We start from the raw sequence: 71,807 nt of genomic DNA on the forward strand, positions 1-71,807 counted from the left end.
AAAATAGGAAGCGAAGGTAGTAAACTGGGAATAGAAATTTATTTGATTAGTAGGGGCGGAGCCAAGATTGAACATTGGGGGGGGGTGAATGATGTGTTTTGGATCACTTCTCCGTCGAACGAGCACTAATGTCTTTTCACTATACATACCATTATGGGACCCACCTCTGAGTTATTTTATCATATTAGGACGTGTGGTCCTCATTAAAAAAATTAGGTGAATTAATAGGAGGACTAAAATATAGAAAACACAATTCTAAGTAAATTATAAAAAATATATTGAAATAAAGCACGGGGGCTAAAATTTGTGGGAGAAAAACTAAAAATCATGAAAGAAAAAGGTGGGGAAGAAATTGTGGGAGAAATTTTAAGAAAATGATAGATTCGAAGTCTATTAATTAAATATGGGGAAAACAGTCAATTTCCATAAATTAATTAAAAAAATTCAAAAACATTAAGGCTAAAGTGTAGCTGAACGGACGTGTGAATAGGTTAGCTGAACAGCTCTAAATATTCATCGTCAGATTTGTTAAACTACATCTTAATTGTCCAATAAAATTCTTATTTTCTCTCTCATTATTTATGGGTTAGTTAAGATTTTTTCTCTCATTATTTATGGGTTAGTTAAGTTTAACCTAATATCACCGGTTGTCGATTCTTGTTGGTTTTTGGTTTTTTATGAAAGAATTTTCAGTGAAATCAATAAAGAAGAAAGATACGTTACTCTAACCGCAAACCAACCGGTAAATCGAGCATTTTTTTTTTCTTTTCTTTTTGAAAATTTAAGTGGTAATAAAAGGTTAACTTAACTAACCTATAAATTATATCAAGAAAAATATGAATTTTTTGGACGATTTTGATTTAGTTAATAGATCTAACGGAAGATATTTAGAACCGTTTAGTTAATATATTCACATGTCCATTCAGCTACTGCCTTCCCTAATATTAATGGTTGAAATTCAAAACATCCAATAAAACTTAAAATTTAAATTGCTATTAATAGGAATGAAAAGTTTAGGGATTAAAAAATAAAATAAAAATATTATAATTAAATATGATAAAATTGATAGCTGAAATTCTAAACAAAATTTAAATTTCTATTAATAGGAATTGAAATTTTAGGAGAAATTTTAGGGATTAAAAAAAAATCAATGATTATGATTAGAACTTATAAAATCAATGGCTGAAGTCTAACAAGATTTAAATTGCAATTAGAAGATCGAAATTTTAGAAGAAAGAAAGAACAAGGAAATAAAAAATATAAAAAATTCAATTATGCTTTTTGAAAAGAATGCTAGAGAAATCTGAGTAGTGAAAGAGACAGATGAATAATTTGAGAAAGAGAGAGTGAATACCTATCAATTGTGGAAAAGATTTAGGAAAACTTCAACGTCTAGTCGCCTACTAGGTACTCTAATGTTTTGTGAAACGTGTGAGATAAAAAAGAGAAAAAAATAGGGAATAAAAAAGAAAAGATTCAAGAGAGAAAAAATGAAAATGAAAATATGAGAGAATAAATAGGGAGAAATTCATGGATCGTGACTTAGTTTTTAATTAAGATTAAAATTTTTCTTCTTTAAAACTAGGGTTAATGGTAACCATCAATAATGATTAAGAATGATATCTATACCCATCATTTTTATACGTTGTTGGGAATCTGGGGATTCATCGAGTAAAGGCAAGGATGTGATTTTGTAAATTTCAAAATTTTCAAACCTTTAAATGTAAAAATATTTTTTTGTATTTACATATCTACCCCGCACTTTAGGTTACAGTCGTCAGATTAATTTTTGTTTACGTGGCCTAATCATAACCATTGGCAGCTGCTGCTGCCTCAAATAAAAATCCCCTTTAACTTATCCCATATTAAGTTAGCTTAATCTAGTACTCATACACCAAATTAGGCTCATTAGATGAATAATATCTAACTTATGAGGTTTGGGTATATTTTGATTGAATTAAACCTATTCTTAATCGACCTTGATAATCCAAATCCCAATAATTTAAGCTCTAACACTGTTCGCAGCCCTAGTAGTTCCCATGAACCTTAACCCTAACACCTTGCAAGGTGAGCCACCTCATCAAAAGGCATGAGATTAGTCAAATTCTATTTATTGGAATTTAATAAACCACTTCTGATTGTAAAAATCTCATCCCACCTAAAAAGGAAATTTGAAATATCCAAGAACTCAAGAAGAACTAAGTATCTCCTCCCAAAGAAAACAACAAGACCAAGTGTCAGCCAAATCCCAGACATTACGTGTTGGTTCATCTGATGCAGTTTTGCTTCAATGACCTGATCCAATGCTGCAAGATCAGGTTAGAAATAAGATCCTGTCCAACGTCGCTCTTCTTGGGCCAACTTTCAACCCAATCATTGAGAAAAAGAGATAAGAAAAGGACAGGTTTGGCAAGGTCCGCTCTTGTTTCTCTTTCTAGAACTCCTCAAATCTCTCTCTACCTGAGGACATTTTCGATTTTTTTCCCCCTAAAAAGTAGTCAGGTGGATAAGCAGATGAACAGTTTGGTCATAAAACATTTGCTTAAATGGAAAAGAATTTACATATTGTTATGGTCATTTCAAGTTCCAACAACAATCTTTCAACTGGGATAAATGAACCCCTTAGAACCAGACCTCGAGTTCAAGCTTGGGCTGTAATGGTTCAATGGACGCTTCTCGGATAAGGAACTTCTTAGGGAGCCCTCCCTCAGAGAAGTTGCGTAATGAAGACCATGCAAGTGACACACAGTTGTCTGCATGCGACTTCTCGGTGAAGATGGCAAGAGTGAGGAATTCAACGCAATCATTATTCAGTCCTCAAATCAGCATTTAATGCACTAAGGATTCTTGATATCTCACTCCGGGATTAGGAGGCCTCGACTCACCCAAAGCTCACCTCGAGCCCTGAACTGGCACTTCATTTGTCCCCCCAACTGTAGACTGTTGTCACGTCAGTATCAGCCTGACACTGATCTTTGATTCATCAACAAGATCTTCTATCGACAGGATTATTACGGGATTTAGTTTATTGTTCAAGTCTCTTTAAGAAGTCATTTCCACCCTCCATCTCATTATATGCACATCTAATGGATGTGAAGTGTCCACTATTAAATGCTTGAACAACGATAATACTTGAACACTCTAGCCAATATTCTCCTGCATTTAACTCCTGAAGATTATTCTCTTCTTGATCTCCTTGAGTATTTAATCTTCAAGAGGAGTCTTTGGTTTTCTTACCTGAACTGATTTAATCATTGGAGGTGATTTTTCGTCCCCAGAGGCGGTCCACTTTCACCATTATTTTGGTCTCAGAAACCAAGCCTGAATCAGGAATGAACCAAGGAGCTAATAGCACACTTTTATCTCAACACATATTAATGTACCTTACATCTTACAAATAATTATATAATGAGGAAAATAGTAGATGGAGTTCTTTCCATATCTGAGAAAGCTTGTTCAACTCTCACGGAAAAGAAAATTTCATATGGATAGTTTTTGATTCAAGGGATAATTTTCGAAAAATTTCTAACTCTTGATCTCATACTTGAAACATCGACTAGCCCTTGACGTTTATATGACATTGATTTTGAAAAATAAGGAGAATAATCGTCCAATTACCCCTGGATTTCTTCCTCAGATTTTTCAATTTTCTTATGGCTCCCTGTCAGCAGAGCATAGACGACTTTACAACCACAAACTATGTGGGGCTCACAAGTAAAAAGTAATAAAATATTTAAAATAAAATCTCATCACCTAATTGTGTGGGCCACCTGCAGTTTGTGGTTGTAAAGCGATCTTTGTGCTCTTCCGACGGAAATATGATCTGGAATCAGTCGTTTTGATTACCTTTTAATAAATCCATAGTTGAGTAGTTTAGCAAATCGTGTAATATCCTCATCCGTGTGTCCAGTTTTGTCATTGTCACGATGATGTCCGGCCAGACTCCAGTGGTCAACCCTGCTAGGGGCATTTTTGATTTGCCATTTTTGGATGTTTTATCTTTTATGACTTTATCTCCAATATGGGTTTAAAAAAAAAAAAAAACTCCTATAATGGAAAATCTCCCAATACAAATGTAAAAAATTCATGAACCATGACTCTCCATGATTTTGTACTAGTAATGTTCAAATCCTTTTAAAACCCAAATCCAGCAACGCATCATACTTGATTAATTTTACGGAGTTTCGTCTCAGAGGCGCAGGGATTGTCTGATCTGAAGACCACTCATATTAACGAATTCATGGCGATCCGTACATCTGATCTTCTAGGACAAGTACACCGAGCACACGAATTCAATATCGATGCCCTGTTTCGCTATGCTTGTGATAATGTGGTTGGCTTCCCTGGCCCTCCAGCTCAACTTTTTGTCAAGCAGGTGGTGCTCTCTCGCTGTTTCTTGATTTTTCTTTCAGCCCAGTAATCTTATATTTTTGAATCTGGAAAACTACTGATTTTGCTAGAATTCTTTGCAGTTTGGGCATGGGCAGTCGAATCCAACTTATTTATTGGAAGTTCGTTCTGGGTCTACCGTGAGAAAATACGTTCTCAGAAAGAAACCTCCGGGCAAATTGCTACAGTCTGCCCATTCAGTTGAGAGAGAGTTTCAGGTTGAGTTTCCGAGCCTCTTGAAAAATGAATCTTGTGGAACATATTTCCATGCTCATCATTGTAATATACGCTCGAGTTCATGTGTTCCTTTGCAAATCATTTATTCGTTCCACCTTTTCCCCCAGAAGTGAAAAAATGAATGTCAACACTGACAAGAGGGAATAAAAAATGGGTGCCAGAGAAGATACATAGCACGAGATACTGAAGCAGTAAAAAGATCCTTCCGTCAATTTAATGAAACACCCCTAAATGACAAATGAAACAGACCTTTTCCTAGGAAACCTATAGAATAGGTTCCCATTAGCCATGTCGAAGCAGTTGGTTGAAATTCTTTTGTGGAAATGTCTGTTTGTTATTAATGAAATTGACTTGATATCTCAATTTGCATGTTCTCAAATATACCTGTTGATTTGAGGTGTCATTTCTTCTTAGTTTCTGATTGCAGGAGTTTCATTTTTCAGCTCAAGCTCTTAGCTTTATAGATGTGAGATGCTTTTCTATAACGGCCACCTGTTTAGCGTCATGATTTTTTCAGTATTCTGACAGGTTCTTGAGGCCCTTGGTTTTCATACAAATGTCCCAGTTCCTAGGGTCTTCTGCCTTTGTACTGATCCAAGCATCATTGGAACTGCTTTTTACATTATGGAATATTTGGAAGGGAGAATATTTTTAAATTCGAAGTTACCGGTAAGATATCAAGTTTGGCCACATACTTTAAATTCATTTACAAGTCATTTATATGGTGTGCCGTGCATTGATTCTGTTCTTGCTCTCTCTTAGTTTAGCTTGTCCTACTAGATAAGTTAAAAGTTATTACTCTTGACTTGCTGAGCTTATTTTATTTCCTTTGTTTAATATAATATTGAAATCATCAACATATGATCAGGGACTAAGTCCTCATCAGAGGAAGGCTATTTATTCTGCAACTGCAAAAACCTTGGCTTCTTTACATAGTGTCAATGTGGACACAATTGGTTTGGGAAAGTATGGGCGACTTGACAACTACTGCAAGAGACAGGTGAGTGAAAATCAGAAGATTAAGCTAATGTATGTAGATACTTTGATCAATTTACCATCTTGCATAGTGCTTTCTCAGTCCATCCAATCATACTCAGATTTTGTTCCATTTCTTTCAGTTTTCCTTTGGTTATAAATTTACACAGATGTTGGTATGGGTTGAAAACATGGACTGAGGTTTCCTAATTAGAATATGATTATGTTTCTTAATAAGTCTAGAGTTTTATTTCTATTTGTTTTATATTTCCTTTTCCTACTTAGTATAGAGCTTAACTAGGTTGTAATTATAAATACCCTATTGGGGTCTTGTGAATAATATACTTTGAGAGGAACCATTCCTCACATTACAACAGTATGCTATACACATTTTGGAATCCTTACATTATGAAAACTATTCTCATTTAGGTGGAGAGGTGGGCTAAACAGTATATCGCTTCAACTGGTGAAGGAAAACCTCAGAGAAATCCAAAGATGCTAGAGTTAGTTAGCTGGCTACAGCAAAATATTCCTCTCGAAGATTCTTCCGGAGCAACTGGAGGCCTGGTTCATGGGGACTTTCGGATTGACAATCTTGTATTCCATCCTGTTGAGGTATAGTACTTTGAATACCTTATTTAACTTGGTTCAATTTTATCTATGTTTTACACATCTAGTTCTAGTATCTCAAAGTTCTGTTATTTACATTACTCAAGTTTCTAGGTTCTCATGAACTATGTCTCATAATGAGGGCTGTGAACGAGAGAAAATGTATAAACTATTGTTCCCTTTTCCAGTTATCATTGTGATGTAAAATTGTAGCAAAAATCCTTAGTTTGTGATGTTACTAATGAGGTCAATTCATGTTGCAGGATCGGGTGATTGGCATTCTAGATTGGGAATTGTCAACTGTTGGAAACCAGATGTGTGATGTAGCATACAGCAGCTTGGTACTGATTATTTGTCATCCTTTAGATTATAATGTCTTACATGCTTCTGTTCCATCATTCCATCTACCATTCTCCAAGAATTAAGAAAGTGATGGTGTAACTCAAAAAGTCATAAACCTGAGCTGATGGGTGACTTTCTTTCCTGGCAGCCTTACGTTGTAGATATTGGGCATGCGGATGGACAATTCCACGATGGATTTGAACTTATTGGGGCTCCAGAGGGTATTCCTTCGCAGGCTGAATACCTTGCAGAATACTGCCATATATCTGTAAGCACTACCTTGGGGATATTGATCTTACCGCTGTACATACACATCCATACTTTTCTTTGATTTGTTTTTCTTTTGAATAAACTCAAGGCAATTGCCTAGCAGGTATGTACCATGAAGGCATGGGGAGTTGGATCTAAAATGGAATGGTTACAACCTAGTGTCTATAGTCAAATTGTCTGAACTTCAAGCAGAAGAAAGAAAATTAATATCGTATTGAGAAGGACAAAGGAACTCTGTAGTCTATAATGATGATTTAATTATATTGGCTTTGGAATTTTTTGTCAGTGACTTTTCATATGGATCAATCTAATTTTCACCTATGCTTTCACATGCATGTCTTGTTATTAAATTTAAACAGACTTATGTTTTATGGGACTATTGAATTAGGGCAAGCCTTGGCCTGCGGCAAACTGGAAATTTTATGTTGCCTTCTCCCTGTTTCGTGGGGCATCAATATATGCAGGAGTTTATCACAGATGGACCATGGTATGTGTACCCATTATAGGAAGTTACGCCTTTTGTTGTTTGTAATTCAAGAAGATGACCTATAGATTGGAGTGACATGTATTACATGTAAATGCAGGGAAATGCTTCAGGGGGTGAGCGTGCTCAATATACGGGGAAATTAGCTAATGGATTGATAGATTCTGCTTGGGCATTTATCAACCGAAAATCAGTGCTTCCTGACCAGCCTCCATCAGGTAAGTTGACTATTTAATGAATGCAGAACTCGGATTTATTTAACAATTGAACTTGGTGTGGTTTAACCCAGTCAGAAATCTTGCTGGGCCTAACTTGGACTGACTTATTAGGCTTTACACTGGTTGGCACAAGTTCCATTGCTAAATAATTGAATTTACTATTGGCAGCTAGAGAAGGAAATAAAGGATTTGTTTGATAACCCACTCAGAAGCTGTTTATAGTACTTCCTTTCTTTAAGTTTTTTTTTTCTTTTTTCCCCCCGTTTGATAAGCATGTTTTGTTTCTGCTGATTTTGCAAATAGAAGCAACTTTAACAAAACAACTACCTGAAAATGTTTTCTGGAGCAAGTTTTATCAGATGTCTTTAAATGAATTTCTTTGAACAGAAACATGAAAAACCATTAGAAAAGGAGAGCCTGTGGATCCTACGATGTTCAGGAGTCTAGTTGGAAGTCTCTGATACCTGACTTTCAATAGGCCAGACAGTCTATGGGGTTGGTTTGATAAGTAGATACATGGAGATGCCGAAAGAGGAACATTTCATACCAGCAAAGATTATTCTAAAATCTTCGATTGTTCCTGACCTCTCTTTCACAAAGCCGATATCCCAATCCTTCTATTATGGGAAAAGGGTTTGCAGTCTGAAGCTCAACAACTGGGTGGTGTCCTACTGATTATGGATGGGAGGTAGGCAAGCACAAATAGGCGCTTCCCCGCAGGAATGAATGCGAGTAGGAGACTGGGCCCCACACACGAGTTGGGGGTGCTGCCCGAAGAACCGCACAAAATGTTATGGGAGCGACTCTATGAGTGGGAATCAAGTTTGAGCCCTAACAGGCTCCCTCTAAATCTTTTACACTTTTCTTGGAAAAAAGGGGGCCCCACAAACAAGGAAGGAGTTCTATGCTTTCGAGATGTTGTTTTCCTGGTGTTCCCTTACATTTTCTATAAAACATTCTCATAGAAGTATTTTAACAATGTTTTTAGTGATATCAATGGATGCTATTGGAACTGTTCCTCTGTTGTTCATGTTAGCATTTCATATGGAAGTTATTACGTTGGTGTTTTTTGAAGTAGAAACATTGGGTGAGTTATCAAATGGGTCCAAATTTTCCACCATCATGTCGCTGAAGTCAACTTTCCACATTTTTTTTTCAAATATATTCTATGAAAAAAGATTAAAATTAAAAGAATAAACAAAGAGATGTGCGTCTAACAATTTCTACATTCAGGAACTGGGAGTGATGTTTCCAGCCCCAGCCAGCCTGAAAAAGCCTAGAAGGGCCCCAAGTCCATCCATAATAGGGCCCAAACATGGGGGGGGGTGCGAATTTGACCAAGGGGCAAAATGGTCATTTTCACCCCTTGGATTTAGTCTATGTTAGTTGGGTTGAGTTCAGAATAATTTCTGAATTTTAATTCTGTTTTATATTTTAATTTGGAGTCTTAGATGTTGAGTTATGTTGGTATTTGGGTATTAGTTGGAGTTGTTAGTAGAAGAGGATATGGTTCCTAAATTTTAGGAGTCTTATCTTGAAAGGAGTTTGTTTGAGTTTGGTGTCAGTCATAGAAAGTCTTGTTTGCCAAGTAATAGGAGTTGATTACAGGAGGCTATAAATAGCCTAGTTTTAATGTAAATTCTTAGATTTAATGATTAATGGATTGATGAGTGAAAACTTGGATTGAGAAGTCATGGGATCCCTGGGAGGGTGACTTGCAGCTAGGTTTGAGTAATTGTCTCTGCAAAGTTCAAGTTGTTTCTTCTTCTTCCAGCACTCAAACAACAATTACAACGATCTTTCTCAACATACAAGTAAGTACGACCCCTTTCCCAAACCTTAGAAACCATCCCCCTTTCTCCTTCTTCTTCACACGTTTTCAGATCCCATAGTAGCTTACAAACTCCACAAACTATTGCTCAATATTTAGCTTTTATACTATATAAAGCTACCACATTCTATTTCTTACTCCTCTAAGTAACTAGATTACCTCCAATAAAGGTACGGTAACCTGAAATTGACTTCCTATTAGGAGACCCAACCCAGTCTGCATCAGTGTGTGCTTCTCCCTTTAAATTATCAGTGGGTGAAAAAAAATATTCATTTTCCAGGAGTTCCCTTCAAATACTACAATATTCTGGTAACAACCTTCATAAGAGTTGAATGTGGATCATACATGAATTAGCTCACTATCCCCACGGCTTAAGCAATGTCTGGCCTGGTGTGGGACAAGTCGATAAGCTTCCCTACCAACCTTTGATATTTCCCTTTGTCCATTGGCTCTGCCTCTTTCTCCTTAAGTTTAGCTCTAGCCTTAATAGGAGTATCAACTGCTTTACACCCCAACATTCCCACTTTAGATAATAAATCTAGAACATACTTCCTCTGGGATAGGTATATATCTTTCTTTGATCGAGCCACCTTAATTCTTAGGAAGTACTACAACTTCCCTAAATGTTTAATCTCAAACTCTTTGCCAAAAAAGTCCTTCAACCTTTTATTTTCTCATCATCATTCTCTGTGATGACAATATCATCCACATAAACAATGAGAAGTGTGATCTTGGTATCTGACTTCTTGACAAACAGTGTATGATCAATATTGCTTTTGTTGTACCCAATAGAGGTCACTGCCTTTTGGAGGCGTTCAAACCAACATCTAGGAGACCGCTTCAACCCATAAATTGATGTCTTCAATTGACAAGCTTTCCTTACAATATTGTCATCAGAGAAACTATGTGGGATCTCCATATATACTTCTTCCTCCAACTCTCCATGCAAGAAGACATTCTTTACATCTAGTTGGTGCAAGTTCCAGTCTTTGTTCACAGTTATAGACAACAAAACTTTAACAGTGGTCAGTTTTGCAACAAGGGCAAAAGTCTCCTGATAATCAATCTTATAGGTCTAGATAAACCTCTTTGCAATTAGTCTAGTCTTCATTCTTCAACTTATTGACTGATGCATCCATATTCTGTTTAACTGTAATACCCATATAGAGCCCATGAGTTTTTTTTTTCTTCTAGAGGAACTGTAACCAGCTCCCAATTATATTTTTCTTCATTGCTTGCATTTTCTCTACCATAGCTGCCTTTCATCTCTTATCGGCATAGGCTTTCTACTAACTTTTAGGAACAAAAATACATGATAGAGAGGATATAAAAGCATGGCAAGAGTCAAACAAACAGTCATAAGAAACATATTTAGCTATGAGATGTTGAATACAAGATCTAATTCATTTTCTTAGAGCAATAGAAAGATTAGAAGAAGATACCTCATGGGGAACTGTAGAATCTGATTTTGGAGCAAGGGGCCGAAGTGGTAACATGTTAATTTTCTCCACCTGCTTTGGTCGATTGTAATTCTTCATTTGATAAGTCTGCACCTCCTTATTCTGGTCAATCTTATTTTGAAAGACATCAATAGTGTTCCTCACAGGAGTGGTCTTCCTTTGACCAGGTTCTTCACAAGGTTTAGAAAACGGAGAGGGAGAATTAGAGTTCTTAGGTTTACTGGCCGAAGTCTCCCCTTGGTCAAGACTCTCTTCTTGAGCTCCTAAGTTGTGTTGTGATGGTGTGTGGGAGTCTATCTGTGTTTTAGGAAGGTCCAGAGTTGGAAATAACAACTCTCCTTTAGGAATCTCCCCCTGGAGAGGTGTATAGTAAGGGCAAGATTCATTAAAAATTACATCTATGGACACAATGGTTTTTCTAGAAGGAGAATGATAATATTTATACCCCTTTTGAGTAATAGAATACCCCAAAAATATGCAACGTAGGCTGTAGGGAGCTAGCTTACTTTGGTGGGTTGTGATGTTGGCATAACACACACATCCAAAAACCTTTGGGGAAATAACAAAGGAAGAGTCTCTTTGGAGAATCTCATTAGGACATTTAAAACCAAGTATCCTACTAGGCATCCTATTCATAAGGTAAGAGACAGTATTGGTCAAGGACATTTATAGCATCACTCCAGTATTAGTCAGGGACATTCATAGCAATCATAATAGAAAAGACTATTTCTAATAGATGCCGGTTCTTCCTTTCGGCAACCCCATTCTGAGTAGTTGTATCAACACAACTAGTCTGGTGGATAATGTCAAAATTAGAGAGATATCTCTGAAATTCACCATCAATATACTCTATGCCCTTGTCATTGCGAAGGATCTTTATAGTAGCATTGAATTGAGTTTTAATCAATCATGAAAATATAAAAAAACCTCATTTTTTTTTTGTTTTAAAAGATAAATTTAAGTAGAATGAGTATGACTATCAATAAAAGCAACAAAGTATTTATGGCTAGTAATAGACACGTAACAATAGGGGCCCCACATCATAATGAATTAATACAAAATGAATGGATTTTCTATTATGAAGAGAAGGTAAATAAGTAGATTAAGCCTACTTCGCAAAAATGCAGGCTTCACAAAAAAATTCTTCCTTATTATAAGAAGAAACTAAATCAGGAAATACTTTCTTAAGAGTTTCTACAAAGGGTGACCTATCCTACGATGCTACTAACGAATGTCTGACATTACCAAATGGACCTGATGTGAAGATGCGGCTAGAGCGGAAGTAGATCCTCTAATCGGCTCTAGCAAATAAAGTCCATTGTCTAGTTTACCACGTTCAATTTCCATCCCCTTTACCAGATTCTGGAAGACACAATAAGAGGGGGAAAAAATCACTTTTCAATTCAAGTCATGTGTAAGACTACTGATAGAGAGCAAGTTAGTAGAGAAGGAAGGAACATGTAAAACTTTAGACAAAGAAAGTGATGGAGAATGTTGAATGGTCCCTTTTCTAGTAATGGAAGAATAAGAGCCAGCAACAATTTGAACTTTATCTTTCCTTAAAATTGGAGAATAATGTAAGAAAAAGACGATGAACCTATCATATGATCTGTGGCTTCTTTATCAATGAACCAAGGAGCAAAAACTGAAGAAATATGGGAGCATGTAAAAGTTTTACCTAAAGTAGTAAGGTAGGAGTTGGTATGGGTAGTGGATGAACCAGTAATGGTGGCTGCACCAGCAGTAGAAGATTGCAGAATACATCGCAGAGTAGCTAATTCCTCTTTTGAAAAACCAATGCTTGTGGAGGGTGTTATGGGAACAATTTCAAAAAGATGAGCCTTTGGTTTTCCCCTTCTTTGTGCCCTTTTCTGCTCAAAATCAATAGGCTTCCCATGAAGCTTCCAACAGTTGGCCTTGGTATGATATGATTTGTGATAATGCTCACACTTAACAATCTCCTTGGTCAAATTAGATTTGATGTTAACAGACTGTAGGGCTGATTTCTCCACAATAGGAGCATGAAGTGTGGCAAATCGATAGCTTTCCTCACATTGAACAATGGCATAAGATTGTTCTAGTGTAGGAAAGGGGAAACAACTTAATACTTGTACCCTGATCTGATTGTATTTCACATTCCAACCAGTTAAGAAGTCATATATTTGAATTTTGTCAACTTGCTTCCTATAGGCAGCCATATCATTAGGATTCGTGGGGTGATAGTCCTTATAGTGATCTAACACCTGCAAAAAAGAGCGTAATTTAGCATAGTATTGAGCTACAGTCAGTTCCTTCTAGGTAATCTCATGAAGCTTTTTCCATAACTCATAAAGCTGTGCACCATTCCCTAATTGTCCTTATGTTTCTGTAGTAGCCTTCAGATCTGGGCTGCAGTATTAAGCAATAGGTATCCATGAGTGATATTTGGATTCATGAAATATAAAAGGAACGATATGATAAGAGAGTCATTTGAGATCCATTTATCCTGGGAAACACTTGTGGTTGTAGGCTTGATAGTGGTGTCCATAATGTGCCCAACAAGTCCTCTTCCAGCAATAGCCAAGTATGTAGATCGAGACTAGATCAAATAATTTGTTCCATCCAAATCTTTCTGAAAGAAGAGGAAGAGTGGGATAATGTTCGGTGCTAATGAGAGCAGTAGTACCATTTGTGGTTGCCTTGTTTTAAAAAAAAATTTTCCATTGTTCTTCTGTTTTCAACCTTTTGAAACAATTGAAACGTCACATAATTGAATAGCATGACCACCCAAATAAATCTAGGGATTCATAGGATTAGGAACATTATCAAATATATATATATATATATATATATTTTTTTATATTTGGGGGGGTTTTTTATATATATATATATATATATATATATATATATATATATATATAAATTTTGGGGGGAAGGGGGTTATATATATATATATATATATAATTATGTGGGTGGAAGTGGGCTAGTGTGTTATTATAGGTTAGAAGAGGGCTTAGAAGGTATAAAACCAGAAATTGATGGGCTAGTGTGTTATTATAGGGTAAAAGAGGGCTTAGAAGGTAAAACACTAAAAATCGATGCCTAAAAAGGAATCGATATCAGTCTTGGGTGTTTCACGATGGGGTTCTGGCGGGTTTCTTCCAGGGGCAGGGGGTTGCTGGTCTCTGCGATTGGGTTCTGATGAAGAAGAAGGTGCAATGGAGTCTGGTGATGCGATGGGTTGTAAAGATGGGTTGGTGAGGGGTTTTGGTTGCAGATGCAATAGCAGAGGTGGTGGATCTTCGTCAGCAAGAGTGAGAGAGAAAGAGAATCGACTAATGGTAGTGGAGGATCTTCCTCAGGTAGATTTGAATCATTTGATCTCACCTTTTTTCCCACTTCCCTAATTGATCTTTGGCTCTAATGCCATGTTGAGAAAGACAATTGTGGCAGAATGGTTTGAATTAGTCAGTGTGATCCCAAGCTTATTTATAATGAAGTGAAAAGAGCACTATTACATAAATACTCTTACTTGGGCAACAAAAAATGCAAATTACACAGACCAAACTCTTCATAGAACTGAAGCAATCAACAATTATTGATTTGAATTCTATAGCATGTGATTCGCTTTGCATCACTATATATTTATGATTACACTCAATATAGAAAGCAATGGTCATGAATAGAGAGACACCAAGTAATTGCTGATTGGAAGCCAATAATCTTGCTTTGTTTCTCCCTTATTTTCTTTCACATGTAGCTTTATTTGATTTTATAATTGATTCATGTATAATATGTGAGGAAAATCATGATTTGGTTTCTCTTCCTCTTGCATAATACAACCTGCTGCATAAGTTGAATCCTTGGCCATAATAGTGTCCAACATCCTCTAGTTTTCCACAGAACAATAAAAGTTTCTGAATTCGGCTTCAAGCCAATTGCATTAAAAGCTACTCCATGGGTTGGATAACTGATTTATCCTGGATTTTTAAATTTAAAGAAGCATTTTGCCATCCTCAAGTGTATGAGTCCTAATTAAGTGTTTCAAGATCCCATCACCTAAGCAAATTGGTCAATTTCATTTCAGGACATTTGTATTCTTTAGGTGATTTCCAACAACTTGGAAATGATAGTGAACATCAACAACTACCAAAAAAAGGAGGAAAATTTGTTCCTAGTCAGAAAGTTGACGAATTGAGACAAAAACTGCTTAAGTTCATGAAAGACCACATATATCCCGTGGAAAATGAGTTCTACAAACTTGCACAGTCTGGCTCACGATGGACAGTTCACCCTGAGGAAGAGAAGTTAAAGCAATTGGCTAAGAGAGAAGGCTTGTGGAACTTATGGATTCCAGTATGTATTCTTAATAATGTTGCAGGCTTCTTCTGACATTCTTTTGATATTTTCTACCAAAAATGTGGCTGGTTTAATTTGTTTTCATTACCTTCAGAAGCATATATTTGGCTCAACCAAGCATGTCAGGTAGAGAGAATTTGTTTGATTCAACTTCATGATTTATGCATTATGTCTTATTGTGCAGCTGGATAGTGCTGCTAGAGCAAGAAAGCTGCTTTCTGATGGGACAAATCACTCTTATTCTGGGGTTGCAGACAATCTTTTGTTAGGTGCAGGACTCTCAAACCTTGAGTATGGATACCTTTGTGAAATCATGGGGCGTTCAGTTTGGGCTCCTCAGGTGTTTAATTGTGGTGCACCTGACACTGGAAATATGGAGGTAAAAACATTTTCCTCCTGTGGCATCTTTACAGCAGGCACTTCCAATGAATTGTTTTCCTTGTTCTTGATCACTGGTCCTCTTTTCCATACTTTATGTTGACCTTCCAGCGATTCATGAGGAGCGTTTACAACAAGCACTTCCAGTTAATTGTTTTCCTTGTTCTTGATCAGTACTCCTCTTTCCCTTTTTTCCAAGGGAGTGTGGGAGGGAAAGCAGGAGCACAATCTATGCATGTTAAGGTCATCACATTACAGAAAATACTATGACCACGTCAGAAGGCAAGAATGGTTTCTGAACTTGTGAAGAATGAGTTTATGGTTCAAATTTCACTGTTCTGACATACCTATTAGGTGAAAGTGTTTTGATATGATGTTTCCTCATGAAATATATAGGTTTTGTATTCCAAAAGAACTAGTGAACTGAATTCAATCCAATCACCTCAACGAATAGCCTCATTAGTAAAGATTTTAAGCTTATATTCAAATAATTTCAAAATTGATGTCATTGAAAATCATGCGTGCAATTGTATATCCTCTTGGATTGCTCTATTGTCTCCATTTATTAAGGGGAATATTCTGTTTCTGTTTAAACAAACTAAAATAAGTTAACACATGTATGCATGCTTTACTGGGAATTATGACCATTCATTTTTTCATTGTAGGTATTATTGCGGTATGGAACTAAAGAACAATTAGAAGAGTGGCTTGTTCCATTGCTTGAGGGGAGGATCCGATCTGGATTTGCAATGACTGAACCAAAAGTGGCGTCTTCTGATGCAACAAATATTGAATGTTCAATTACAAGGTAAGTTCATGTAGGGAGTTTAGAACTGTAATAGTGAAATATGCTACATGTCAACAATTGCAAGGTTCTTATTGGTCTGATGTGGAAGCATCTACAGCCTTTGGAATGGTGAAATACATGGCATGGAGGGAGAGATTCAACTCTGAGGATAATTTTGGAAGGTTAAAATTTTCCCTATGCAAGATGAAAGCCCCTCCTTATCATGTGGCCTTATATGTGTACTTGGCATCGATAAGGCAGCATCATTCCAAATCCTGGATCAAATTTCATAAGTAGAATACACTAATAAAGGAGTAGCTGGATTTTTTTTTTTTTTTAGGGTAAATGGGTATTATTTTTTCGGGAACCCATGGACTAGTTTGGTTGACTAAGTTGTTTAATAAGATTATGAGCACATGAAAAATGCCAGATGAATGGAGGAGAAGCGTTGTGGTTCCAATTTACAAAAATAAAGGAAATATTCAAAGTTATAATAACTATAGGGACATTAAATTGATGAGCCATACTATGAAATTATGGGAGAGAATAATTGAAACCCGTTTGAAACACTTAACTACAATTACGGAGAACCAATTTGGGTTTATGTCGAGAAGATCTACAACGGAGGCTATTTACCTAATTAGGAGACTTATGGAAAAGTATAGAGATTGTAGGAAAGACCTTCTTATAATATTTATTGACCTAGAAAAAGCTTACGATAGAGTCCTTAGAGCGTTAATTTGGCAAGTACTAGAGAAAAGAAGTGTTGCAAGTAAATATGTAGATATAGTTAATGATATGTATGATGGTTCGGTGATAAGTGTAAGAACAGTGGGGGGACAAAGTAATGAATTCCCAATTACAGTTGGGCTACATCAAGGATCAACTTTAAGCCCTTATCTATTTGCACTTGTAATGGATGAATTAACCAAAGACATTCAAGATGAGGTCCCCTGGTGTATGCTTTTTGCTGATGATATTGTGTTGATTGATGAGACTCAAGTGGGGATTAATACCAAATTAGAATAATGGAGAGTAGCTTTGGAATCAAAAGGCTTTAAACTAAGTAGATCGAAGATAGAATATCTAGTTTGTGACTTTAGTCATGATCAGGCAGACGATGAGGTAGTGATACTTGATGATAAGGAGATTCCTCAGAGTGATTGTTTTAGGTACCTAGGTTCAATCATAAGTAAAAGAGGTGATTTAGAGGATGAGGTTTCTCAAAAAATTAAAATAGGGTGGATGAAGTTGAGAGGTGCGTCTAGGGTCTTGTGTGATCGGCGTATTCCATTAAAGCTTAAAGGAAAATTTTATAGGACCGTTGTCCGACCGGCTATGATGTACGGTGCAGAGTGTTGGACTATTAAAAAGAATCATATAGATAAACTCAGTGTAACAGAAATGAGGATGCTAAGCTGGATGAGTGGCAAAACTAGGATGGATAAGATAAAAAATGATCATATTAGAGTTGGTTTGGGAGTTGCTCCCATAAGTGATAAGCTTCGAGAAAGTCGTTTGAGGTGGCACGACCACGTTCAACGGAGACCTATAAATGCCCTTGTGCGGAGAAGGGATATAATCCAGATTGAAGGAACTAGAAGAGCTAGGGGTAGACCTACGATAACCTTAAGAGAAGTGGTGAGAAAGGATATGTATGGTTTAAGCCTTGTTTCTAGCATGGCCTCGAACAGAACTGATTGGAAGGCAAGAATCCATGTAGCCGACCCCATTTAGTTGGGACAAGGCTTATTGTTGTTGTTGTTGTTATCAACATATTGCTGTTTAGGTACCCAACATTTCATAATATTATGTCTTGGATACTTAAAGCTGAATTATAATTAATCCAATTATTCAGTTTTCCAAAATTGCCCTTATAAATTATTTTTATACTTAAAATAAAAATTTAAGAGGACCCACAGCACAGTCCCTCATTCTCCTTTCAAACTCCTACAACCCCACTGACCCCCAACCATAATGGAACCCAACCCAATCCCACCTGCCCCTACCCTTATGAGGGTGATTTTGCATTTGGCATGCCTAAAATTGATACACCTTGTTTACAATATGGAAACATCTAACTAGGTAAGACTCCCCCCCACTAAACCCCTTGACCTTGAAGCAATATCTTCCCTCAGCTATCCTAAAATTTATGACTTAACATCCCACCTTCATATACCCTCAAAGTGGGATTGAACTCTTCCCTGATCCTCCACATCAAACCCCTAAAGTACCATCCCCACTACAACCCGTAGTTCAGATCCTCCCCCATTGAAGTCCAAAAATCCTATCCTTGCTGGTTCAGTTTAAGATCTTTTGTAGACTGGCCCTGTGGTTGACCCTAGTCAAACCAAGGCTCATCAGACTTTGTCTAAATGTTATTTTGTTTATTGCCTTTTCCCTTGGTTATTTTATATTAACTTTAGGGCCTGTTTGGTTATATGAATTCGAGATTTATGCCTGTTTGGTTGTGAAAATCCCTGGATTCATGAAATCTGGAGATTTATCTTTTTACCCTAAAAACGTGAATCTGTAGATTTATGGGTATGGACAGAGATTTCACCCTTACTATAAAAGCGCTAAACATTTGCGCATTCATAAAAATCACATCAATCAAAATAGTTTTTAAGATGAATCCATAGATTTCATTCCACAGATTCAGGTTAACCAAACAGTTAATTTTATGAATTATGACTCCATAGATTTGAAATCTCCAGACTCATGTAACCAAACAGGCCCTTAGGGCATGGATATAATTTATGTTTCTTGTTAAGTGAGCAATATATGTGAGTGTTGTGAAGAGATTTACAACACAAGATTCCACCATGTTCTATTCTCTCTTCTTTTCCTCCATCTTCTTTGTCCTCCCTCACCATTACTTTCTTGATTCTTTACATCTGTTAATTTCTAACTATTCCAAGCTGGGCATGGGTGTTAAAACATATGTATTCTGGGGGATATTCTTTGTGTTCTATATGCACTCCTTTGTGTTTTGTATGCACCACACCAGAGGGAGTTTCCTTACTGTGCTTGTTATATCTAGATATGCTTTTTGGTTTTCCTGGATAGGAGAGCTTTTACCCCCTATTTTAACTAGATTTCCATATGATAGACTTCTACTAGATTTCTTTTTGATTTTGATTGTAATAGAGTTGTTAATAAATACAAGTGGCTGGAGTAATGCTGGGAGTATCAAGTTTGCTTATCTCCTTGGCAATCTCTTCACTTCCTCCCTCAATCTCCTCCTTTCTTGTGTGGTTCTTGTATTTATTAATTTATTTATTTTGGATGGAAAGTTGCTGTAGTTATTGATATTGTCACACTGAAATTTTGTGTAAGATGCTGTGGTGATGCATTTTGAACTTTGGGGTGAAGCCAACGAATTGTCTGGCATGGGCTGGTGCACGTGGGTTGCCTATAATAATAGACGTCTGGAGTAAGATTATTCTAACAGTCGTAATACTGAGTATAAGGCAGTCTTTTAGGACTGAAATTACCTTTGGTGTTTTGGATAGATTTAGGGTTTACAAGCGTTAAGCCAAAGTTAGGGTAGATTCAGCCAGGCTTAGGGGTCAAGGGTTTGAAACCTTGCTGCAATTGTAACTTCAGAATTGAATTTTATCACGTAGGTTTTGAAATTTAGGGTTTGATAACAATTAGGGTCCCAAGTCTGTCTTCCGGTCTCCCTCTTGATGGCCAGTCCCCTTGCACATTCTCTTTCTTAGTTTAATATATTTCGTCATTCACCCCCCCCCCCAAAAAAAAAAAAAAGAAGAAAAAAAAAAGAATTAGGGTTCTAGGGTTTGGGGAATGAAGGGGATGTGCGGTTCCTTTGTGATATGGGCTTGGGGGGAAAGGTTAGGTTGATGTTTTGTGGTCAAATTATATGCTCTAAGATGAAAATTAGGATCCTAAAGATATATAACCCATCCCATAGAAGTATGGGATAAATTCCTTGAGATGGAAGGTTGAGTCTCTAAGAGTCAGAATGGGTTGGAACTTGGAGGGAATTTAGGTAATAATATAGAGATATGATCCCCCTAGTTTGTGGGGTTTGGATGGCTAAATTAAAAGATATTAAGGTTCTTGCTTTTAGGATCTTGGGAAGTATGAAATTCTAAAAAGTAATTATATCTTGAAATCGGACGATCATATTGGGATCTAAGTTCACTAGGGTTATGAAGATGAGGCTTCTAAATTTTGGGATAGATAATAAGATATAACGGTCAGATTGGTGTAGATGTTTGGGTCTCTAGAAAAGTCCAAAATTCAAATAAAATTCAAGAAAATAAAAAAGAAGGGTGCAATAGATGGGGGAAGATGATGGAAGGCTAGGGATGGGGTTGGGGATGCAGTAGTTTACTTGTAGAGGGCGGGAAGTAGAAGATCTTCAGCAAACTCAATGTCACAAACCTGCCACAGGCTGCTACCCTCCAAGGGAGCCCTGAGTCAACTGCTCGTCCTTCAATTCTTAGCTTTATTCAATAATACAGTTTTGATTTTTTACAACCGAGAGTGGCTTATTTATAGCTTACATGAATTTAAACGTAAAAGGACTCAACTTCCAAAAAGAAAACAAACTAGGACTCTTAACTTGCAAACCAATTCTAAATTAGACTCTAAATTCACTAAAGAGTCTAACTCAAGAGTCTAACTCAGATGAGGATTCTATCATATCTAACTGTAGAAGTACCTAGTTTGGAACCTAAGGGTAGATATGGAACCCCTAGAAGAATCAGATTGAAACTGAAACTAGGGGACTCCTCAACTTAGGAATCCAACACTAACAAGGACTTTTAATAACTTGCAATATAATGACTCAAATTCAAAAATTGAAAATAGATCTAGGGTCCTAATAACAAGATGGACCCAATGACACTCTAACCTTGGACTCCTCAAAAATTATCAAAATGGCCAAAATATCTCTGGGATGACTAGGGGCCATAGGGTTTGCGAAAGGTAACCCTAGGCCTTATGCTGTCCCAGGGCATATGTGAGATGTTATGGCTGAAAGGGTTGCTCCAAGCCTCCAAGATCTGTGCAGATATAAAGGTCCCTATACACTTACATGCTGATAGCAAGTCAGCAATTATTATAGCTCACATCCCTGTTAAGCGTGATTGAACCAAGCATGTGGAAATCAACTAACACTTTATCAAGGAGAAAATTGAGTCAGGTCGTATCTGCTTTTCTTTTGTTTCTTCAGAAAATAAAAAAGCTAATGTGTTTACTAAAAGTCTGGGAACTAACTAAAGTTTTCGGTTCTACTATTAGCAAGTTGGGCATGGTAGATATATACAAATTTAAACATAAGGTGTAGAAGTGTCTCTGAGATACAATTCAAAAGTTTCTCAAACCATTCAACACTGACAAAGAGGATGAGATCAATTTGGGTGATACTATTTTCTATAAATAGGGTGATAATACTGCGAATCATATGTATTGGAGTTAGGGTGGAGAGTTGGAGCTTCTGTTCTTTTGTAAACACTTAGGGGACTATGGAAAATTAGAAGTTCTCACTTTAATGATATTCAAGAGTCATGCTTTTAGTGTGTTTAAATTTTAGGTGCTAAAGCTTCCTGGCTAAGATTCTTCTAGAGTGTGAAATGGGTTGTGTACCTTTTTCTTTTAAATCAAAATGCTGAGAACAGACAAAATGCTGCAAACTGCATGATTTTCACTCGAAGTAACAGTACAATATAATGTATAACAAGGGAAAGCAAGCAAGTGTTAGTGAGTTATAAATGGTTTTTGCTTTAGTTAAATAATCTGCTCATTTTTGTTGTGACAATTCTGATACATGATCTACATAGGGAAGGAGACTCTTATTGCATTAATGGCCACAAATGGTGGACTAGTGGAGCAATGGATCCTAGGTGCAGACTTCTAATCGTCATGGTCAGTGCTACTTGTATAGCCACTCCCTCTCCTTAAAATTTTTAGCTGTTTTTATGTTCTTTTAGAATGTTACGGATTTAAAGCAACCTTGAAATATGCAGGGAAAGACAGACCCTCTTGCTGTTATGCATAAGCAGCAATCCATGATCTTGGTGGACATAAACACTCCCGGTGTTCACATAAAGAGGCCACTCATGGTATTTGGTTTTGATGATGCACCACACGGGCATGCAGAAGTGGTGTTTGAAAATGTCCGTGTTCCAGCCAAGAATATTCTTTTGGGAGAAGGACGTGGGTTTGAAATTGCTCAGGTGGAGTTCTTTAATTTATTGAAAAGTCTGGATACCTGTATTTATTTGTATGGTCTGTTTAATTTTCCTGACCATTGATGTTCTCAGCTCAATCTTCTAACTTCTTCCCTCTCCCTCGACGACCCCCCCCCCCCAAAAAAAAAAAAAAAAAAAGAAAAGAAAAAAAAAAAAAAAAACCATAAAAGAAAAACAAAATAACCACTTGAAATGAGAGCTAATTTATCCTTCAGAGGGATTTTTTTGGGGGGGGGGTTTGAGGAGTGGATCTGGAATGGATTGTGTTGACACAGTTGTTCAATCAGATAAAATGCCTCATTCATGGATGGTTCCTAGCACCTGCAAGAAGTTGGCTTTGACGGATTTGAAGAAACCCTAGCAACCAGGAAATCCTCCCATATTCATTTTGAAATTTCAATATCAGTACAAAGAGGATAGTACACATTGAGTTCCTCCTATATGCCTTTCAAAGAACTGCAGCAGTAACAACCCTTTATTCTACATGTTGACTCTCGCCAACTTTTCATATAAATCTGGACATATATCCTTATCTTGAGAACAGCTTCATCCCAGATACCCTTGTTTGTGGTACAAGACAGTATATCGGCAGCCACAGAAGGCTCTGTACTATTGTATAGAACAAATTACAGTGGCTTCTCTGTCATCTGTTCCTTAAAGTTAGCATAACTTGCTGGTGGTTAATTAGTCAAACAGTACATTTTCCATTTGGTGGAGATATGAACTCTAACAGCCGCTGTGCTTAGAGAGAATATAATTGGATGCACCATGTAGGCATGTAGTATGATTGACTTGGAGATTGAAAGAGTCCACTTGGGGTTTTGAATCACCCATGATTTTTGTTGAAAAAAATAAGCAGTGGTGGTATGGCAACAGAATCCCCACATACCCAATGGAACAGCAGTCCAAGACATGGTTGCTTATTTGGGGATGAATGTCCAGTAGGGGTGTAAATGGATAACCGAAATCTGCTTCCGAATTCGCATCCGCATCCGTTTAGGGGTATCCGAATCCGTCCGATTACTAATAGGATGTGGATATGGTATACCCCTTTCTTATCGATTATTATCCGTCCGATAAAATTATCCAATTAAGTTACTTATTTAGATTTATTTTTCTTATTTTTATAAATTTTTTACTTGTAATATGTGACTATTTTTCTAGATTTCCTACTAAAATAGCTAGCAAAGTTGCTAAATTCTTAAATTTCAAACCTAGCCCTCACAAATATAAGAGTAAAGATGTAAACAGGTAGTCAAAAACTTGTATTCAATTTGTATTCATGCCCATTTAGAAGAATCTACTTAAGAAAATAACTATCCGATTATTGTCCGAATCTGACTATATCCATCCGAAAACCGATAGGATATTATCCGAATCCGATCCGTTTACACCCCTAATGTCCAGTCCCATCTCCCAAGAGTAATGACGACAATTTGAGAGATATCAAATTCGATCTGAAAATAAACCTACTTGTTGAGTAGGTGGTTGGGATTGTAGGAAATTTAAATGAAAATAGAACCCTCCCACCCCCCTCTTTTCTCCTAACATACACCAAAAAAAGGAGGGAAAAAAATGAACTAAATCAGTAGCTTGATAAAAATCATTTATTTGAAAAAAGTCAGAATCTGAGAATACAATCTCAGAATTAGAAAAATATGAATAGCAGAAAATTAGATTCTCTGATTAGTCTCAGACTTAGTTTGAAGGTGACTCTCTATCATATCTCACCAAGATCATCGTAAGAAGCCTTTATTTCTTTAGGTAACAACCTAGGGGTGGTACATATATGGGATAGGCCTTCATTGGACAGGTTTCCCTTGTAATTGTCAGCCAATCAATGGACCTAAAGCATGGGTGCATGAGTTGAGTACAAAATTCTCATACTCATCAACTCATTGTAGATTTCCGCAATGTGCTATTTCTCTCCATCCCCAGGTCCATCCTGACAATCAAGGTATCCCTTTTTAGTAGGTTACAAAAATATTCACCTCAATTCCATTTACATGGACCATATCTCTAGCTTCTCTTTCCTCATCTTAGCTAGGAAGATCCACAATAGAAGCTATTTGTCCTTTAAGGAGGCTTGGGGATATGTTTAGAGCCTACAAAAAACCTTCATATGAATGCATAAGAAGCATCATGGTTCCAATTTACAAAAATAAATGAGATATTTAAAGCTATGATAACTATAGCGTCATTAAATTGATGAGCCATACTATGAAATTATGGGAGAGAGTAATTGAAACCCGTCTGAGACACTTAACCACGATACCAGAGAATCAATTTGCCAGGAAGATCTACAAAAGGCTATTTACCTAGTTAGGAACTTAGGAGACTTATGGAAAGGAATAGAGAATGTACGAAAGACCTTTATATGGTATTCATTGACGTAGAAAAAACTTATGATAGAGTTCCTAGAGAGTTAATTTGGCAAGTACTAGAGAAAAGAAGTGTTGCAAGTAAATTTGTGGACATAATTAAGGATATGTATGATGGTTCAGTGACAAGTGTAAGAACATTGGGGGAACAAAGTAATGAATTCCAATTATAGTTGGGCTACATCAAGGATCAACTTTAAGCCCATATTTATTGCACTTGTAATGGATGAATTAACCAAAGACATTCAAGACGAGGTCCCTTGGTATATGCTTTTTGCTGATGATATTGTGTTTGATAGATGAGACTCAAGTGAGGATTAATACTAAGTTAGAATCATGGAGAGCAACTTTGGAATTAAGAGGCTTTAAACTAATTAGAACGAAGACAAAATATTTAGTTTGTAACTTTAGTCATGATCAGGTAGACGATGAGGTGGTGAAATTTGACGATAAAGAGATTCCTCAAAGTGATTGTTTTAGGTACCTAGGTTCAATCATAAATAAAAGATGTAATACAGAGGATGATGTTTCCCAAAGAATTAAAATAGAGTGGATGAAGTGGAGAGGTGCATTCGGGGTCTTGTGTGATCGACGTATTCCATTAAAGCTCAAAGAAAAATTCTATAAGACTGTCATTCGACCAGCTGTGATGTATGGTGCAGAGTGTTGGGCTCTTAAAAAGAATTATATAGATAAATTCAATGTAGCAAAGATGAAGTTGCTAAAATGGATGTGTGGCAAAACTAGGAAGGATAAGATAAATGATCATATTAGAGTTAGTCCAGGAGTTGCTCCCATAAGTGATAAGCTTTGAGAAAGTTGTTTAAGGTGGCACGGCCACGTTCAACAGAGACCTATAAATGCCCCTGTAAGGAGAAGTGATATAATCCGGATTGAAGGAACTAGAAGAGTTAGGGGCAAACCTAAGATAACCTTAAGAGAAGTGGTGAGAAAGGATATGCATAGCTTATGCCTTGTATCTAACATGGCCTCAAACAGTACTAATTGGAAGTCAAGAATCCATGTAGCCGACCCCATTTGGTTGGGACAAGGCTTATTGTTGTTGTTGTTGTTGATAAATCATTTGACAGAGTACCTAGAGAACTAATATGGCATGTCCTAGAGAAGAGGAGTCCAAGTAATTACTGATGGTGGAGGTAGTGACTTCCTAATTACAAATGGGTTACATCAAGGTTCAGAATAATAAGGCAGTTAAAAACGCAATATAAATAAGATGGGCGTAGCGAAGGTACAGATGCTGAGGAGAATATACAACAAGACTTGATGTGGTAGTATGAGTATGTCCAATGGAGACCTATGGATGCAGCAGTAAGGAAGAGAAACCAGATTCAGTTTGACTAAACTAACGGAGGTAGAGGCAGCTAGGCTGATTATTGGAGAAGTGGTAAAGAGAGATATGCATGTGATGGGGCTGAATCTTAGTATGGCCATGAATGGAGTTGCTTGGAGGACAAGGACCTGTGTTGCCGTTCCATTGTGGGGGGTATTGCTAGGATGCTGTCTTGACTTCTTTCCCCATCCCCCCCCGCCCTTGGCCCCAAAAAAAAAAAAGAACTTTTTTAAAAAGCCTCCGCATCCATGTATTAAACCTATTTAGTTGGGATAAGGTTATTGTATTTGGATCAGCATGTTGGATGAATTTGTTTTTGTTTCAATTTAAGTTAGGGTTAGAAGAGTCTTTCACATTTATGAGTATGTAATTAGGACATTTTTTTCAACCTCCATGCATGGAGAGTTGGACTTCCATTTGGAGCCTATTTTGAGTCCAAACTTTTAGCAAGCTAGTTCTAAAGTTAGTTACAGTAGTTGGCTAAATTTGTAGGGTTATTTTGAGGGTTTTATTAGGTCTCTTTGTTTCCCACACATGAAGTTACTTTTCTATTTTGATTTCTCGGGGCCCTTTAGTTATAGGACTTATTTTGTTAGGCTGATACAGTCCTATTTAAAGCGCCTCTCATGTATGAATTTTAAGAGTGAAGAACAATTAAATTTTGATGGATTTATTAGCTTTAGAAGTTTCTGCCCTGTTTCCTCTCCGGGGGAGTTCAAGCAGCTTGGAGTGGGCTCCTTTTATCTTAGTTCTGGGACCTTCACACTGCTGGGAAATGCTGTTCAAGTTGGCCAAGCAGGAAAACCTTGGAGGTTTTGGCTTGGCAGGAAACTGCATCAGGTCTGGACCTCCTCTTCTTCCCTCCATTTTATAGTTTGGTTTAAGCTTTCAAGCCATCCTTCACTAAGTCTACTGCAAATTTTGTGGACTTCCAGTCTTCCGTTTGGCTGCTCCTTTTGAGGAACTATTCCCAATAGGTTACCCCTGCCTTAGATCCATATTGCAGCCTATTTTGTCCAACCCATAAAATCACAACCCCCCCCCCCCCCCCCAACCCAAAAAAAAAAAAAAAAAAAAAAAGGAAGAAGGAAGAAAAATGAAAACCCAACAAGATCCTTTAACCTAGAGCCTTTAACTTCACTCGACCTACCCATAAAATCTATGAGACCCCAGAATCATCTGAAATTCTCAATAGTCCTTCGTTGGGACCTGTAGACCTTTGCCCTAAAGCCACTTCTCAATCTAAATTCAGGAAAAACCAGAACAACCCTCACAGCTGATACGCAAAATTCCATTTTGTGGTTATGGTTTTGTCCAGATCCTGAAGCATTGGCCCTTGGTTGATCCCTCAATCTGAGGATACATCATCTGATGGCTAAATCCTCTACACTAGTAGATCTTGATTCTACCAAAATAACTCCAAATACCAGGGAATCTCCCAGTGCAGAATATCAGTAGCCTTTAATTGGGGTGAGGCTTGGGTGTGGAAGGATGTCATCATGGTAGCCAACAATGTCCTTGAAAAACGCAGAGTGAATCCGACGGCCATATGCCAGTATTATCAGTCTCAATTCTGCCAAAAGAGAGCCATAAAATGGAGTTACAGGGAGAGATCAAGCACCAACAACTTCATACAAATCAATCTTGTCGATAGGTGGAGTCACTGCTTCAAATAATATCCTTCATGTAGGTAGTGTATATACAAAGTAAACCTAGTTTATTTGCATGAAATCAGAAAATAAAGTTATCATAAGTCACTGTAAACCAGAGTGAATCCGACGGCCATATGCCAGTATTATGTCTCAATTCTGCCAAAAGAGAGCCATAAAATGGAGTTACAGGGAGAGATCAAGCACCAACAACTTCATACAAATCAATCTTGTCGATAGGTTGAGTCACTGCTTCAAGTAATATCCTTCATGTAGGTAGTGTATATACAAAGTAAACCTAGTTTATTTGCATGAAATCAGAAAATAAGGTTATCATAAGTCACTGTAAACCACAAAGGAAGATCCATAGAAGATAATCAGAGCAAGGTATGAATTGGCAGCTGTTTAAAACGACCTGAAAACAAAGTTAACAGGAAGGAGAAGAAGGGAGAGAGGAGAGACAACAAGAGAGATAAGAAAAAGCTGTCTTGGCTACATGGAATGCCCACTGGATATCCATAATGTGTTGTAAATTTAATGGGTGAACTGAAATCTAAAGAGCAAAACTTAGATCACTTAATTACAATACTACCCATAATTTATTAAACATTATCAAAGGTACCTTAGAATTGATAACACATAAGAACAGTTAATAGACCAATCATATTATTAGTTTCTTACATTGCTTACTTTTAAGTTTTGCAGGGTAGGTTGGGTCCTGGAAGGTTACACCACTGTATGAGACTGATTGGTGCTGCAGAGCGTGGCATGGATATGATGGTCGAAAGGGCTCTAGGAAGAGTAGTTTTTGGGAAATTGATAGCTGAGCAGGGTTCATTTCTGTCTGATATTGCTAAGGTAGGGCATTTGAAAACTGTGAATGAAATTGGTTAACCAAGTCAACTTCAAAGCAAATGAATTTTTCTGAATCATATGGTGTAGTGACATTTTAATTCAACTTATAAATGTATAAAGAACTATGTATAGCTTAGGCCTTGTTCTAGCATGGCCTTGAACAGAACCGATTGGAGGGCAAGAATCCATGTAGCCGACCCCATTTAGTTGGGAAAAGGCTTATTGTTGTTGTTGTTGTTGTTGTTGTTGTTGTTATAAATGTATAAAGAACATGACAGAGGTCACACAGAGCAAGCTGAGAGGAACTTGTGAGGTTGATGATATTTTTTTATCCCACTGGGGGTACAATTAGAAAAGGGTAGCTACGGGCTTTAATTCCCATCAAGCTTTCAGTTATTAGATAATCATCAGATGTGTGTGGTAATACATCTCATAACAAAAATATCCTCTGTAAATATGTTAGTATTTAACGATGCACTCATCATGGCATTTAATACTTAAGCTTTAAGGGTTTTGCAGCTGACATATGATTGTTACTCCTATGCATGATATCTGGATTCCACTACCTGGGAAAATAGGCTTTGGTAATTTGCATGGTTAAACTCCGGCAGTAAAGGGCCAAATGCTCAAACCAGGCTTGGCCTATATATTGACCGGCCCAAAATGCCAGCCTAAGATACTGTATTTATGGTTCGTTCAGGTTATGCTAGTTGTGCTCACAATTGTGACTGTTTAAGTAGATGTCTTATGCATAGAAATTGTGGGATCAAAGGTTTTAGATCAATCATAAATTTCATAGCAAAGAAAAGGCCCTGTTTTCCAACGTTCTAGTTCTGAATATACAAATCTAGACTTTTGAGATATGGCTTTCTGTTGAATTTGGTTCAACCAATAGGTCTCGTTATCTGTGATGACATTATATGTTAGTTCTGCAATTGGTTGAACTTGATATTACTTGATATTTTGCAGTGTCGTGTGGAGCTGGAGAAGACGAGACTGTTGGTTCTGGAAGCAGCAGATCAGCTTGATCGCCTTGGGAACAGAAAGGCCCGTGGAACCATTGCCATGGCCAAGGTTAGAGGTCTCATTTGGAATTTTTAGCCAACATAACTCTAGTAGTGCCTTTTCCACTAAAGGTTGATTCGGTTCAAAGCTTGAAATATTTTTATGGCGGAATGAAGTACGCTATTGTGTTGGAACCCAATTAGTTGACTTTAGCCTAGTTGACAAAGTACATGTCAATATCATGGGGTTCTTTTGCAATTCTCAGTAGCCTTAATTTGTTTGATCTTTTTTCTCTGGCAATTTTCAGGTTGCTGCCCCAAAAATGGCATTAGATGTGCTGGACATGGCAATGCAAGTTCATGGTGCTGCAGGTGTGTCATCTGACACTGTTCTGGCGCATCTCTGGGCGACATCAAGGACATTGAGAATTGCCGATGGCCCTGATGAAGTTCATTTGGGAACCATTGCCAAGTTAGAGTTACGAAGGGCTAGGCTGTGAGGAGTTAAAAAGAACCAAATCTCAACCAATCCCATCGGAAATAATGGTCTCTTGATCAGGAAAGGTTCACCCTCAACACCAAATCCATACTTACATATCAGCCACTATGATATGGTAATAAAAATCTGATGATTTCAGTTTAAATAATCAAAACGAATGATATAATGATTAAATAAAATGTAATAACTTAATTCTCCTTGTAAAAAGTTCTTGAAAATGGTAGTGATGCCTCTTATACTTTTGGTGAGTAAAAAAATTTGTATAAATTTGGTGGCCGTGATGCCTAAAAATCGTCTTAGCCATTCTTTGAACTTCATCAAGATCCGTTCAGAATTTTGACCGGAATATCGGATCAAATTGGTACTCTGGAATCTGGATTAGAGTTAAAGTAGGTCAAGGTGGCCCTAGATTCAGAACCAAGGTTGAATGTTTGACCCAGTTTGATCCAAAGTTAGGTTGGATATTCAAAGTCAGAGTTCTACCTAAAGGTGAGACCGAGTGGGACCTTGCTTCAGTTCAATGGGATAAATGTGCTGAAGATGTTCAGCGAAATTTACAATTGCCAGATCGAGATCTTGGTTGAGATTTGATCTCTACTGTTTGTTTTCAACAGTTGAGATTTCTATCTCGACTACTTGTTTTCAACGGTTGAGATAAAAAATCTTGGTCGAGATCTCGATCTCATGGTCGTTATTTCAAGCTGAACAGTTCAGTGCATTTTTCCAACCAAGTGAGGATTGTGCCCTTTTTCTTTAATGGAATAAGTGGTATTGTGCTCTAGGAGTGAGGTTGGATCTGATTTGTTAATGAGAGTAGAAAGGAAAAGAAAAGAGAAAAGAAATTCTTTTGTTTCTTCAATTCTTAATTTATTAATTAGTTTTTTTTTGGGTAAGCTTAATTTATTAATTAGTGGTAGCTTGATATAGGCTTCTTATATATGGATACACGCTTCATACATGACTACATGAAGATTAACTAAAGAAAGCAATTATTAATATCTACAGTTGTAGATGTTTTAAGACAAATTTATCTTTATTACCAAGAACCATTCTTCCATTTCTTACATTGAATGGAAAGAATTACATTCACCATAATCCAAATCCATTGAAAGTCTGATACTGATAGAAGCTAACTAAACTGAGCTTAACAGAACAGCAAAACCATGCTAAAAAACCTTCTTAAATAATACTACATAATTATATGACTAATAGAGATGGTTGAACTTAAGTGACATTTAGGGTGTAAGGAATCTGTGTTTCTGATAGCCATTCATCCGCATCAATGAAGTTGGCAACAGAGAACTGATTAGCCTCTGTAGAGCTATTAATAACCCTGTAACCAGGCCATTTCACTCTGTTTGTGGTATTGGCACCAGCTCCTGTGTTCTTATACTCTCCATAGTAAAGGGTACTCAGTGCAAAATCACCAGACCACTCTAACCAACCAGCAGGGTCGATCAAATTTTCTATGTCGCAACGCATGAACACAGTTCTTGAATACTCTTTCCATGGTCGACCAAGGTAATTCTTGAAGGAGGATTGAACAGGGATGAGATCTGCTGCAGCAGCAACCTTGGAACTGATGATGGAAATGCCAGTGTTCTGGTTGGGATCTTCTCTTCCTTGAGCAGTGAAGAGATTCTTCTGGTTTTCATTTGGTTTTCGAGCATAGAGATTGCAATTCTGTAACACCACTGCTGCATTGCCAAAGATGAAATCAACAGTGCCATAAACGTCGCATTCTCTGTAGAACTGACGAAGAGAATGGACGTAGAGAGTGTCTTGGTAGGCCACAAAGCTGCAGCGATAGAAAGCTGATAGATCAGAACCACTTCTGAAGGCTACTGCTTGATGCTTGCTGGGTCCAGCCGAGTTCTCAAAGGTCATGTCTCGAGCAATGAAATTATTTCCCACCACAGCTGTAAACAATGTCAATAATAAATCATTCTGAAAGCTTAATTTTGGGGAAGACGACGAAAGGATATGAATTATAAACGACAAAGTTAGAAGCTAAAAATTCAAACTTGTGCAAAGGGTTTCACTGATGAGCACCGAAGGAAGATCAATGGAGTTGCAGACAGCTAATCAGTTACCCGTGGACTTTGCTTGGTCCTCATCAATGGAGGACCAGAATTTGGCTTTTCATGAATGGAATGGCATATAAGCATGGACCAGGGTATCCTATGCCATAGAGGTGGTACCCAGATCCAGATCCTCTTCTCTATCTTGTGGGTCCAACCATCATGTGAGTAACAAGTGGATTGATAAAATTATAAATGTCGGATGGAGAAAAATTACACTTTTTGAAAACAGACTGATTTCATTTCAGCCATTTCTAAATAGAGTCTTTCTATCCAACGGTTGAAATTTTATGATCCACCGATAGCCCATCTGACTGTTGGACGAACGAGACACGGGAGATGTAAATCCTCTAGATTTTATTTTTAAGATGATTCCCACACGGGAACCAAGTCAATGTCCTTATGGATAGATATTTCATTTATGATCTAATTGAATAAATCAACCATGATCACATTTCATGGATGAAGATACCAACTTCTAGTGAATACCCATCTTTGGGACCACTGAGAGTGAGATAAGAGTAAACCCAACTCTTTTTCCTTCTTACATTATTGGATAGGAAAAGACAGAAAATTTTTGAGAAAGATCTTCACAATTAGAATTGAGGTAAAGGAGGGATGATCTCCACAATCAGGAGAATGTTTTTTCATGTAATCTTATACATTCTCATCACATATTTAAGAGGAGAGTTTAACTGATAAACTTTATTCCTAAATATAAAATAAAGAGTGTGTGAGAAACATGATCTTTTCTGGGTCAAAAATAGAGAATTCAGACTCCTAATGGTGGAAAACCCACCATTTTGGTTGCCCATTTAATTCCTCGGACCCCAACAACGTTTTAAATACAAAATTTAGTCTAGAGGACCATGTCCATCATGGTGGTAAGATAAATAATGGGGGGGGGGCCGAACCCCCCCTTTTTTTTTTAATTCCTCACCCCACGTTTTATCAAAATTTTCTAGAATCATGGTGGTAAGTTTATAGCAAGATAAATAATGGTAGAACTGTGAACTTATTTTCCTATGCTTTTCCCCAAAAAATAAAACTTATTTCCTATGTCAGCATCTATAGGATAAAGCTTTCAACTCTCAAAGTAGGTTAACTTTTAACTTCCCCAGATTTTGGTCCAATTGCATGTTCTGTTCAGAGTTAATTGTCCTACTAAGAACAATAAAACACTGCTTCTATTGTATCAAAATCGATCAAACTACACCAACATGGTTATATCTGTCCAGGAGTCTGGGATTCCAAGGCCTTTGCACATGCCATCTGCTCCATTTCATCTGATGACTCTCAGACAAAGTAACAGAGACACTCACAGAAACCCAGAAGACAGAGCTCTTTAATCGATATCACTCTGACTGTCAGTGTTTTGATGTTGTCATTACTGATTAAACTCAACTAGAAAAGATTAAAACATGGATGAACGAGAAAAGAAGGGTAAGTAAGTAGAATTTGAAAACTCACCGACAGTTGCAGATCGAAATGTAGTCCAACCATCCACAACATTCCGGCTGGCTTTCACCACTGTTTTCCCAATTCCATCTCCAATGAACATCAACTTGGTCTTCTTCTTCTCCACCTCCACATTCTCAAAGTAAGCACCAGCTTTGATATAAATGACGAACCTCGTCGTCGATGAATTGGGAGCAGCAGCGACAGCTTCACCAATTGTCTTGAAATTCCCACTTCCATCTTTAGCCACCACCAGATCAACTTTCGTCCCATTGATCGATGTCTGCAACAACCTTCGATCTTTCCTCGAAACCCAACTCGGAAACCCATCCACCATTTTCCCGTAGCCTTCAGGGAATGCTTCTCTGTTACTTCTCCTGGCAGAGGAAGAGAGCTTGGGGATCTTCAATTTCTTGGACATCGCCAGGGAATTACTAACCAAATGGCTGATTTTGTATAATCTCTTCTCGATCTTCTTCCTCACCTTCCCGTTACTGTAAGCAAACCCATCAAGACAAGTGTACTGGTTCGTCATTGCTCCACTCAACAGGGTTAGCAAGTAATTGTAGCGTTTCAATGTTGGGGTTTTGGACAAATCAGAGAGTGCAGATTTAAGCTCTGAAACTGTTTGGCTGAAGAGCTCAAGACAGTCTTCGAGAGCCCTCTTCTCTAGTGGGTCCAGCATCTTGAATTCTTTCTTGCGAATGCCGCTGCAATTGGAAGCAGAAAGGTGGACTTCATTAACGGTTTGGTTAACAGTGGCAGAAATCATTTCGGGGATTGATTTAGTAGCGATGTCTGGAATGGTGGAAAGAGTTGAAACGCAGAGTTCTGGGTATAAGGTGCCTTCACAAGCTGGGTGATCAGCTACTTTGAGGTGACGATGGATGTTGTGCAATTTTGGGGTTTCATGAGCTGTTTTTGGGCTCTGCTTTAGCCAGTTTGGTGAGGAATGTAGGAAGAACACAAGACCCAGAAAGGGTAGGAGAAGGGAGAGTAGGATTCTTCTTCTTTGCTGAGTAAACATTGTAGATCTACAGAAGGAGAAAGAGGGAGAATAGCTAGGTTAGCTTGTTTGTTCTCGCCATAAGCTGCAAATTTATATTGAAGTGGATAAAGGGAGAGTGATTAACAAGGGATGGACGCGGAGATGTGTGACTTCATTATTGATGAGGTTCGGGTTTTCTGTCAGAAATACTTAGCATGCGTTTGGGAGCATGCTTTGGTAACGATTGAGACCAGTTAAATAAAAGTCCGTTCTTTGCTTAGAATTGACGTTTGATAAACTCGTCCTATACTTTCAATCGGGATCATGTTATTACATGAATTCATAGATTTGAAATCTCTAGATTTACAAATGACAGATTTATACTCATTTGTTTGTATGAATTTTTGGATTTATGAAATCCAAGAATTTACAATATAACTTGCTAGTCTTCCAACTCTATAAAGAGATTAGCTGGGAAAGACCAGCAGAGAGGATTATATAAAGTATTTGGATCCACTCAAAAGTGGGGACCACCGGAGATTGTCGACCGACACTGTGGGTATTGATTACTACTGTAAGGGGTTGATTATCAGCTTATTATTGCACTGTTAATGATGAGTGAAGAAGGCTTACTAAGAAATCTGAGCCCTAATTGGGCTCACCCACGTTTCTTTCCTTTTTTCGGAAAGTAATTCTGTAATGGGCTCACCAACATGGACAAAAGCATTAAACAACAACTCAGTTGCCAACCGCATGTCATTAAAACACCTGACCTAACATTCTACCATCCTATCAAAGCCATTGGGGACTTTGTTTGGGTATTTGCACATTTAATGCGAAGGGCCGTCAAGCCAAACACTATGGGCTGTCAGATCAGAATCTCAATCAAAATTCTGATCTCGACCATTGAAATTCAATGGTTGAGATTCAATTTCGATCGAAATTTCAGATCTGACGGTTTGAAATCTCGGCTTGACAGTAAATGCGCATGACCCAAGCAATTTCAAACGATTGGGAGCATTGCACATGGATGCTCCTATTCTAATAAGGACTCAACTGCCTTTATTGAATGCTTGAGGACGGGGTTTAGTGAATGTACTTCTAGTATGGTAGTGATAAAAAAACTCATGGGTTTGAATCTCCGTTCCTCTCATGGTACCATATGTTGGTGATTTGTCACTGTGGGACTGGACATGACACGACACAAGACCCTAACATGAGAATTGTCAAATGTCGGTAATATATTACTAACGGTCGAAAAATCAACCGATTTTTAAGTTATTTTTCATCTTTTTTTTTTTTTGTTATCAAACAATTTTTTCAACGACTTTTGGTCATTTATATGTGAAATTAGGGTGAAGGGTAAGGTTGATTGACCGAAATACATAAAGTAACGTAAGGTTGATTGAAAATTTTGAAATGCATAATTAGAAAATGAAACGCAATTATAATTGGAAACAGTAATTGAAATTATGCAAAGTTTGATTGAAATTATATTTAGAAACAAAGATGTAATGAAAATTATAAAATAAGGTTGATTAAATCTATAAATTTTTAATTAGAAATCAAATCATAAGGTACTATTTGTATCTTCTTCTATATAATTGCTATTTAAAAACAATAAATAAAGTTGACTGAAACCCTTGTAAATGTCATCGACATTCTGGGGTGTCAATGTTATCAACAGCCACCAACCCCGAAATGTGGCAACATTTCAAACCTTCATTCCTGCACACTTTTCCTTGTCCTGATAATGACCCCCACCCCCAAAAAAAAAGCACAAGACCTACATCTATTTTATCAGGCCAAGCAGGAGCCTTTACATGAGTCTTGTGTTGTTGGTAAAGAAGCTAGATGGTTCATGGAGGTTTTGTTTTGACTATAGGCAATGTTCAGACCATCAAAGATAAGTTTCCAATTCCAACAATAGAAGAGTTAATAGACGAGTTACATGGAGCTTGTTTATTTTCGAAGTTGGATTTGCAGGCAAGATATCACCATATTAAAATGCATGATGAGGACATTTATAACACAGCTTTTAGGACCCATCATGGTCACTTTGAGTGGTTAGTGATGCCTTTTGGGCTCATAAATGCTCCAGCCACATTTCAATGATTGATATATTTCATTAAACATAATTTGGGAAAGTTTATCTAGTGTTTTTTTAATGACATACTGATTTAAGCAAACCAAAGGATGAACATAAGGAGCATATTCGAATTACATTGAAGAGATTGCAGCAGCATCGGTTAGTTTTGAAGTTACAAAAATGTATATTTGGCCAACCTGAAGTCTAGTACTTACTAGTTGGGCCATATTATAGGAATTGATGGGGTCAAGGCAAGATCCTATTAAATTGAAAGCTATGGAAAAGTGGCATACACCTAAGACAATCGAGGAATTGCACTTCAACTGTAGTGCTGTGCATTAAATGCGCAACTCTGTGCTGCTTACGGTCAAGATCGAAATCTAGATTGTCTATTTCATTTTTCATTTATTTGAAAAACACGAGTAGACAGCAGGTGCTGCGAATTTATTTTGCAACATTCAAGTTTATTTCAAGGAATTGAGAGGTTCTTAGGCCTCATTGGTTACTATAGGAAGCTTATTAAGTACTATGGGAAGATAGGTCGTCCACTTACACTTACTGCGCGCAGAAAAATTAATTTTCAGCGGACTCAGAAGTCAGAAGGCTAAAGTTGTTCTTCTACACCTCAAACAAGCTATGGTTTCTACTCCGTTGTGGGCCGTGCCAGATTTTTCAATGCCATTTGTTGTGGAGTGTGATGCCTTGGGGGAGTGAATTGGAGCTGTGTTAATGCAATGAGGAAGACCTATCCCTTATTTTAGTGCTGCGTTGAACTGAAGGAACCTGTTTCTCTCTGCATATGAGAAGGAATTAATGGCTCTATTACTCGCAGTCAAGCAGTGGAGGCGGCCATATTTGCAAGGGACAAGAATCATTGTAAGAACTGATCATCACAGTTTGAAGTACTTGTGGGCATAAAGGATAACTATTGAAGCTCAGCAAAAGTGGTTGATCAAACTCATGGGTTATGATTTTATTATTGAATATAAGCATGGTCTTTTGGACAAGGCAGCAGATGCCTTACCTCTTAAAGGCCAGTGTTATGTATGTGGCCCGGATTCTAAATGATTGTAGGGGGTGGCAGGGGGCAGCAGTCTCCCACGGGGAATGGAGCGAGCAAAGTGAGTGATTATATGGACGTTGTTGATTATTTTTATGTATCTGATTTGCATGGAAATTCTTCATCTCACAATCCAGATTACCATGAGATATGGATGATATTGATTATGACTTGAATTTAGGGTTTTTGGTATAAATATGTAACTCTACTCTATTGTAATTAGATTTTTTTTTTTCGTGAATATTAGTAAATTGTTTGGCGGCTGTGGGTTTTCTTCTTCTTGTTGAGGGCTTCCCACGTGAAAAATCCTTTATGTTATGTGTTTTTCTTTTTTTGTTGTGTCATTGTTCTTTAGTTTCAATCCTAACATTCATGAGGGGGAGTTTGCAGGCATTTCAACTCTAGTGGCATCATGGTGGGTGGTGATACAAGAAGTGAACAAGGTTATCATGATCTGCAGCTAGCTACTATGTGGACTTCTACAACTTCTTGTTCCTTAATAGGTTATGGGTTTTGTGGAAGGGCTGCCTCTCTCTGTTGGGAAGTTCATCAGTTATCATGGTCATCGTGATCACTTGTCCAAGTATGCCCATTTCTTATATCCTCACTCCCATTCACTACTCTTAAGGTGGTTAAGTTGTTTTTTGATAATGTCCTCAATTTTTACATGGATTACGTGGCTGCGTTTGTTTGCTGGAATAAAGGTGTGGTGGGACAAAATGGGTGGGAAAATTCTTGAAAAGAGTGCAGATTTCTTACTTTTCCCTTAAATCCCAAAATGGTAGATTGTTTGGTTGCTTGGGATGAGAAAATGAGACACAAGTTTCCTTGAATCAAAGAAACTTGTCTGCTGATATGACAGCCCAACTTTCCCACCACAAGCCATTTTAAAACTCCACATATTTGATGGGACTTTGTGGGAAAAGTAAAAAGTGAGACCCACCACTATCACTTTTCCACAAAACCCTTTCCTTTCTTTTTCTTCTCCCTCACATCATCACATATGGGGACCCACATGTTTTTTTTTCCCACCCATTTTTTCCCACCCCACCTTTGCAAACAAACGCATGCAGCCTTATAAGTCTATAGTCCGTTTGACCAAGGAATTCATCATTCACTAGTACATTTTGGAAGGAATTGTTTCAGCTACTGTAGACAAGATTCAATTTTACTTCTTCTTCTTACCATCCTCAAACAGTCTAGTGGCACCACCTTACCAGACTCTTGACACATAAGTGAGTTAGATTCCTGGGCTCCAGGTTTTGGGTAAAAGAACAATGAAGGGACGTTCAAAGGAAGAAGCTTTGTGGGAGAGGATGTTCAAGCCTTACTTGCCACTTATACACAGTTTTATCCTTGAGGACAAGGGTTGGGTAATTGTTACAGTCATGACATGTGTTATTGAACAATAATAACTATTCTTAGAAGCCGTTAATCTTTGTTAATCCTCTGTTAGGAATTTGTTAGTGTTGAAAATTATTATAAGAAGAAGTCTTGTAACAAAGAAATCCTGTCAAATGCTCTGCGAGTCAAGATAGCTTCACGGGGAAGAATCGAGGAAGAATATCTTCAGATCCAAGTCTTTAACACAATGGAAAAAAAAGACAAAATCTTTCCATTAGGTATGTTAGTCCATCTTTATGCATCAATGTGCATCTTTTTTAAGAGTTCGACTTTAGTGCCGTATAATTATTTTTCACATCCTAACACAATGGAACAAAAAACAAAATCTTTCCATTAGGTATGCTACCCTATCTTTATGCACCAATGAAATAGACTTGCATCTTTTCTTGGAGTTTGACTTCAGCGTTGTGCATTAATTGCGTAGCATTGTGCTGTGAACGATCTTGATCGTCCATTTTCAATAAATGTGTTTTTCCCTTTTCTTGAGTTAGGAATTGTAAATATATTTTGAAAACATCAAAAACCATTTCCAGGTTTATTATAGAGCACATTTCTAGAGCATCCAACTTGGTTGCAGATGCTCTAGTCGGGTGGAGTTTGTCTTTTGCAAAGAATAGAGAAAAACAAACACCTAGGGTGTGTTTGGTAACCATCTTTTCTGAGAACAACGTTTTTTGCAAAAATCTTTTTCTAGTGTTTTTATCAAATAAAAGTGGTCTAAGCACAATTTTGATTGTTTGGGTTGAATGTCTTTCTTTGACATAATGTTGATGTGTCTTCTGTTTTTGAAAATGACGAAACAAGTTAAAGTTATTTTGCGAAAAGCCTTCTCAAATAAGAAAATTGGACTGGTTCATTCCCAAAAATGAAAAAACTATCCATTTAACCAAACACTTTTTGCTATTCTTCAACAATATAAAAAACTATTCCTTAACATGTTACCAAACGTGCCTTTACAATTCTCCATCTTTTGCTTGATTATTTAAGGTCTAGCCTCACCTCCTTTTAATTTCGCCAATTAAAATGAATATGGTTACTCTTTGTTGGATTTTGTTTTAAAATAATATAATATAATATATATAATATATAAGTTTAAAAAATGGTTAAAACCCTATCTCCCAAGATTTTTGTATTTTGGACTATAGTGGATGTGCGCCTTTAAGACTTTTATGGATGGAAAGATTCTCTATCCAAGGCATTTGCAATTCCACATATAAAACGTAATATAATTTACCAAATTTATTTAGTTTCACATCGGATGGAGCTAACAATAATACTGTTACACATATAGTAATTACTCACAAGTGGGATCCCGCCCAAGCCAAGCCAAGCTGAGCCGAACTGGAGTCCAAGCCTTCAGATCTTCTAAAGTGCTTTTGCTTATAATACACCTCAACTCACTTGTTCGAGTTTCTTTAGCAACATTTGGTAAGTGTTAAGTCATACGAATTTTTTTATTTATTTAGTATTTATTTTTTATATATATCTTCTCATTACATGCTATTGGTCTGCCTACTATAATTTAACATTCTAATATTCTTTCTTATGTGTGCACTATTGGGTTTTCCTAGAACATAAATATATCACCTCAAGCACTTCTCACAAATTTGTGTAACTCCTAATTTTGTAATTGATTGTTGCATTACTATGAACGTAACCTTGATACAAACCACATCAAGTGTTACCTGGTTTTCTATATGCCCTTTTTTTTTTAGTGTAAATTTGCTGACGACGAAAGAATGCTATCTTCTTTCATTGACAATCATATTAAATAAATAAATAAAATAAACTTTTCTTGAACAGAAAAAGCATGAAAGAGTGGCTTTTTCAACACTTAGTGGACCTAGAGGAAATTAGTTTGGAAACCCAAATCGAAGGGCATTGATCTTGTCGAGAAATAATATATGCAATTTAAGTTATCAAAGAGTGATATTCATTGTAATCATTGAGGGCTCGAATCCTATCAAGTTAATTAAGGAATGAATGAATATAATGATTATGAATCCCAAGGGGAGGCACAATTGGTAAAAGACCGATACATCAACGTAGGAAGTTAGAGAGAGACTTTAATATAATTAAAGATCAAATTAACCCACGATCTCTTTATTGAAAAATATGAATCTTACCACCCTCCAACCTACATTGACAAGATAATTTTTTGCCCAAAGGAGGTGTTAGACTGTAGAAAGTAGAGAATCCAATTCATAATTTCTTGCAATTATATTGAACATTAAACATCTTTGTAGCTTGAAGTACCCTGTCTAACCATTATATGTGATGTGTCCCAATCTGACAAGACTTCACTGTCATGATTCACATGCTAAATCTCAGTGATGTTGTCCATTCATTGAGAATAATGCATGCTTTGAAGGGAATCAAGGAACTTGTCATTGTTCCCTAAGAGGTTAACACAAATATCTCTTACTGAAAATGTTCTATATTCGACTCTCGTTGATGGGATATGTAATATTTTCATTTTCTATATATAAGAGCAATTTAGTTGTCAATTGAAACATCTAGTCCAATGTTCCACCCTGCTATCTTAAATGATTTGGAGCATTGCACATGGTTATTTGTATTTTGATAAAGACTTAAAGCTGTTTTTATTGAATGCTTTAGTATGAGACCTACGTACATACCCTGGACCAAGTCTGAATCACCTCTTTGTCGGGAAAGCACAGTCATTTTGATCAAATCAAGAAGATGGGGCCATGATGGTTAGAGTCAATGGGTTTGGATCATGGTGAACTTGGCTCGGCTCATTAGTAATGGGTGTCTAATGGGTCAAGTAACCCAAAAGGCTGGGCCAAAAGTTCTTGCATTGGGTCATCATTGAGATGAACCATGCTTATTTCATTAATTTGATTGTTTTATATCTTCTAGTAGATTGTGTTTGAGTTTGACCAAAGATGTTAAACTACATGTGCCAAGCTTCGGTGAAGGATGATAGTCTTGCGAAGATAGGGCATACCTAGGAAGACCATCCTTAATTTGCTTTGAAGTGTAAAATTATATCGGTTAGTGAAAAGCATTGGGGATTCGAAATCCCAAAGATCTTCAAGTATTCATTGTTTTTTTTGCATTGATTAATAGACTGTAATTTAAATTTAATTTTATTGAATTCAATCTTAGTAACTTAGCCTTTTAGTTCCCTATAGTTCGACCCCGTACTTTCTTTTTGCTAGATTAGTAGATGATTTTATTTTTGATTGGTTAGCGATACGGTCAAATATATTCCATTAATTGGTAAAATCACTATATTATGAGATTTAAAATCAAGTAAAAATTTTGTTTACCAAACCATATAGTAATTTAATTGCCTGAACCGAATTCAAATCATATTTGGGACCAATTTAGAACTAAACTGGTTTAGATTTGGATTCAATTCTAAAACTGACTTGATTCTTTGATGGAATTTAGATTATATATATACTATCATCCTTACTTAACTTGGATTTTGTCCTCATTTGAAACCTTATTCAATTCCCACCATCTTCAATGTGAATGTCTCTGACCTCAAAACATTTATAAAACCAGGGAAAGAGTGACGACAAAAGATTCTTCCCATTTGCTACGTCAGTGTACACTCAACTATGCATAAACCTAACTTGACCAAATTTATTATTTTATTTATAAGTAAATAAGATCAGCAGAACAATTCCAGCCATACAAATTCCAATTTCTTACTATTTAATTTATTCTCTGTGCCTGAGTGTCATTGTTTCTGTTCTTCCTTGTCCACATCCATTGTTATGATCTGAGAAAAGTTTTGATTTTAGAGGAAGCAAGTCAATAGACTCAATAGCATTAGACAATAGAGCTCATAACCGAAAGTTATGAGCACACAGATAAGTTAGCAGAAGCCAAACCTATTAACTAGCTTTACTACTTGTCATTATTCTCTAGTGGATGGCCATGAGTGCCTTAGTGAAGATTACTTAATTCTATTTCTTGGAACTATTCTCAGTTGTTTAATTTCTCTCTAGTGCCACCCACCATTTTTTCTCTATTGATTTGAAGCATTTTAGGGTCTAACCACATGGCTGGAATTCCTTAAAACAAACTAAGAACAACAGGAGTCAAAGGTGAATTTCAAGCAAAGAATATCCTGAAGAGTTATTGATCTGATTGATCAAGACAATCAGACTCAACAATCAGATTTTAATCTAAATTTTTGCTCCTTGCAAGAGGGCTTAATAGTTTAAGTTTCTTACACCAAAATGAAACACCAAGAGTACCACTAGAATAAACTGATAGTGCATTACCTGGATCATTTCTTATAATCACTTCCAAACCTCCCCATTTGTGTTCACTATCAAATTCCATGGGTTCTTGTTAGTAAAGTTATACTAAAAGAAAAAAATTCTATATAACTTTTCTCTCATTTGTGATCTCCACGTTTAAAGTAGATAAGTTTAATTACAACTTGACTCATATTCTTCATTGAATGATAATTTATGCATGATAGATGATTGGATGATCGGATGAGAAGAACTGCAGATTGATTGAGGTCCACGTATTCTAGGACTTAAAAATTTGAGAACTCAATCCAAGTTGAACCTTTTCTCTAAATAGGAATCTTAGGTTTTTTCCAACGAGGATGGAGTAGGCAAGGATTGGTTACATGCCAAACAGTTGCTAGCTCAACTAAGATAGGAATTAGCCAAAAAGTTAGAATTCCTTATAACAAGCTGAAAACAGGTGAACTTCAGGCAAAAAATATCCAACAGTTTCAACATCCATGAAAGGTCTTGAAGAGCTAGCCATTGATCTGATTGATTAAGTCAAAACAATCAGACTCAGAAACCCTAAGTTTTCAACACCAAAATAGAAAAACCAAGAATACCACTGGAATAAATTGAAACTAGGTTTACCTCAGATGATCTCTGCTGCTCACTCCCAAACCTCCCCATTAGTGTTCACTATAAAATTCCACGTGTTCTTGTCAGTAAAGTTATACCTAGAAAAATAAAATTAAAGGTTCCATATAACTTTTCTTTCATTTATATGGTCTCCACGTTTGAAGTAGATAAGTTTAATTACAACTTGGCAACTAGTGTTCATTAAATGATAATTTATGATAGATGACAGGATTTTTGAAGTAGATAAGTTTAATTACAAGTTGGCAACTAGTCTTCATTGAATGATAATTTTAAAGTTGAGAACGCAATCCAAGTTGAACGTTCTCTATAAATACAAATCTTAGGTTCTGCAGTTGGACAGCAAATTAACCCCACTTGGACTGAAAAACCATGGCAGTTTCTAGGCCAATCTCTTCTCTCAGTTCTTCCCCTTTGCGAATCATTTTCCTTGTCATCTTCCTTTTCTACTTTCGGCCATCTCTAGCCACTTCAGCAGCTGTTCAATCTAACTCTCTCTGCAAGTCCAGCCCTCATCCTTCCTTCTGCGAATCTTTTCTCCAAGAGACTCAATCGGGTAGCATCTATGACTTTGGCAAGATCTCAGTTCGTCGATCTCTATCAGCAGCAACTAAGTTTCTCGGTTTGGTGAATAGGTATCTTGGGCACAAGTCCTCCTTATCCTTAGCTGCCATTAGAGCACTTGAAGATTGTAAGCTCTTAGCAGAGCTCAACATTGATTACTTGTCAAGCTCAGCTAAAATCGTCAACACTTCAACAACAACAACTCTCCCTACCTCAGAAACGGGGGATGTTCATGCCTTGCTTAGTGCCATACTCACCAACCAGCAAACTTGCTTAGATGGCCTTCAAGCTACTGCCTCAGCTTGGAATGTGAAGAATGGTCTCTTCACCCCTCTCAGAAATGGAACCAAGCTTTACAGTCTTTCTCTGGCAATCTTCACCCGAGGGTGGGTTCATCGAACAAAGAAGAAACCCATTCACAAGACAAACAGCAGAAAGCTCATATTCTCTAACATGAGAATGTCAAGGAGAAACCAGGAGATCTATGAGAATGTGAATGGAAGAAGACTACTTCTCCAGACAAACACGAATGATGCAGTGGTTGTGAGAGACACTGTGGTGGTGAACAAAAATGGAAATGGAAATTTTACAACCATTAATGCCGCAATTGCTGCAGCTCCAAATAATACTAACATCACTGATGGTTACTTTCTCATCTACGTGGTGACTGGAGTTTATGAAGAGTATGTTTCCATTGACAAAAACAAGATGAACATTATGATGATTGGAGATGGCATCAACAAGACCATTATCACTGGCAATAGAAGTGTTGCTGATGGCTGGACAACTTTCAACTGTGCAACCTTTGGTGAGTTTAAATAGACAACTAATCTGTTATATGAGCTCATTTTGGTGTATAGGCATTAGATTGGCCAACCTAATTGAGATACGTTAATGGGCTTGATTACTAATTCCACCAGCTTTAAAGCTTCTGGCATTTGAGTCAAAGTACCAAACATAAACATCTAACTAAAATGTAGTTGCTTGGTTCTAAGTATAACACTAATTTTTTTGTATTTAATGAGGCCCAATTTGGTGTATGGGCTCTAGATTAGACCAGTCTATTAGATTTCGGATCTGCGAAAGTGCTCCCCGACGGCTTTTCCACCCAAAAATACAGGGGCCCCAGGGGTGGGTGATTGGAGTGTTTTTTTTTTAATTTTTTTAATATTTTTTAATTTTTAAAATTTTTATTTTTATAATATTTTCAACTGTGGGGTCCACCGATTTTGTGGTGGTAAAACTGTCGGGGAAGAGCACTGCTCTCGACGGGGTGATGATCCGGATTCAGTCTAATATAGGTTAGATTAAAGAGCTTAACATAGCTTGTTCCATTAGCTGTGGAGCTTTTGACATGTTGGTCAGATACCTAATATAATCATCTAAACTAAAATGTATTGCATTTGTGTGGGTTCATGAAATTTTGCTTGGATTGTATGTGACAGCCGTGGTTGGGCAAGGATTCGTCGGAGTGAATATGACTATCCGCAACACCGCTGGAGCAGTCAAGTCCCAAGCGGTGGCACTTCGAAATGGTGCCGACTTGTCGACGTTCTACCTTTGCAGCTTCGAAGCCTACCAAGATACGTTATACACGCATTCCCTCAGGCAATTCTACCGAGAATGCAACATATACGGCACAGTTGATTTCATATTTGGTAATGCAGCAGTGGTCTTCCAGAAATGTAATCTATATGCAAGGCAACCAATTAAAGGCCAATCTGATGTCTTTACAGCCCAAGGAAGAACAGATCCGAACCAGAACACTGGCTTCTCGATACAAGGCAGCAACATTTTAGCTGCAACAGATTTGATTTCTAGTAATTTTAGTACCAAATCTTACTTGGGAAGACCATGGAAAGAGTATTCAAGGACTGTTTATATGCAATCATTCATGGACAGCTTCATAGATCCTGCTGGTTGGTTACAATGGAATGGTTCCTTTGCATTGAGTACATTATATTATGCTGAGTTCAGTAAAACGGGGCAAGGATTTGATACTAGCAGTAGGGTTACATGGCCCGGATACCATGTGATTAATGCTACAGATGCAGCTAATTTCACTGTCTCTAACTTCATATTGGGGGATTATTGGTTACCCTCAACTGGGGTACCTTACACAGGTGGTTTACTGTAGAGATTACAGATTTTGAGTTTTTTTTTTTTTCTTTCCTTCTTTTCCCTCGCAACATGAAGGAATGGAAAGAAATTATAAAATTTGAATTACGAAAACATCAGTGTTCTTGAACAGCTGTAGTAGGATACACTAGCATTAACTGTATCTTATATGATATTATCATATGATAAACTTCCTCTTTCAAGTGATAATTATTTTGTGTTGGTGTAAAATCTTGCAGTGCGGTGAACCACTTGACTCCAACACTGAAAACAACTCTATTCGGTTTGGATTGTAATAGTTTTCAATCAGATTAGCTCCATTGAGATCCAATCAGCTCCAACATTGCAATCACTAAGAAGGATTGTTAGATACGGTGCTGATTGTTGCGTTGGCGATCCGTGACAGTCAGTTAGCTTATTCTCATCTAACAGTTTAGATTCATTATCCGGTTTGACCGTCTGATTTCACTGGCCAACATTGACCTGTTGATTTTCTGGTTTGAACCGGTACTAAGTATTTTCCCCATAACACTTTGTACAATAAAATGATATATATAATGACTTACTTTTGAGATGTCTTGCATATTATTGAATTTTGAATCTACCATAATGGGTTTTTCCTATTGACCATTAGATACTCTATTGCTACGTATCACAATCCTAATGATTAATTGCTAACGGTTAGAATACTAATTGTGGAGAATGTGATCCATGTAAATCGCATTTTGCTTAACCCTTCCCCCACAAAATAAGGAGAGAAGGTTTGAGAATACCACACACCTTAGGGTGAGTTGGCGAGTTCGTTGAAGGTTTTCATGGATGTCCTTGAGGGACCAACCGAATTCTGTCTGCTTTGCCATCTTTGGCTTTTTAGGCTTAAAATAGGAATAATTGCTTCACTATATAAAGGGCTTCTGTGCAACTATTCAAAATCAGAGCTAAGGGAGCATAAGCATTTCTAGCTATTTCTGCTCCCTTGACTCTGAGAGATATCAGCCCTCTTCGAATAACTGCAACAAAAACCAAAAATAGAATAGCAGAATAAGCAAGCTGAGATCAATGGCTGGAGGAAACGATGGAGGTAAGAAGAAGAAAGTCACGATAATTGCCGTGTCTTCTTTGGTTCTGGTGGCCATGGTGGTCGGTGTTGCCGTCGGGGTCAGCAACCATAGAAAGCCTGCAACGACCGAAAACTCTACTACCCCTGAGGTAAGCGGCAACATGAAGGCAATCAAGGCCATATGTCAGCCTACTGAGTTCAAGGAGACTTGCGAGAACAGCTTATCGTCGGCGGGTGGTAACACTACCGACCCAAAGGAGCTTGTTAAGGTTGCATTCAATGTGGCCATTAAGAACGTCAAAGAGGTCCTTGGAAAATCAGAGGTGCTCCATGATCTTGAGAAGGACAAATTTGCAGCTCAAGCTCTTGAGAACTGCAAGGAATTGATGGACTACGCCATTGATGACCTACAACGCTCTTTTGAAGAGTTGGGTGAGTTCGATGTAAGCAAATTGGACGATTACGTCGCCAACCTCAAGGTTTGGCTCAGCGCTGGTATCACCTATGAGGAAACATGCCTCGACGGCTTCGCGAACAGCACTGCTGAGTCCGCGGAGAAAATGAAGAAAGCAATGAAAACCTCAAGTGAACTCACCCGCAATGGGCTCGCCATTGTCAGCGAAATCTCATCGTTGCTCACCTCCTTACAAATCCCACTCGGCCGCCGTCTCCTCTCCGACAACAAACCAGAAACCCCTCAGCTCACAGAAGACGGATTCCCAGTTTGGGCTTCTGCCAACAAACGTAGACTTCTTACAACCCCCACTCCTAAGCTCAAAGCCAACGTGATTGTGGCTCAGGATGGCAGCGGCAAGTACAAGACAATCAACGAGGCTCTCAAGGATATCCCCATCAAATCCAAGAAGGATACAGTCAACACCACCTTCATTATCCACGTCAAGGCCGGAGTCTACAAGGAGAACGTCATATTTACCAAAAAAATGACCCATGTCATGTTGGTAGGAGATGGACCTACTAAGACAAAGATCACCGGAAGCAAGAACTTCGCCGATGGCACTCCCACTTTCCAGACTGCCACAGTTGGTAAGTACTACTAGTCTACTAGCACTGTTTTGTCGCCACAGCCACACCCCCCAATATGTAGTGAGCATATATGCATGCAATTTTATTAATCTTTTTTCTTTTTTTATGGAATACGTACAGCTGCAATAGGACCTGGTTTCATGGCCAAGGACATTGGATTCGAGAACTCAGCCGGAGCTGCAAAGCATCAAGCAGTGGCACTGAGAGTACAGTCTGATATGTCAATCTTCCAGAACTGCCAAATGGATGGCTACCAAGACACTCTTTACACCCAAACCAACCGCCAATTCTACACCGGATGCACCGTCTCAGGAACCATCGATTTCATCTTCGGAAATGGAGTTGTTGTTTTCCAAAACTGTAAGATGGTGGTAAGGAAGCCAATGGATAACCAACAGAACATCGTGACAGCTCAAGGAAGGATGGACGTGCATCAACCCACAGGAATCGTCCTTCAAGATTGCACAATCACTGCTGATCCCTTGTTGGTGCCCCACATCAAGAAGAACCCATCTTTCCTTGGTCGCCCATGGAAGGAGTTCTCAAGAACCATTATCATGACCACCGACATTGGCAATGTGATCCAACCAGAAGGTTGGCTACCATGGAATGGAGAGTTCGCACTCAAGACTTTATACTATGCTGAGTTCAGAAACAAAGGTCCCGGTGCCAGTCTTGCAAAGAGAGTCAAATGGGCTGGAATCAAGACTCCATTAACCGCTGAACAAGCTCTAGGGTATACTCCCGGTAAATTCCTTCAAGCTGATCACTGGATCAAACCCGCTGGAGTGCCCTACAAATCTGGCCTGTAGGCGTTTTAGCTTGAGGTTGAAGCATTATGTGTAATGGATTTGATCGATGATATTTTCTCAATGAATGTGCACCATGTTGCAAATTGAAAATCCACAACCATTGATTGATTACCATTCTATTTCTCGCTAAATCGTTCTAATGAACCCGGAATATTGATTGAATCAAACCGGGTTATCCACAGAAAAACTACACCCTCGACTCACTAAAAAAAACTAAAATCTTCTATACCAACCACCCTTAGAGTCGATGAAGACTCCGGCGAACGAATCCTCAAGGGCTCTCTGCATCTTCTTCTATACTCTTATTAATTGATCAAAGAGCTTTGAGTTTGCATCACAAATGCATCTACGTGGCCGAATTATGAAGAAAAACAATTAAGACTACTGTGTCTTTATATATCCAACCCAATTCCAACTCCAATTAGAGTACCAAGTAATGAATTTGGCGAATTAGATTAAAAATAAAGAAATTCAAAAATTAAGTTTGAAATTTTGTCTAAACAATGGAAAGAATCCAAAATTGGAAAAATAAAATTAAAATATCAAAATTCGAATAAAAGCAAAATTTTTGGAAAATGAATGAAAAAACCAAATCTGGAAAATAAATTAAATAAAAAAGAAATAGGAAGAATATAATATAAACTACAAAATATCAAAATTGAAAAGTTACTTAATAAACTAAAATTAGAAACATAAGGTAAAACCCTAAGCATAAATTAAAAATAGTGAAATTTGAGAATTACATGAAAATAGAAAAATTGAAGACTAACTTTAAAACACAATTTGATCGAATGGAATTAAAGATCACAATTGGATAAATAAACTTAAACTACTGAAATTGAAATTAAAAAAAAAAAAATCAGATATTGGAAAATGACATATAGATCACCTGGTTTTGCAATCAATTACAAACACTCTTGAAAAAAAATAAAAAAAGTAAATTACAAATGCATCCATACTGTTAAGCATTAAATGTTAAATGATAATGTCATCAATAAATAAATATTCAAAATGTCAATTTTGCCCTTCTATTCTATTCTCTCCTCTCTCTCTCCATTGTTGTTCTTTATCCTTCTCTTTCCTTGGCTTCGGCAACATTGGCAAAGATCTTCTAATGCTTCCAAGTAGATATTAACTTGTAACCAACCAGAGATCTTCTGACGCTTTTAATGATTACAAGAGAGTATCTATTAGTCCTTGCTTTGTTGAAAGCGAAGCCGGGCCAATTTCTCGTACTTGCTCAGTGTGCCCCCCGGCATGTCGAGTGCCCCGCCCGGTTCACTGGGTTGTTCGCCTACCAAGCACTTGCCCTCAACTCCTACCACCCGCCAAGCGGGCTCAACATTCGTTATCCTTATTGTTCTCTCTACTGGGGCCCCCTCCCATTGCTCTAGCCATAAGCTATGGCAGCTCCAGCTCACAACCACAAGGGCCAACCATGCGAGGCCAGAGTGGGCACAATGGTCAACCCCCATTCGAACTACGTTAGGGGGTCTTTTGCTTTTAGGTATATTTTGGCTTGTCTTAGGGCTCAAGTTGTAGGATTTTGATTTTGGATTTGATATTTAGAGCTTGGGATGCATGATTGATTGTTGGATTTGGAATCAAGTTTATGATACTATGATTTATAGTGTTTTAGTTGTAGGATTTTGGGTTTGGTTTTTGGAGCTTCAAATGCATGATTGGGTTGCATTGATGTTGGGAATGTAAACCATTCATTTAGTGCTTAGGTTGTAGGATTTGGGATCGAGTTTATGATACTATGATTTATAGTGCTTTAGTTATAGTGTTGGATTTGATTTTATGATTTAAGGTATTGAGGTCTATTTTATTGGTGCAAGGGTATAAGATTTATCAGGCTATAGGGTATGGTATTTAGGGTTTAGGGGTTTAGGTATGGTATTTAGGGTTTAGGGGTTTAGGTTTGGGGTTCACAGATAGTGTTTAGGTTTAAGTTTAAGTTTAGGGTTAAGGGTAAATGAATTTGAAGCATATTTTGTTGGCTTATGGTGTTAAGGGTGTAGAGTTGGGGAATTTAGGGTTGACATTTATGGTATATGGTTTAGAATCATGGGGTCATGTGTTCTAGAAATTATAGTTTAAGAATTCAGATAAGGGATCTAAGGTTTAGTGCTCTAGATTTTTAGGAACCGTAGTTTAGCATTTAGTATATTTTAAGGTTGGTATGAACCTAATGGTTTAGTATCATTAATGTTTAAGGATTTATGGTCTGGCTGTCTAGGACTTTAGGTTTCCTAGGGTTTTATTTTTCAATAAACGATTAGGGGTTCAGATTTATGGTTTTTTGCTTTAGTCAGTTATATTGTTTTAAGTGGTGAATTGGATAACGAGATTTTGAATCAAGGATTTAGGTTTTCGATTGAAAGTTTTTGATGCACTATGCAGTACTCTATTTTGCAGCCTAGGATTTTAGAATTATGGTTTATGTTTCTAGCTTTAGGCTTTGACTATGGGAGGTTTGGTAATTTAGGGTCTTGATTTGGGTTTGTTCATAGGTTCTTGGGGTTCAAGTTTAGGATTTGAGTTTAAGATTTATATTGGGATTTAAATTAGGAGATTTAGGGATTCATAATTGGGTTGGGTGAGTTGGGCTTGGCTTCAAACATACTTGGATTTAGCATTTAGGAAAAGGTTTGGAATTTCATTTTGAGGTTGCGATTTCAATTTATGCGTTTAGAGTTGGGAATTTGCTTTGTTTGAAATTTGATTGATGGTTGGTTGGTTGGGTGAGGTGTTTCGGTTGCTCGATTTACTCACGTTTGGGTTTGGGTTAATTTGGTTTGGTTAGGGGAACTATAATGGCTCTAGATTCTAAAGCTGAGAAGAGGGTTCTGTTTAAACATCGGATATTGCGTACTAGTGTGTCGGCTTAGTGGCAGTAGGGTAATAGGGTTAAGGATTTTAGTGTCTTTGTATTTAGGCATTAAGGTATGGGTTTAACATTTGGAAGTTAGTGTTAGGTTTTTATTGACACTATACAGGCAAAGGGAGTTCTGATCTAGAGTGCACTGATCTAGAATAATGAATGAAGTTTAAGGTTAGGAATTTCAGTTTTGAGTTTGAATTCAAGTTTCAAGGCTTGTGATATTTACTTCATCGCATGAAGATTTATGCAAAAATGTTGGGATTTTCTGTTCAGGTTTCCCTAAAGTTTGGTTCTAGGGCTGATAACCAAACGAGAGACTAAGGCATTGGGTTTAAGACTTAGGTTATACTGTTATAGGTATAAAAGTTTGGTTAGGCCAAAGGATATAGAGTTTAGGTATTAATTTTAATTTTATGTTTGATGCTAAGATTATAGTTTTAGAGAAGAAATTTTTGGCTCTTAGATTAAACTATAGAAGATTTAAGATTCGCGTCTTGTATGGTGTTACAAGTTGTAAGTATTAAAGGGCTTAGGATGGACTAAAAATCAATATCTTGGATTTGAATTCAATGAATGTAATCAGGTGGATAGTTGAGTGATTTTGTTTGAATTTTGTATGGGCAATGCACCAATCTTGGGATTAAGATTCATGATTCAGGACTTGACATAGATTTAAGGTCTAGGATTTTGCATTTAGGTTTCACGGTTTTGGTTACAGGTTTTGGATTTAGATTTTAACTATTAAGATTGGGGGTTAAAAATCATATTAATGTATTTAGTTTTTGAATTTTACATTTACGATTCAAGGTTCGAGATTTTGGTTAATAAGATTTATTGAAATTTAAAATTTTGTAGTGTTTTTGGTAGCAAAGTAGATGTTAGGGCAATTTCGAAATGAAGTTTCTGACGGTGAAGGAGTATTTTGAAATGAAGTTTCTGCGGTGGTTTTCAATTTCAATATTTTTTTAGATGTTAAAACCAACTTTGAGGCTGAATTGAAAACTTTCATTCATAAATTACGTTGGGCAAGGCATTTGCAAATTACAAAGCTTTGGGTATAAATGATTCAAAAGCTGTGGTGACTTTAATACAGCAGAAGAAAATACCTTGGTATATCTTTCATATGTGAAGAGAGTTATAAGAATATTTGCTTAACTATAGATTGGAAGATTTCACATTGCTATCGTGAAACTAATACAATGGCAGATTTTTTGGCAAATTCGCAGCGCTAGGACAAGAACTTCTGATATTAACATTCCTTGGTCAGCTTCAATCCTTAATGAACTTGATATGGATGTCTCTAGATGTCCTAGATTTCGTTTTATGAGTTAGTGGTTTTCTAATCTGAATAGGAACCAGTGAGGAAGGGTGTATTGGAGGCAACAGTTGTAGCGGGTAAGGGAGGTTGGTTCCTCATAAGATATTAATTGATATATTTTTAATATTTCTTCTTCGCTTAACATAATGATCATTTTAGCGGAAAAAAGAGTAGATGTTAGGGCAAAGTTTTCCACTTTTGCTTAGGTTTTCAGATCTTCAGGATTAATTAGACTTAAGAATTTGGTTCATTATATTTAGACTTAATTTTTTTTATTGTGTTGGGTTTGAGATTACGGCATTTTTAAGCTCTGTGTCCCAGCTTAGTTAGAGGTATTAGGAATTAAATTTGTTCTTTAAGATTTGAGATGCTGGTTTTGGGGTTTCGAGGTAAAATTTCTAGTCTCTGTTGAAGTTCTAGGATATGAAATTCAGAAGAGGGACTGATTTAAGCTTTAGAAATTTTAAATTAGTGTTTAGTCTATGTTAAAGATCTTATAGTTCATAGACTTAGATCCTGGAGGTTCAAGTGCAAGGCTTAATCATTTAATCATTTATGCTATCAGTTTAGTGTTTGAACAAGATAAATTTTAAGGCTTGGAGTTTCAATTTTTTTCTTTCAAGTTAGTTTTTGAGGTTTGCAATTTTGATCTGCAGTATTAAGGTATTGACAGAAAAGATAGCGAGCTATATTGTTCTGGATTTTCATTTTAAGAATTTTAATATAAAGTAAGGATTATTGCCTCGGATCTGGGTATATTTCGTATTTATATTCTTGGTGCTTTGAATAGTAACTAAAATAGAGATTATGGAACTTTGTTTGGGGCTTATAATTTTAGGTTTTATATTCATGTTGGAATTTATAGCTTAGTAATTGGATTTTAGTTTAACATTTAGGCTATCTTTTTTGTCTTGTTACAAGGTATTAAGATTCAGGTTTTGGGTATTTTTGGATCTGAGGTTCATCTAGGCTAGCTTAGGTTTTGGGTGTTTGGAGTAGTTTGTGGTATTATCTTATCATGATTCTAGGATTGGAATTAAGGTCAATAAAATTTATCTTTTTAGGTATGATTTTTGGATTTAGTGTTTGTTGTCTATGGTTTCAGGATTGGGTCTTCAATTGCTAATTTTATGGCTTTGAATTATCATGCTTAGTTTTTTATTAGTGTTCTAACTACACAAGATATACAAAATTTTGGTTCAAGAATAGGTTTTTTGGATTTCTGATTTATAATTTAATGTGTAAGTTTTAGGATTGGTTCCCATGGTCTATATTTAGGATTTGAATTTATGGAATGATAGTTGGGTGAGAGTGATTGGAAGTGTGGTTTCAAAGATTCATTATGCAATTAGAGATTGGGTTTAAGGATCAGATTTACCAGCATGATATTGCAATTTGTGGGGATCTATAAAATTGTACTCAAATTTACAGTTTTGGGTTAGAAATTTGGGATTTAGGTTCAACTTCCAAGACACGGGATAAAATTTAAGAATTTCAACGTCAAGTTTTGGCTGATGAGATATATTTGGGTTTAAACACTAGGAATTTATTAGGGTTATTGGGGGTAAAGTTTGGCCTTAAGACAGTTTTTGTTTGTATTTGGCGTTTGGCTTTTGGGGCCTTGGTTTTAGGATTTAGAGGATTTAGGAAAAGGTATGTAATAATACTTCAAATATTAAGATTTCGAATCTAGTTTATTTTATTTAGACTTGGGATTTGTTGATTTTTGTCAAGTTCAAGATTACGGCATTCTTTGTGTCAATGTTTTGGTTTTTCTAGAGGCATTAGGATATATAATTTTTTTTTTGTACAACAAAGGAGCTTTATTAAGCCGGGGATGGGTATATTAATATGTCTCAGCGAGAGTCGAACCCATGACCTCTTTACTAAAAGGTGTTGGTTTCAACTTTCAACCACTAGAACAGCTCTGCGTTGGCAGGATTTATAATTTTAGATTTAGGGTTTGAGATGTTGGGTTTGACATTAAGGTAGAGTTTATAATTTGTCTTCAGGGTTCTAGATGGGGTTAAGAGGAGGATTTTGATTTGAACATTATATAATGTGAATTAGGTCATGGTCAAAGGTTTTAGGGTCTTTGGAGATTTTGAGGTTCAGGTCAAGTTCTTCATGTTTTAAAAGGTCAATGTTTGAAGCAAGAGTTTAAGATTTTGGTTTAGAATGCGCATAACAAGATTCTAGCATAAAGTTTAATACTAGGAGGTTCATTTTTTAGTCTGAAATTTAGATTTTGAGGCTATGAAATATGTCTTTAACGGTTAGGCAGAAAATTAGGTTTATTATTCAGGATTTATTTTAAGAATTTCAACTTAAGGTTGGTAACTAAGATAGGGATGGCATTGGGTTTGGGTAGGTTTTTATGTTTGTAAGTCTTAGGCTAGTTTTGTATTTTATATTCAAAGTGCATAGAGATAACTAAGATATAGGGTGTTGCAGGCATTAGGGGCCTAGTTTTTAGGTTTTGTATTGATGTTGATATATATATATATTTTTTTGTGTAAACTTGGTGTTGGGATTTATAGCTTAAGAATTTGATTTTTTTTTTTTTTTGGTTACATGTTTAGTTTTACACTAGGGATATTTTTTTGGTTGGGGTTTCTCCACAGGGTATTAGGGTTTAGTTTTAAGGTGTTTGTTCAGGGTATTGGGGTTTATGACCTATAGTTTTAAGTAAATTGTGGATGATATGTTAAACTAAAGAGAATTTAAGGGTGTTTGGGTAGTGGATTGGGATTTTCGATTGGGTTCAGGATTAGGATTTTGAAATCTAGTTGTTTAGCATTTTAAGGTTTTACTACTAAAAAAAGGAAGAAGTATTTCACCGTCTAAAATTGAGGATATTAGCAGAATAATTACAAGATTAGCATTTAATAGATTAGGATTTAAGATTAGCTTTAAGGCCCAGCTAATTCATTTTTCTTGCCAAGAATTTTGAATTTAGGGTTGGTTGCGATTTTTCTTGATTGGAATTTTTAGTGTCTTGGCCTAACAATTTGGTTATTTAGTGGGAGAAGTTGGCATTTATTATTTGACTTTATGGTTTTAAGTTTGGACTTTAGCATTGGGACATTTTAGGGTTTAAAACTAGATTTAGGATTTGGACATTCAAGATCTTAATGTTCCCAGACTTTGTATTATAGATTTAAGATTTTATGCTTTCAGTTTACGGTCTTACATTCAAATTTACAAAATTTTGACTTAAGACTTTTTATATTTTGGATTTAGGGTTATTTTCCTGTACTAGTTGGGATGATTAAACAAATTTTTGCATTCACTCTCTTATTCCTTGTGGTCTTGAATTAGTAGACGGTTTTGGGGTTTGCCGTTGCGGTGACGGGTGGTTTCTATCGTTAGTGGATGCTAGTGATAGAGGTGAAAGGGGTTTGCTACCAAAGGGTGTGGTTTTTTTAATTGGTTGTTGGTTGTTTCCGGCAAGGGGGCTGGTGGGTAGAGGGTGGTTTCCGGCAGGGGGAACGGGAAATCCCTTCACCTACCTATGGGTTAGATGTGGTGTGAGAAATAATGGTATTTGAGTAGACTCTTATGGTTCAAGTTTAGGGTTTGAATTTAAGATTTGGTTTAAGGTTTAGATTTAGAGGTTTAGGGATTCCTAGTTGGGTTAGGTGCTGATCTAGGTGTTGGACTTGGTTTCACTTTGGACTTCAAATTCATTGTCGGATTTATCTTTTAAGAAAAAGGGATTGAGTACAGGTTTTGGAATTTCAGTTTTGAAAGGTTTTCGATTTCAATGTTTTAGATTTTTTTCTTTTAGGGTTTTGCTTTGGGATAATTACTGTTGCCCCCTTGTACTTAGATTTTATTACTACTTTATCCCCTATACTTTTTAAAATTACTATTTCAACCTTTAACTTTGTCAACAATACTAATGCCCCCCTACCGTTAAGCTCCGTCAGTTTACTAATGATGTGGCATCTATATATTGTTTCAAAATCCCAAAAATAACCCTTCAATTATCTTCTTACTTATTTTCTCTTTTTTTCAAGTTATAATACTACCCTTAATAGGAAAAAATTAACTTTAATTTCACTTTTCTTTTTTAAAAAGAAACCACCAAATAAAGGAAAAATGTGATTTTGTTTTTCTCTAAAAATAAATCACCAAATAAAGAAAAGATGTAATTAAATAGAAACTAAAATATTAAGAAATATCGAATTTAATTCAAAGCTGAAAATTAAAAATCACCTAATATATGCTGACCATTATGTATGTTACCAAATTTTCTATCAATTAGATCTTATATGCTAATTTGTTTGTAAAACTTCCATCATGGTGATTATGAAAGATTTAAGTGGAATGTGAAAGTTTCAACAATCATAAGTATGTGGTCCCACCAAATTCAAAACTAATTCTAAAATATAAGATTTTAAGGATATAATTGATATGCAATATAGTTTCTTTAAATGAGGGTAATGCCATATTTTTTACTTTTTAATTTTAAGGGCAAAATAGACATTTCATATTTGATGTTAACAGCCACTTAATACCTTTAGAAGTGAGGGGGGCAATAGTAATTTCACAAAGAAGGGGGTTTGATTAGTAATAAAACCAAAGTATAATGGGACAATAGTAATTATCCCTTTTGCTTTAAATTTTAGATTGTAGAATTCAAAATTAAGATAGTAGTCTCTTCTGGGCTTGGGCTTTGGGGTTCAGTTTTCCAAACTTAGATCAAGGTTTTAGTTTTGCAGCCGATGTTGAGTACACTTCTGGTTCAGCCGATGTTGAGTACACTTCATTGGGATTTATAATTGCTTAAAGTTTGGGGTAACTGATTTGGTGTTTAGAGTATGGAATTTATAATTTTTGTTGAGGCTCTAGATTGTGTAGTTGAGAAGAGGGTTTTGATTTGAACATTAAATGTTGGGAACTAGTGTGTCGGGTTAGTTAGTGGCCGTAGGGTATTAGGGTTGAGGACTTTAGTGTCTTTGAATTTAAGCTTTGATTGGGTTTAGCATTTGGATTTACTGTTGGGTTTTCATTTATGCACTGACCTAGAATAAAGGTGAAGTTTAGGGTTAGGAGTTTCAGTTTTGAATTTGAATTCAGGTTTCAAGGTTCGATTTTAATTTATGGCATCAAGATTTATGCATAAAATTGGAATTTATTGTTTAGCTTGTCTAACGTTTGTTTTAGGATTGGTAACTAGGCTAGAGATTATAACATTGGGTTTAGGGCCTAGCTTATAGGTTTTTTATTGGTGTTGGGCCATAGGGTATATATAGTTTAGGTACTTATTTTTAATTTTAAGTTTTACGTTTAGTTTATAGTTTTAGATTATGTTTCTATTTGGGGCTCTGGTTTGGCATGTTATTTGGAGAAACTTTTGGTTCATAGGTTAAACTATTGAGGATCTAAGATTGGCACCTGGTATATGTTGTTTCGAGTAGCATTAAAGGGTTTATAATGGGTTAAAAATCAAAGTATTGGAGTAGTTGTCTAGAGTATAATGACAATGGGCTTAGGATTCAACATTATTCATGATTATGAGACTAAGGATTAGCTTTTAGTACTTTAACATTTGGGATTTAGTGTTTATAGTTTGATGATGGGGTTTTCAATTATGAACTTTAGGATATGTTTTTCAATTTATGTTTAGGTACTTGGATTTTGAAAGCTTCATCTTTAGGATATGTAATATGAGATTTAGGAGTTCTGATTTTATTAGGGTTCATGGACATGGCACTAGGTTTGGCATTGACTATGGATTTAAAGTTGTGTTCAAAATTTTAGGTTGAATATTTCAAGATTTGGTTTTTAAGATATAGTATCTTGGGCTTTGCGGTTAGGAGCTTTGGGTCTTTGATTTTGGGTTTCATTTTATGCTAATTGGATTTAGGGCTCTTATAGTTTGGGGTCAGAAGTTTATGGTTTGGGGCTTGGTGTCGAGGGTTTTGGTAGTCTAAGTCTTTTCTAGATTAGGGTTTCATTTTTGAAGTTCTATTTCGTTTTTAGGAATATATTTTTGGGTTTGTTTTTAAAAATTTTAGAGTTAGAGTTTGTTTGGGACGAAGTTTTTTCGGTTTTAATGTGTAGTTTGGGTGTTAGACTATTGAATATGGGATTTAGGATTGGTGTTCATGATTTGAATTTAGGGACCAGTACCGCGTGGATGGTGAAGAGTCATCAGGTTTGAATTTTAGTATGGGCAAAGTGATTAAGTATTGGGGTTAGGATTCTTGATTTAGGATTTGGTTGTAGAATTAAGGTTTAGGATTTTCTTTTTAGGTTTTAGGTTTTGAGGTTGAAAGTTTTGGATTTTGATTCAGCTGGGGAAAAAAATTCATATTTATGAGTTTCTTTATTAGTTTTATGTGTAGTTTCAAGGTTTGGGATTTTGGCTGAGGAGATTTATTCAAGTTTAAAACTTAGGGATTTATTTTGTACACTTTTCGGTAGCAATTGATGTTAGGACAAAGTTTTAGGCTATTTTTTTGTACCAAAGTTTTGGGGATCTTAGGTGTTAGGATTTAGAATCTGGTTTCTTATATTTAGACTTACAATTTTTTGGTTGTGTTGGGTTTGAGATTACGGCATTTTCAAGGTTTGTGCTCTAGTTTCTTTAGAGGTAGGGATTTATAGGTTGTGCCTCAAGGTTTGAAAGCTGGTTTTGGGGCTTTTAGAATTTATGGTTTGTGTTGAGGGATCTAGAATATGAAGTTGAACAAAGGGTTTGATTTAGGCTTTAGATATTGGGACTTAGTGTTTAGGCTTAATCTTTCTTTCTCCCCTCTTCTTCTTTTTTTTTTTTTTTTGGGGGGGGGATTGTGGGGGGTTGTTGGTTCGGGCGGGGGTGGTAAGTGTACCGTTAAAGATCTTACAGTCTAAGGATTTACATCTTGGAGTTCAAGTTCAAGCTTTACTCTTCAAGCTTTCAATTTAATGTTTGAACAAGATAAATTCCAAGACTAGGAATTTCAATTTTGAGTTTTCAAGATAAGTTTGCGATTTTTTATCTACGCTATGAAGATTTCAACAGAAAAATTGGGGAATTATTTTCCAGGATTTTGTTTTAAGAATTTTGGTTTAGGTTACCATCATTGAGATAATGACATAGGGTTTGGGTAGGTTTTCTGATTTATATCCATGGAGTTTAGGATTGTAACTAAGATAAAGATTATAGAATTATGTTTCGGGCGAAAGTTTTTAGGACTTATATTCTTGTTGGGATTTATAGCTTAGGAATTGGAATTTAGTGTTACATACTGAGTTTAAAATTTAGGCTATGTTTTGGGTCTTGTTACACTTGCTGATTTTGGGAATTAGGATTTAGTCTCAAGGTGTTTAGGTTAGTATATGGTTTATAGTATGTAGGGTGTTATGTCATACTATAGAGACTTTAAGGTGTCTAGAGTATTTGTTTAGGGTTAAGAACTAGGTTTAGGATTAGGATTTGGAATTAAGCTGTTAAGCATTTCAAGGTCTAAGGTTGAAGGTGTTAGCAGAATGGATCCAAGATTTATCATTAGTATTTTAAGATTTATTAGCCTTAAGGTTAGTAAGACTTTCCTTTTTATGAGTATGGTTTTTGCATTTAGTTTTTCTGTCTTTGGTTTGAGGATAGGGTTTTTAATTGCTAATTTGATAGCATTGGATTATGATTATTTAGTTGTTTAGAATTGTTAGTGTTTTGGCCAAACAACTTGTGATATTTAGTATGGGATAAGTAATTTTGGTTCAGGAATAGGTTTTATGATTTTCTTGTTCATGGTTTGGTGCTTAAGTTTTACAAGTGGAAGCTTGGATTTGGCCCATTTGGGTGATGGGGCTTTTGGATCTAAGATTTAGGATTGTTTCTCATGGTTTGTATTTAGGATTTGAATTTATGAAATAATATTACTGTAAGTGGAGGGTGATTGAACTTAAATTTTAGTTTGGTTTTAGTGATTCATTATGCTATTAGAGAATGAGTTAGGGGATTAAGTTTATAGTTTGAGGTGCTTGGTATGGGTTAAGGTAGAGTCTATAGTTTGTATTGAGGGTTTTAAGTTATGGAGTTGAGAAAAAGGTTTTGATTTGAGGTTTATATATCAGGGAATTAGTGTCTAGGCTTATTTTTTTGGGGTTGGGAACGAACGGGGAAGGGGAGGTGCGGAAGGGGTGGTTCTTCATGCTTTGAAATTTTAATTGAAGCTAGGCTTTAGGATTTTGGTTTAGAGCTTATATAACAAGATCATGGAATAAATTTCAAGACTCGCAATTTCAGTTTTGAATTTCAAGGTTAGATTTTGAGGTTTGCGAGATTAGTTTTTAATATTTAGGCAAAAAAATTATGAATTTATTATTTAGGATTTTGTTTTTAGAATTTCGGTTTAGGGTTGGTAACTTCAACGGAGCTCATGGCATTTAGGGTTTGGGTAGGTTTTTTTGTGAAAGTTTTGGGTAGGTTTTGTATTTCATATTCAAAGCATTAAGGATTGGTATCAAAGATATAGATTGTGCCATGTGTTTGGGGGCTAGTTTTTTAGGTTTTGTATTGGTTGGGATTGTGCCATGTGGTTGAGGTTTGTTTACGCTTACTGGTTCAGGGTTAATATTTAGGCAAAAAAGTTATGGATTTATTATTCAAGATTTTATTTTTAGAATTTTGGTTTAGGGTTGGTAACTCTAACGGAGCTTATAGCATTTAGGGTTTGGGTAGGTTTTTTTGTGGATGTTTGAGTAGGTTTTGTATTTCCTATTCAAAGCATTAAGGATTGGTATCTAAGATACAAATTATGGCATGTGTTTGGGGCCTAGTTTTTTAGGTTTTGTATTGGTTGAGATTTATAGCTTAGGAATTGAATTTGATGTTACACTTTTAGCTTTAAATTAGGTTATGTTTTTTGTTGGGGTTTGTTTACGCTTACTGGTTTAGGGTATCTTGCTTGGTTTAGTTTTAAGGTGTGGATTTGGAGTTTATGGCCTATAGTCTTTTGTAGGTTTGCTACACTATAGAGAATTTAAGGGTGTTTAGGTAGTTGATTCTGGTTTTGGGTTGACTTTAGAATTAGGATTTGGAATCTTGCTCATAATTAGGATTTGGAATCTAGCTGTTAAGTGTTTGAAGAACTAAGGCTGAGGATATTAGCAAAATGCATCCAAGATTAGTGATTAATGTTTAGGAAACATGATTAGCTTTAAGATACTAATAATTAATTACTTTCCAGTATTTCGGGGTTGAAGGTTTGTGGTTTAAAAAGCCCATGGTATTATTGTTAATGAACCATGGCATTGTGGTTAAAGTTTAAACTTTTGGTTTAGGTTTAAGATGGCACTAGGTTTTAGGTTTTGGAGATCTAGGGTTCATTTAGGGTTCCTATTTTTCATTTGGTTTTCAACTTTTGAGTTTCATGTTGAGTTCTAAAAGATTCTGGATTTAGAGTTTAGATCTACTTGACTTTACAATTCAAATATATAATTACTTTGACCCAAATCTATTTTGGCGGTTTAATGTTTGTTATTTGGGATTTAGTTTTGGAGGGTTACTCGAATTTGGGCTTTGGGCTCTTTGAAGATTAAGATTTAAACTTAGGGTTGGGTGTTGCAAGGAATACAATAGAGGAATTAGGCTCTAGGTTCTAATTTGGGAGCGAGTGATTCAAAGTTGGGTGAAGGTCAGGCTTACACTTTGTTTGGATTATGTGATTCCTTTTAATATAGTTTTGAGTTTGTGAGTTTGGGCTTCAATGTTTGCGATGTTGGTCTATAAAGCATTAGAATGCAGGCATAACAAGTGGGTTTATTATTTAATTTCTACATTTTAGAGTTGCAAACTAGGGGGCTTTCGGCTTTGAGTTTGGGGCATAGGTTTTAGCTTTTACATTGATGGTAGGGAATACATTTTAGGGTACAAATAGAATGTATACAATTTCGGATTTGTTTAAGGTTAGGGGTATGTTTTAGGGGCCTAGAGTTTTAGTTGTTCAATTATGACATTAGGATTTAGTGTCAAGGAATTGGAATTTGAGGTGGAGGGCGTCTAGTTTGAAGCTATTTTTGTGCATCATGTTAAACTATAGAGGGTAGGATTTGGCATTTAAGGTACAAAATTTGGGTTTAGGATACCGAATAACAATAAGTTGTTTGGAGCTATTTTTGTGCATCATGTTAAACTATAGCTGGTAGGGTTTGGCATTTAAGGTACAGAATTTGGGTTTAGGATACCAAATAAGAATATATGGCGTTTGGAGCTATTGTTCAGCGTTCAACGTTGGATATTGTTCAAAATTGGGTTTTTAGAACATGGGTTGAGTTTTTCAAGGTTTAATGGTTACGAAAGAAGGATATAGGACTCAAGGTTTAGTGCATTGGATTTTTTAGTATTTTGGGGACCAAGATTTGGTATTATTATTCAGGACTTTTTGTTTTTTGAGTGCCTCTAGATGTTGGGTTGAAATTTTTTTAGGGTTCAAAATTTTCAAGATATGGGATTCAGCTATATGTATAGGACTTATTTCTTTGGTCAAGGGTTTAAGATTTGACGTTTAGTTTATGTGTTTATGGTTTAGGAAGGTTCTGAATGGATGTTTTGGATTAACGGTTGTTGGATAGGATTTTAGAGTTAAAGGTTCTGATTTACGCTTTGACTATAGGAATGCTTCATGATTTTGGTATCTAGGCTTTGGGTCCATAAATCTATGGTCTTGGATTAAGTATTTCAATTTATGTTATTATTATTCTGGGCTTTAAATGCAAGGGTAATAGTATTTAGGGGCCAGGTTTTCCTAGATTTGGACTTTTTTTTTTGGGCGCACTACGCTTTAGGTTTAGGTTTATGGTTTCAGGATGATTTCTAAAGACTTTAGAGTTAAAGGTTTAGTGCTGTTGGATATTGGCGTTCGATAAATTTTCAAGTTCTTTTACAAGTGGGGTCCACTTTAGTAGGGATAAAACTTTGGACACCCCACTTAAGTATCAAATATTATTGGTGGCCCACTTCCAAATTAAAGGTTACCTCATAGTTAACAATTTGGGTTTCAAGATATATTGTCATTCAAATTTTAAAACTAAATGTCCATAATGCCCTTATTCAAGGTGTTATGACCAAGTTACCCTTCCATAGTCAATCCTTAGGTGGGCGAACCTTATTTTGATTCTATATTTTTTCTAGAATATAATGCTACGGGTACTATTCATTGTTTAGGTACCAATTTTAGTATTTGAGATTTAAGGTTTAGGTTTTTTAGGATTACCTAGATTTATTGGTTTACTTGTTTTTTTATCAAGGCTAGAGGTCAAGATTAGGGTTTTTAGAATCTTGGGGTTCAATACTTCAATGTTTAGGGTATAGGATACAAGGAGAACAAATTCAGGTTTAGTGTTCAAGACTACTGGTAATTATGGGACCATTTACATTTAGTATTTCAAGATTAGCATTAAGTTTTAGACTTTAGAATCCAATGCTTTAGTTTAAGATTGAGTTTGCGGTTTTGGGTTTTAGGCGTCTTCAAGATTAGAGATTCAACTTTTTTCATATAAATTTTTTTTAACTAATTTTAGGCTATGGGGTTTGGATTTAGTGTATGGTGCTTGTGGTTTGAGGATGGGGCTTTCAATTCTAAATTCGAGGTTGGGGTTAAAATCAAGGTTTTTGCTCAACAATTTAGGATATACAATATGGGAATTAGGGGTCGGGAATTTTAGAGTCTATGTTACGGTTCAACTTTGGGCTCTCACTTATATTTTAGGGTTTTTGTGCTTCAAGTTTTAGGTGTTATTACGGTTTGGGGGCTTAGGCATTTTAGGTTTGAAGGTTTCTAAATTTGATACTTACACGTAGTTTTTAGGAAATTGAGGTTTAGTATTCTATAGTCATGTTTAGGGTCTAGGGTTTGTTTTTTACAACTTAAAGTTTTAAGATTTAGAGATTTTACATGAAGGGCGATTTTGTAGTTAGGGTTTGATATTCTTTTATTCATGGTTGGGGGTAGGTACTTAATTTCTAAGGGTTGGGTTGGGGAATTGAGCCAAGAGCTAAGGCTATTTGGATACAAGATTTAGACTTGGTGCTCGGGTTAAGGTAGTTTTTTGGTGAATTAGGGTTTGCATTGTAGTTTATAGAACTTTGAATTTGAGTTTTAGGGTTTGTGGTTTGGGGTCTAGTGTATACTTTTAAGAAGAAGGGATAAAGTTCATCTAGTTTATATGTTTTAATTTTGAGTTTTTAGGTTTAGGGTTAGGGATCTTAGTGAATGACATTAATAACATTAAATTTTGAGTTAAGAGTTTGGGATTTAATTTTTTAATGTTTTTTAGGTTTCGGTTTTAGGGTTTGGTATTTTTAGTATATAGATTTTGGCTTGTCTTTGGGGCTCAAGCTGTAGGATTTTGATTTTGGGTTTGGTTTGGTTTTTGGAGCTTCAGATGCATGTTTGGGTTTTTGGTTTGCATTGAAGTTAGAGATGCAAACCATTTGTTTAGTGCTTAGGTTGTAGGATTTGGAAGTGAGTTATGATACAATGATTTATAGTGTTTTAGTTATAGTGTTTTTTAATGTTTTTGTAGGTTTTGGTTTGAGGGTTTGGTATTAGTATATAAGATTTTGGCTTGTCTTAGGGCTCAGGCTGTAGGATTTTGATTTTGGGTTTGGTTTTTGGAACTTTGGATGCATGATTGATTGTAGGATTTGGGATCAAGTTTAGGACACTATGATTTATGGTGTTATGGTTGTAGGTTTTTCAGTTTGGTTTTTGAAGCTTCGGATGCATGATTGGGCTATTGGTTTGCATTGGAGTTAGGGAATGCAAACCATTCATTTAGTGCTTAGATTGTAGGATTTGGGATCGAGTTTAAGATACTATGATTTATAGAGTTTTGGTTAAAGTGTTTGATTTGAGTTTATGATTTAAAGGCATTTAGGTCTATTTTATTAGTGTGAAGGTAAGTTTGGGGTTTACTGATGGTGTTTGGGTTTAAGTTTAAGTTTAAGTTTAGAGTTATGGGTAAATGAGTTGAAATATATTTTTTGTTGGTTTATGGTGTTAAAGGATGTAGATAAGTTGGGGTTGAGATTTATGGTGTATGGTTTAGATTTAGTATTGTGTATTAGGTAAAACTAAAATTTTTTGGGACTAGTTTTAGAATCTTGGGGTCACGTGTTCCAAAATTTACCGTTTAAGGAATACGGATAAGGGATCCAAGCTTTAGCACCCTAAATTTGGAGTTTGTTTTTCAATTTTAATTTTATTATTGAGGACTACGCTCTAGACTTGGGTTTGAGGTCCTTGGTTGATTTTTAAACATTTTGGAGTTAGGGTTTTTGCCATTCGATTTTAGGGTTAAGTATGTTCTCTTTTGATTGGTTTTACGAGTTTAATGTTTGTGGTTTAGAGGCGTTAGGACTTTTGCAAGGATTTAGTTGGACATATGTTCTTGTGGTTCAAGTTTAGGGTTTGAGTTAAAGATTAGGTATGGTGTTTAAATTAGGGGATTTAGGGATTCATAATTGAGTTAGGTGAGTTGGGCTTGGCTTCAAAGTTATACTTGGATTTAGCTTTTAAGGAAAAGGTTTTGGAAATTCATTTTTGATTTGTTTACGATTTCAATTTATGCATTTATAGTTAGGAAAACTTAGGGTTTATGAGTTAATGGTTTTCTAATCTTAGTAGGAACCAGTGAGGAAGGGTGTATTGGGGGCAACAGTTATTGCGGGTAAGGGAGGTTGGTTCCTTATAAGATTTTTATTGATGTATTTTTAATATTTTTTCTTTGCTTAATATAATGATCCTTTTAGCGAAAAAAAGAAGAAGGAAAACTTAGGATTTTGATTTGAAGTTTTGATTGCAGGGTTCGGATTGGATTGGGTTTGAAATTTCGCTTTTCGGTTTGCATTTTGGTTTATCGCTATCATGGAATTGGGAATTTGGGATTTATAATTATTAAGGTTTGGGGTTTAGAGTATGGAACCTATGATTTTCCTCCATAGTTTTTGGCTATTGGTTTAGGGTGTACTATGTAGAGAAGAAACTTTTGGCTCTTAGATTAAACTATGGAGGATATAAGATTGGCATCGTGTATGGTGTTACAAGTATTAAAGGGGTTAGGATGGGCTAAAAATTAAGATCATGAATTTGAACTCAATGAACGGTACCAGGTGGATAGTCGAGTGATTTTGTTTGAATTTTTTTATGGGTTAACGCGACTAGTCTTGGGGTTAAGATTCATGATTGAGGATTTGATTGTAGATTTAAGGTCTAGTATTTTGAATTTAGGTTTCAAGGTTTTGGCTAAGGGTTTTGGATTTAAATTTCAACTATTAAGATTAGGTGTTAAAATTCATGTTTATGAGTTTAGTTTTTGAGTTTTACATGTACATTTCAACGTTTGAGATTTTGGTTGAGAAGATTTATTGAAATTTAAAATTTTGTAGGGTTTTTGGTAGCAAAGTAGATGTTAGGGCAAAGCTCACTTTTACTTAGGTTTTGAGATCCCAGAGTTGAGTTTTGAGATCTTCAGTATTAGGAATAGAATTTGGTTTATTATATTTAGACTTAATTTTTTTGGTTGTGTTGGGTTTGAGATTATAGATTTTTAAGGTCTGTGGCTTAGATTTAAAATTTTTGCTCTTTTAAGGTTCGAGATGTTGGTTTTGGGGTTTCAAGGAAAATTTTCCAGTCTCTGTTGAAGGTTCTAGGATATGAAGTTGAGAGATTGAAAATTAATGTTTAGTCAATGTAAAAGGTTTTATAGTTCATAGACTTATATCTTGGAGGATCAGGTGCAAGGCTTACTCTTTATGGTATCAATTTAATGTTTGAAGATAAAATTTGAGGCTTGAAATTTCAATTTTTGTGTTTAAGTTTAGGTTTTGAGGTTTGTGATTTTGATCTTGTATTAAGATATTGACAAAAAAAAATAACGAGTTATTGTAAAGTAGGTAACCCATGATAAAGATTATCGCCTCAAGTTTGGATAGGTTTTGTATTTATATTCTTGGTGCTTAGAATAATAAATAAAACACAAATTATGGCATTTTGTTTAGGGCTTATAATTCTAGGTTTTATATTCGTGTTGGAAGTTATATCTTAGCCATTGGATTTTAGTTTAACATTTAGGCTATGTTTTTTTTCTTGGTTATAATTGCTGGTTCTAGGTATTAGGATTCAGTGTTTTGGGCATTACCTTATACTGTAGACTGTAGAGAATTGCGGGGTGTGTAGAGTAATAGGTGGTATTACCTTATCATGATTCCAGGATTGGCATTAGTATTTGAAGATTAAAGATTGGCCTTAAGTTCAATAAAATTTATTTTTTTAGGTATGATTTTTTATTTGAGGTTTATATACTAGGGAATTAGTGTCTATGCTTCTTTCTTTCGGGTTTGGGGAAGGGGTAGGGGGAGGTGTGAAAGGGGTAGTTCTTCCTACTTTAAAAGTTTAATATTTGAAGCTAGGGTTTAGGATTTTAGAGCTTACATAACAAGATTATGGAATAAATTTCAAGACTAGCAATTTCAATTTTGAATTTTCAAAGTTAAATTTTGAGGTTGGCGATATTAGTCTTTAATATTTAAGCAAACAAAATTACAGATTTATTATTCACGGTTTTTTTCTTTTAATATAACTCCGACGGAGCTCATGACATTTAGGGTTTGGGTCAATTTTTTCGTGGAAGTTTTGGATAGTTTTTTATTTCATAGTCAAAGCAATAAGGATCGGTATCTATGATACAAATTATGGCATGTGTTTGGGGCCTAGTTTTTTAGGTTTTGTATTGGTTGGGATTCATAGCTTAGGAATTGAATTTGATGTTACACTTTCAGTTTTACATTATGTTATGTTTTTTGTTGGGGTTTGTTTACACTTGTTGGTTTAAGGTATCTTGCTTGGTTTAGTTTTAAGGTGTTTGAATTTGGGGTTTATGGTCTATAGTTTTTGTTAGTTTTGAATATTATGTTATACTATAGAGAATTTAAGGGTGTTTTGATAGTTGATTGGGATTTTGGGTTGAGTTCATAATTGGGATTTCGAATCTTGCTCAGAATTAAGATTTGAAATCTCACTCAAAATTAGGATTAGGAATCTAGTTGTAAAGTGTTTGAAGGTCTAAGGTGGAGGATATTAGCAAAATAGATTTTAGATCAATTACGATTCCAAGATTAGCAATTAATGTTTAGGATTTAAGATTAGCTCTGAGGTACAGAAAACTAATTCTATTCCAGTATTTCGCAGTTTGTGTTTCGAAAAGCCCATGGTATTATTATGAATGAACCATGGCATTGTGGTTTAAGGATGAACTTTTGGTTTAGGTTTAAGATTAGCATTAGGTTTTTGGTTTTGGAGATCTAGGGTTCATTTAGGTTCCTATTTTTCATTTGGTTTTCAACTCAAGATTCTGAATTTAAAGTATAGATATGTTTGACTTTAAAATTTAATATATATAATTACTTTGACTTGGGCCCAAATCTTATTTTGGTTGTTCAACGTTTGTTATTTGGGGTTTAGTTTGGTAGAGTTACTTGAATTTGGGCTTTAGGTTGTTTGAAGAATAAGATTTGAACTTAGGGTTGGGTGCTGCATGGAATACGATAGAGGAATTAGGCTTTAGTTTTGATTTGGGAGTGAGTGATTCAGAGTTGGGTGAAGGTTTGGCTTACACTTTGTTTGGATTGCATGATTCCTTTGAATACAGTTTTGAGTTTTTGAGTTTTTGAGTTCAGGTTTCAAGGTTTGTGATATTGGTCTATAAAGCATCAGGATACATGCATAACAAACGGGATTAGGAACTAGGGGGGCTTTCAGCTTTGAGTTTGGAGCATAGGTTTTAGCTTTTACACTGATGATAGGAAATACAATTTAGGGTCTAAAGCTTGATAGAATTTATAAAATTTAGGGTTTGTTCAAGGTTAGGGGTAAGGTTTGGTTGTTCAATTATGTCATTAGGATTTAGTGTTAAGGAATTGAAATTTGAGGTGGAGGGCATCTTGTTTGGAGTTATTTTTGTACATCATGTTAAACTATAGAGGGTAAGGTTTGGCATTTAAGGTACAAAATTTGGGTTTAGGATACCAAATAAGAATAAAGCATTGGAGCTGTTGTTCAGAGTTCAATGTTGGACATTGTTAAATTAGGTTTTTAGGACATAGGGGTTGAGTTTTTCTAGGTTCAATGGTTACTAAACAAGGATATAGAACTCAAGGGTTTAATGCCTGGGATGTTTTAGTATTTTCGAGACCAGGGTTTGGCATTATTATTTACGATTTTTTGTTTGTTGAGTGTCTCTAGATGTTGGGTTGCAATTTTGGGTTCGGATTCAAAATTTTCAAAATTTTTGGGATTCAACTATATGTATAGGATTTATTTCTTTGGTCAAGGGTTGAAGATTTGATGTTTAGGTTTCATGTTTATGGTTTAGGAAGGCTTTGAACGGATGTTTTGGTTTAACAGTTTCCGGTTAGGATTTGTCTGATTTTACGCTTTGGCAATGGGAATGTTTCATGATTTTGGTATCTAGGCTTTGGGTCCATGAATCTGGGGTCTTGGGTTAAATATTTCAATTTATGTTATTATCATTCTGGACTTTTGGTTTAAGCTCATGGGTAATAGTATTTAGGGCCAGGTTTTCCTAAAAATTTCAATTTATGTTATTTATGTTATTCTTCTTACTCGGTTTCCAGCGACTCTCTCCACCATTCTAGACATCACTAATAATTCGATCCCCCAAATTTCTTCTGCCACAGTTAATAAAACTGTCGATGAAGCCCACCGGTTTGCTTCTAATTGCAATGGCATTTGCTTCTAGACCTAC

General features: G+C 36.2%; 4 protein-coding genes across 5 annotated transcripts; 3 read left to right on the top strand and 1 right to left on the bottom strand.

Annotated features, from left to right (window-relative positions):
- Nucleotides 1-3,922: 3,922 nt before the first annotated feature.
- On the top strand, nt 3,923-30,633 carry IBR3 (acyl-CoA dehydrogenase-like protein). Of its 2 annotated transcripts, XM_089153592.1 has the most exons (17): nt 3,924-4,375; nt 4,473-4,607; nt 5,155-5,295; nt 5,495-5,626; nt 6,031-6,216; nt 6,474-6,551; nt 6,701-6,820; nt 7,211-7,309; nt 7,407-7,524; nt 14,882-15,150; nt 15,338-15,532; nt 16,197-16,339; nt 22,132-22,216; nt 22,318-22,527; nt 28,629-28,781; nt 29,748-29,852; nt 30,091-30,630. In XM_089153592.1, exons 1-17 carry the CDS (start codon nt 4,241-4,243, stop codon nt 30,280-30,282), a joined length of 2,496 nt encoding a protein of 831 aa, XP_089009718.1. In that variant the 5' UTR covers nt 3,924-4,240; the 3' UTR covers nt 30,283-30,630. The 2 variants fall into 2 exon arrangements, with proteins under 2 accessions (XP_089009719.1, XP_089009718.1); XM_089153593.1 differs by lacking the exon at nt 28,629-28,781 and having other exon boundaries at nt 3,923-4,375; nt 30,091-30,633.
- Nucleotides 30,634-31,159: 526 nt separating this feature from the next.
- On the bottom strand, nt 31,160-35,084 carry LOC149019618 (Plant invertase/pectin methylesterase inhibitor superfamily). The gene is made up of 2 exons (XM_089153594.1): nt 33,833-35,084; nt 31,160-32,200 (listed from the first exon to the last, which is right to left on the bottom strand). The coding sequence occupies exons 1-2, from the start codon at nt 34,845-34,847 to the stop codon at nt 31,506-31,508; spliced, it is 1,710 nt and encodes a 569-aa protein (XP_089009720.1). The 5' UTR covers nt 34,848-35,084; the 3' UTR covers nt 31,160-31,505.
- A 9,495-nt stretch (nt 35,085-44,579) lies between these two features.
- On the top strand, nt 44,580-47,146 carry LOC149019619 (pectinesterase-like). Its single transcript, XM_089151068.1, has 2 exons — nt 44,580-45,613; nt 46,251-47,146. Exons 1-2 carry the CDS (start codon nt 44,614-44,616, stop codon nt 46,940-46,942), a joined length of 1,692 nt encoding a protein of 563 aa, XP_089007194.1. The 5' UTR covers nt 44,580-44,613; the 3' UTR covers nt 46,943-47,146.
- An 836-nt stretch (nt 47,147-47,982) lies between these two features.
- LOC149019620 (putative pectinesterase/pectinesterase inhibitor 21) lies at nt 47,983-49,839 on the top strand. The gene is made up of 2 exons (XM_089151386.1): nt 47,983-49,027; nt 49,148-49,839. Exons 1-2 carry the CDS (start codon nt 47,983-47,985, stop codon nt 49,837-49,839), a joined length of 1,737 nt encoding a protein of 578 aa, XP_089007512.1.
- Nucleotides 49,840-71,807: the final 21,968 nt, after the last annotated feature.

Source organism: Hakea prostrata, chromosome 4 (genome assembly GCF_041222555.1).
Source record: "Hakea prostrata isolate BN-2017 chromosome 4, UWA_Hpros_2, whole genome shotgun sequence".
Classification (NCBI taxonomy): Eukaryota; Viridiplantae; Streptophyta; class Magnoliopsida; order Proteales; family Proteaceae; genus Hakea; species Hakea prostrata.

Bases quoted from the DNA above. Each gene is read 5' to 3' on its own strand.
- IBR3 (XM_089153592.1), top strand. From the start codon at position 4,241: ATGGCGATCCGTACATCTGATCTTCTAGGACAAGTACACCGAGCACAC. The intron at 6,217-6,473 runs GTATAGTACTTT...TTCATGTTGCAG, and splicing joins TTGTATTCCATCCTGTTGAG to GATCGGGTGATTGGCATTCT. The intron at 16,340-22,131 runs GTAAGTTCATGT...TGATCTACATAG, and splicing joins ATTGAATGTTCAATTACAAG to GGAAGGAGACTCTTATTGCA.
- LOC149019618 (XM_089153594.1), bottom strand. From the start codon at position 34,847: ATGTTTACTCAGCAAAGAAGAAGAATCCTACTCTCCCTTCTCCTACCC. The intron at 32,201-33,832 runs GTGAGTTTTCAA...CATTGTTTACAG, and splicing joins ATTTCGATCTGCAACTGTCG to CTGTGGTGGGAAATAATTTC.
- LOC149019619 (XM_089151068.1), top strand. From the start codon at position 44,614: ATGGCAGTTTCTAGGCCAATCTCTTCTCTCAGTTCTTCCCCTTTGCGA. The intron at 45,614-46,250 runs GTGAGTTTAAAT...TGTATGTGACAG, and splicing joins TTTCAACTGTGCAACCTTTG to CCGTGGTTGGGCAAGGATTC.
- LOC149019620 (XM_089151386.1), top strand. From the start codon at position 47,983: ATGGCTGGAGGAAACGATGGAGGTAAGAAGAAGAAAGTCACGATAATT. The intron at 49,028-49,147 runs GTAAGTACTACT...GAATACGTACAG, and splicing joins TTTCCAGACTGCCACAGTTG to CTGCAATAGGACCTGGTTTC.